Source organism: Mya arenaria, chromosome 9 (genome assembly GCF_026914265.1).
Source record: "Mya arenaria isolate MELC-2E11 chromosome 9, ASM2691426v1".
Classification (NCBI taxonomy): Eukaryota; Metazoa; Mollusca; class Bivalvia; order Myida; family Myidae; genus Mya; species Mya arenaria.
In genome coordinates this window covers 58,753,695-58,814,642 of record NC_069130.1, presented here as the reverse complement: position 1 = coordinate 58,814,642, position 60,948 = coordinate 58,753,695, and the positions used below count along the sequence as shown (strand labels likewise).

General features: G+C 34.2%; 1 protein-coding gene across 1 annotated transcript; it reads left to right on the top strand.

Moving 5' to 3' along the window:
• Positions 1–599: 599 nt before the first annotated feature.
• LOC128246417 (uncharacterized) lies at positions 600–24,491 on the top strand. Its single transcript, XM_052964607.1, has 10 exons — positions 600–1,706; positions 4,482–4,616; positions 6,076–6,210; positions 7,626–7,760; positions 9,441–9,517; positions 12,070–12,148; positions 12,415–12,486; positions 22,069–22,159; positions 22,316–22,442; positions 23,313–24,491. The coding sequence occupies exons 1-9, from the start codon at positions 1,563–1,565 to the stop codon at positions 22,414–22,416; spliced, it is 969 nt and encodes a 322-aa protein (XP_052820567.1). The 5' UTR covers positions 600–1,562; the 3' UTR covers positions 22,417–22,442; positions 23,313–24,491.
• Positions 24,492–60,948: the final 36,457 nt, after the last annotated feature.

The following is a 60,948-nucleotide window of genomic DNA, read 5'->3' as shown; positions in this document are numbered from 1 at the left end:
CTTTTCAGCGAAAAAAGGACGCCGTTTTTCCATCGAAAAATGACGTTTTAGACGCATTTAAAATAATAAAACAAGAGAAATAGAAGTATATGCCCGTAGACGTTTTCACTTGAGAGGGAAAACTCATAGCAGTTAACGAAGAATTGATGAAAATAGTTGTTATTGTAGCTGGGACGCAAAACAAAAGAATGACAAACGTCACGGTATTGAAGTCAGTGATATATATTAAATATTCGTAGTTTCAAAACTGTTTCAAATATTAAAATGTAAATACAGTCCCTAATTGGGCATAATCTGTTTTAATTTTATACCAATGTTCAGACATTGACTCGAAAATACGCTCAGGGTCGCGTTCCACCTGATAAAAATAGCGGCCAAATTTAAGTCAACCTGTAACTCTATAGCTTTATAAACAAGTCAGTTTCTGAATGGTATAGAGAAACCGAGCTTCTATGTTTAAAGCGTACATGAAATCCGACCCATTTAAATTGAATAAAGAAGGCGTTTTAAATCTCGGTTACAAATATTAGATTAGGTCTGGTAGACACACACAATAACCGGATAACCATACGATTGCATACATGCGTGAGCTGTTAAATTTTACAATGGATACGAAGTATGCACAGGTTGTATTTATAATGTAACGATCAGAGAAAAAACGGATATATGATAAACATGACAAGTAGTATAAACATTCAGGCTTTGAGCTTAATCGTTGATAACCCGGTTTAACACATATCTAGGTCAAACAAACACGCCCACAAAATATTGGATTTTGCAAGTGAATCGAAAGTAGGAAATATAAACATTATTGACTTACATTAAAATTGTGATCTTTGTGTTTTAAAATCGGATTGTGTATAAAAAGTGGATTATGTTATCATTTTAAATTGTTAAGGATGTATATGTGATTTATGTTATTAAACTCGTACAATAACAATGGCATCCAGACATGACGCTGTAGAACAATGTGCCAATACGGATGTCGCACTGCGTGAAAGTGTAGACATTCACGAACAGATCTGCCAACAACACAATAATGAGAGGACATCGTTGTTTTGCAGAAAACACATGGTGGTTATTTGTGGACGATGTTTATTGCAAAATCACATGAAATGCGAAAATCAGTTGGTTGACCTCAATGAGGTTTCCCATCCAACTACAGACCATATAAACGAACTAATGCATGGATTAGAGAGTATAATAAGTGACACACAGTGCCTTAACAAGGATGTAAGTGTTAAAAGAGAGAATAACAACTTAGCTAAAGAAGATAATTTCAAAACAGTTCGTGATTTTAGAAAAGATATCGACACTTTCTTCGATAACTTGCAAAGAAAAGCAGAATCTGAGATAACACAATGCCATGTAAAAAACGAAGACATATTTACGGAACAAATTAAAACATGTTTGGATGTTGAGGAAGAAGCGCAGACAAACTGAAGCACATTAATTACATTCTAGAGAAAAAACAGAAAAGCACTATTTTCGTTACAACAGAGAGCTTAAGAACAGAAATAGCTACCCTAAAACAAACTTTACACGAAGCTTCAAGAAAACCTATGGGTCCAATGTACCAATTCCATAAAAATGATGTCGTTCAAAACATGATATTGACGGAAAATTTACTAGGCACAGTAGAATATATTCATACCGGAAGTGATGAACTCACGGACATCATAGACATTGAAGAAAGTTCTGATGAGGTAATACATTGCTGAGGATAGGGCCTAGTCAGTTGATATGTTTTTTCGAATAAAAATCAAGGCGCCTACACAGGGGCATCATTAGCATATGCGCAAAGATTTAATAATGAGGGGATTGAATGATGTCTTAGACTTTAAATAGTCGAATACTCCAACCCGCGTTGCCATTTTATATATCATTTTGGGGTTACTTGGACGAGTGATGCACACACGAAGATGCGCCACAAAGGTTCGCCACATCTAACAGCAAATCCTGGATTAGCCCATGTATACATACAATATATGGACCCTTTCTATCATGATTTCTTTGGCCAATCCTGCTACATAAATAAGAATATTTGATGAATTTAATGGATGTTATGAATAACAGTATATTTATTTAATATTTCAATAGAGTTAACATATAATTATACATCTTTGGTTATGACACACAACTTTGGCGTCTTAAAGATTTTGCTAAAAGCGAAAGCCTTATCTTAAATCAATGCATATGTATAACAAACATCATTTTTGAGTGATAAACCTATAACGAATTAATAGATAATGCATTAATTTATTGAAAATATAACTTACTGATAACATGATTGTAATCGAATATTTGATAGCAGAAAACGCAAACATATGAATGATCGGTGAATGCTTAAAAAATAATGTGGTCTACTAAAGTCTCACAAAGTAGGAATACCGTGTGTAATACTCATTTCTTTCAAATTAAACTCGGTATCCTTTATAAGAACATTGTTTTATACATTTATTTGTACTTTTTGGAATATTAAAACAATATTATTAATAATGGTAAATCTTATCTGGGAATAATAGTGCGTCTTTAACTACAAATGTACATGAATAAAACATCGCATAATGCTATGGTTCAATCGAGTAGATCTTTACTAGCCGTACGAACATGATTCTAGAGTTAAAGTATTTATATATGTTTTCGAAAATGATGTACGTATAAACATTTCTGAAAATATTGCAATGTCAGTCATTTGTATGAGATTTAAACAGGTTTTGTTTAATCTCAATATGTACTCGTAAGAAGTCAGCTCACCAAACGTATCTAATTTACAGGCTTAAGAAAAACAACATATCATAAAAAAAATCTGGTCAATACTAGTGGTGTTTTCAGAAATGTATGAATAAAATAATAAAATTTAGTAATTTAGCATAATCCTAATGCAAGTCTAACAAATTGTACAATACACATTACATTAAGACCATAAAATAAAAATATGCCATAATGACAGTTTCATGTAAATTAAAGATTTAGACAAAGTAGGAACTCCTTGCAATAACAATTAAATATCTGTTTCTACTGTAGATACCTTTTTCTCTACGGGTAACCCGAAATAAGCATACAGTTTTTATCATGACCAATAGCAGGCTAAATATATGAAGGAAGATGGAGGAAATGGAAAAGGTCGAATCTTCTAGACAAGAGCAACTTCCTGATTTAAAACAACACGTGTTAGAGTGCATTATTAAACGTTTCCATGAGCTCGACAATGTCTCTTCATCACGTAGCAAGATCATGTTTGTTACAGTTCAGTCAATTCGAAAACTGAAACGTTTATCACGAACAGCATTAGGATATGAAAAACACATGATCATAGTTCTTATGCAAGTGAAACCTTTGAAATTTAAAAATGTGTTGCCTTAACTCTGTCCAGCTGATAAGGCTTTGGTAGAAAAACAAGTGTTCTTTGTTTGAAAGTAAATGATCACGCTGATAAGAAAGTCTTTATCATTAACCTGCCCACTGAAACTACCAAAATGAACTTCAAAAATCAACATGTATAAATAATAATGGTTGTAAACCCAACTTATAAGGACCATGTTTGTTATTATTATATACATATAAGTTATCGACCGTTCCTTTTACAGTAAAACTGCGGTCGTTCGAACAATCGGTCGATCGAGAACCGGCGTTCCCTCGAGGTTGGAGCTGGATGCCTAACATTTTTCCTTCTATTTTCATATGAAATATACCTACGCTGCATCGAAACCTAATTATGTCGATGAGTCGAGCAATATTCTCGATCCCCAGTACAAAAATCATGCACAAAATATCATAGCTCCCTCTAGTTCATATTTTTCCACTTTTTCCCGAACGCGTGTTTCAAAATAAACAAACAATTGCTAGGTATTAAAGTTTTTGCAAGTTGTAAAACTGCAATGACAGTTGAAAGGCAATTGATAAGGTGTTTTCGCGGGAGGGATTATCCTGCTGCAATAATGACAGTTTGCGGAAATCAAGTGTTACCTGTTCTATTGTTTGTTTCGTTACTGTCTCTCGAGCGTTTGGAAAAGGTTGATATCTTCCTAGAATAAATGTATTCACATATAACCAAAGATATGTACGTAGGTATAATCAGTTTCGACAATTTTGCAAAAATAGTCATCAATTAATTGTTCAAAACATATCTCATTTAGACCAAAACTGAACGATGTGTTATATTTGAATATTACATGTAATCAAAGGTTAAGACAAAGGAGGAACTCATTCCAAAAGTAATACAATGTCTGTTTATGCTGTAAATACCTTTTGCTCTATGGGTTATCCCGATAAAAAAATGTATTGTCTTTACTTTGTCCAGCTGATAAGGCTTTTGTAGAAAAAAACAATTGTGTTTTGTTTGAAAGTAAATGATCATGCTGAAAAGACAATCTTTATCATTAACTTGCCACTGAAACTACCAAAATAAACTTCAAGAATCAACATGTATAATTAATAATGGTCGTAAACCCAACTCATAAGGACCATGTTTGTTTCAGGAGCCTCCTCCTTGGAACGACGAAACAGGCTTGCAACTCGCGGATCTGCCCAAGATACCGCGCATTACCATACCTGTTAACCTGCCAATAGAACATTGTAAACCCTCACTATATGCCCGGCAGATATCCCCTCAAGTAAGTAATTTAACTCGTTTGAATTTCCGAGAATGATCTTCGTATTGTCGTTTAAAACCGGATATTTACGGAAAATGTTTAAGGCACAGTATAATGTCATAACACTGGAAGCGAAGAACTTATGTACACCATAGACGACAAAATAAATCATATGCAGGCAATAAGTCACTTCGTTTACAAGCTTATCAACAGATAAAACTATTTCGAAAAAGCTCAAGGCCCTAATAGGGGCATCATAAGCACATGTGCTCGAGGAATCCAGGAGAAGGAAGGGGGGGGGGGCGCCTAAGATTGTCCAAGTGAACATTTATGTCGATATAGTAGAGGCTTTATGTATTAATTACACCAACAGGTGCCTTTTTAGACTAGAATTACTAGATACTAGAATTAGTCGAACAATTCATGGGAATGACACGAATCCCCGTTGCGATGTTGAAATTCAATTTTGGTGTTCCCTTGGGAAGGAGGCACACAAACCAAGATGCAACACAAAAGTGCGCTACATCTTACAGAAAATCCTGGGGCCGCCTTGGCATGTATACATATAAGTTATCGACCGTTCCTTTTACAGTAAAACTGCGGTCGTTCGAACAAACGGTCGATCGAGAACCGGCGTTCCCTCGAGGTCCGAGTTGGGTCCCTAACATATTTCCTTTTATTTTCATATGAAATATACCTACGCTGCATCGAAACCTAATTATGTCGATGAGTCGAGCAATATTCTCGATCCCCAGTACAAAAATCATGCACAAAATATCATAGCTCCCTCTAGTTCATATTTTTCCACTTTTTCCCGAACGCGTGTTTCAAAATAAACAAACAATTGCTAGGTATTAAAGTTTTTGCAAGTTGTAAAACTGCAATGACAGTTAAAAGGCAATTGATAAGGTGTTTTCGCGGGAGGGATTATCCTGCTGCAATAATGCCAGTTTGCGGAAATTAAGTGTTACATGTTCTATAGTTTGTTTCGTTACTGTCTCTCGAGCGTTTGGAATAGGTTGATATCTTCCTAGAATAAATGTATTCACATATAACCAAAGATATGTACGTATAATCAGTTTCGACAATTTTGCAAAAATAGTCATCAATTAATTGTTCAATTCATATCACATTTAGACCAAAACTGAACGATGTGTTATATTTGAATATTACATGTAAATCAAAGGTTAAGACAAAGGAGGAACTCATTCCAAAAGTAATACAATGCCTGTTTATGCTGTAAATACCTTTTGCTCTATGGGTTATCCCGATAAAAAAATGTATTGTCTTTACTTTGTCCAGCTGATAAGGCTTTTGTAGAAAAAAACAATTGTTCTTTGTTTGAAAGTAAATGATCATGCTGAAAAGACAATCTTTATCATTAACTTGCCACTGAACCAACCAAAATAAACTTAAAGAATCAACATGTATAATTAATTATAGTCGTAAACCCAACTCATAAGGACCATGTTTGTTTCAGGAGCCTCCTCCTGGGTACAACGAAATACGCTTGCAACCCGAGGATCCGCCCAAGATACAGCGCAATATCATTCCCGTTGACCAGTCGATACAACAATGTCAACCCTCACTATATGCCCGGCAGATATCCCCTCAAGTAAGTAATTTAATTCGTTTGTATTTCCGAGAATGATCGGCGTATTGTCGTTTAAAACCGGATATTAACAGACAATTTTTAAGGCACAATATAATATCTTCACACCGGAAGCGAAAAGCTAATGCACACCATAGACGTCAAAATAAAGCATCTGCAGGGAATAAATAAGTCGCTACGTATACAAGCTTATCAAAGGATAAACCTATTTCGAAAAAGCTCAAGGCCCTTAACAGGGTCATTATAAACACTTTGCTAGAGGAATCCAGGAATGGGTGGGGGCGCCTCAGATTGTCCACGTGAATATTTATGTCGATATAGTAGCGGATTTATGTATAAATTACACCAACATGTACCTTTTTAGACTAGAATTAGTCGAACAATTTATTGGGAAAGCACGAACCCCCGTTTCCATGTTGAAATTTCCATTTTGGTGTTCCTTTTAGAAGTAGGCGCACAAACCAAGATGCTACACAAAAATGCGCCACATCTTACAGAAAATCCTGGGGCCGCCCTTGGCATGTATACACATAAATGTTATCAGCCGTTTTTATTATCAGTAAAACAACAAATTCTGCTCTAGCTCAATCGAATAGAACTTTGCCAGCAGCACTACCAGAATTCGATATTTAATGAATACTTCATATGTCTAGTTATATGAATATAGTAGCTTTTTCGCGGGAAAAATTTTCTTGCTGCAAGTATGCCAGTTTGCAAACAACAGGTGTAACACATTCTAAAGTTTGTTCCTTTACTGTCCTTCGATCGTTTGCAAAAGGTTGAAATCTTAAATGTAATCACGTATTACCAAAGTTAGTACGTATACTCGTTTCCGAAAATATTGCAATGATAGTCATCATAATGATATTTTATTAGGTTTTGTTTAATCTTATTGTGTGCGTTTGAAGTCGGCTCACCAAACACATATTGTTGACAAGCTTACGCCAGAAAAGCATTTCTTTAGGAAATTCTGGTGAAAACTAATGATGTTTCAGAAATGTATAATTCTAATTTCAATTTTAAATCTAGTTAAATTCATTCTAGTGTCAGTCTAACTACTTGTTGAATACATATAACAAAAATGAACGACGTATCATATTTTAATATTACATTTGAATCAAAGGTTTTACAAAGCAGGAACTAATTCCAAAAGTAATAGAATGCCTGTTTCTGCTGCAGAGACCTCTTGCTCTACGTGTTATCCCGATTAAAATGTGTTGCATTAACTTTGTCCATCTGATAAGGCTTTGGTAAAAACGTGATATTTCATTGAAAGTAAATTATCACGCTGATATGACATTCTTTATCATTAACCTGCCAATTGAAACTACCAAAATGAACTAACAAGTATCAACATGTATAAATGTTTAACTAGATATGGTCGTTAACCCAACTCATAAGGACCATATTGGTTTCAGGGTCCTTCTCCTGTGCACAGCGGAAAAAGTCTACAATTCCAGAGTCCGCGCGGGCTTACCTACATACGAAATCCCGATTTCCCACCAATACCACAAGGTCAACCCTTACCACCTCCCCGCTATAAAGCCCCTCAAGTGAGTATTTTGACTCGTCTGTTTTTCGGAGAAAGGTCGGCGTATTGTTGTAGTCAAGGTGTCTTTATCGTTGTCGTAGTGCAAAGTAGTTTATTGACTCTGTTCAAGATCAGTTTATATCGACCATGTGTTTCTACTAAGGATATGAAGACAACTTATAAAGCTGAGAAGTATATTCGGTACCGTTACTTACCTATTTAATTTAGAATCGCAAAATATGATTTGAAGAAAATAAGTAATAATTGTAGGTATTTTTTATTTCTGTTCTTTTTATTTTATTTATTTAGTTCAAGTATGTTTTGTGAAAGATATAAATGACTGTAAATATTGGAATGAAAATAAATAATAAAATACCTTCCTTTCCCTGTTATTGGATTCCCAACGAATATCACTTCAAATTAGTACTTTCGGTGAAAAATCTCACATCTTAGAAACATGCAAAGAACTTCGCCAGCAGCACGACCAGGATTCGATGGTTAATGAGTACCTCAAATGTCTAGTTATATGAATAAAGTATCTTTTTCGCGGGAGGGATTTTCCTGCTGAAATAATGCCAGTTTGCGGAAAACAAGTGTAACACATTCTATAGTTTGTGTCGTTACTGCCTCTCGAGCGTTTGGAATAGGTTGATATCTTCCTTGAGAAAATGTATTCACATATTACCAAAGAGATGTACGTATTATAATTTCTGAATAAAAAATGAATTGTAATCATCACATTTTTACATTTTTCAACGAGCGTCAGCTCGGAGTAAAATCTAGTTCAGCTGTAAATGACAAATAAAATTTTAATCTGATACATACAATATAAAGGAAACTACAGCTTTTTTATTAACATGAGGTAAGTATAGCCCCCGCTGTTCAAACGTCAGAACCTGATGTCAACATCAGAATCTGACTTTTCAAAGTAAGAGCAGTTCGCCACAATACAACGTCGATGTCTCGCTACCCTCTGCCGGTAGATGTCACTGAACCACTCTGACTTGTAAGAATACAGGCGTGTCTGAGCTTCACTCTGTAGTTCCTGAAAGTCATTGAAGCGTTTAACTTTCAGTTCACATTTAAGTTTCGGATATAGGGCAAAATCGCATGGTGCTAGGTCCGGCGAATAAGCGGGTTGGGGAAGAATCTCCGCTTCAAGCTGGATTGTCGCGGTAGTCTGGGCCTCCTCCGATCTATGCGCTGGTGCATTATCCTTGTAAAAAATACACCCATCATGTAACGCCTGTGGTTTCTTTAATGCCGTCGCCCTGTACAAGTCACGCCTCAAAACCTGAAATGGAGAACAGTACTGAGGCGTATAACATAATGCATTTGTCGCGTTTTGCGTACTTCATCAAATATCATAATTAAAACTAACGCTTTTTCAATCCCATATTTCTAATCATAATTTTTTTTAAACATTGTTTTATACAGATTTAATGAAGACCTAAATATTGATAAAAATGGATTTTGTTATATATCAAAATAGTAGCCGATACAGATGTGACATCGCTTGAACATATTCAAATTCACGAACAAATCTGTCAACAACACAATTATAAGAATACTTTGTAATAAAGGGAATTTCCAAGATGCATACGTATGATTAACTAGGCAGGATATACAATCATATACGGGCTATTAATCGTATATGGTAGATGGGGTGTTCGTTTTTATACTCAAATGCCTCCAATTTTAGAGACAGGGTCTACGAATTCCCGACCGGCAGCAGGAGTCAAGCTCAATCCAAACCTCCAGTCAAGAGCCAAGTATGAAGTAAGCATTTTAATTTATCTGTTTTTCAAAATACTTATCAGCGTATTGTTAAAGACTTGATGTCTTTGTCGTTACGTTGTTCCAAAAACGTTTTCCCTGACCATTACTGGTTCAAGTATGTTTATAAGGCCATTTGAGGAGAGCAGAGGACACATGCGTAAGCCAGTATCGTGGGTTAATGGTTTATAAGCCATGCAACGTGCCCGAGTGTTGTTGTCATCAATTGCAATTTCGACAGTAAAAAATTGCTTATTCTGTTTTTTGCCTATCTTTAATATCCATTCGTGTGCATTTTGACGTAAAAAGTTTGTTTGTACACAGGTGTGAGATACCTTGATGGCGTGTAGTTATAATTACCTACATGAAAAGGCTTCTTTTAAAATCGCGTTTTAGATGATTATTCATTTTCGTGTCGATCAAAAAAATTAATGTTATATATTTTATTAAGTATTATTTAAATGCCATAATGCCATTGTCATTAACCAAAACCTAAACGAAATAAGCTGAGGCGCGATTTTTACGTGTGTCTTCTGGTATTGGGTAGGCCAGACGGAATTGTCCATTAAAGATTAAATAATCGGAAAATGTCCAATATGCAGCAAAATTATAGACATGATTCTGACAAAGCGGCTCTCTGGAGGCACACTTTTGGACAAACAGTAATTGTTGTAAATAGCTAATATTAATTAGCCTATGTGGTCCTGTTTGTGGTTCAATTCATGTGTTGGCATGTTCATGTATGCTGAGTATGTGTTCATGTACAATGTTTACTGTTGGGGATTTACTTTTTAAAATGTCGTTCTAATCTTCGAATATCTTCTTCACGCTTGGAACATGAATTTCATCATAATGGTTTGATTTGTGAACGATACATTTTTCATTAGCATCGTTAACAAGTGTTTGTGTTTTTGTATAAGTTCTGGAATAGAGAAACTGTAGAATACATTATTGTGGTGCTGTGGGTTAACTGTTGTCCTCCGTGTTAAGATTAACAAATTCAATTTCATTTGTTTTCATACGGTTCATTTTATCAATATTTTGTCATTGTATTTGTTTTGCGCCCTTTAATAATGCATTCTGTATTCTGTCATGACTGATTTAAACAGTTTGATTTGTGCGTATGCTAAGTACGTATAGTGTTGAACTTTGCATGGATAGTTTTACAATATTATATGTGCTGTTGATATTTGATATCAGACCAAAACTACGAACTGATAAAAGCTATCAAGGTAATTTCAATTTCGACTACTTTAGTAATTATAATAGCAACAAACCATAAAAATACATGCATTTCTTTCAGGTCTTCCATACAAATAGCTTTCCCTGAATACCATTCTATAACCTCCTATAGATAATAACAAAATCAATACTTTTCAATGGTATTATTTTGGAAGTCTCAGTGAAGCACTGGGGAAACCGAATAACACATACAGCATTAACTAGCAACATGAGCAAAGTATGTCTTGGTGACAACATGCCTGACAAAAATGGAGCTTACATACATGGTCGACTGGCCGAGTAAAAACTGAGATATAACTCCCCTTCTCAGAAAACTCAGAAACCTCTGCCCGTTTGTCACACAGATTTACAGGATTTGTATCGTACCACTAAATGTCGGACATAATCCCCCATAAGCTCATTAACAAAGATATATAGAAAACATATCATTTTTACGATTCATGTTTACGTACTTTATTAAGTTGTACAAACGTTTATTACATGATTGTATTCTTTGAAGACAAATGAAAACAGATTGATAATGCATACGATGAAAATGCATAGTTTCACAAAAACTTAACATTCCTATGCGCATGAATTCCTCATGTTTATCAATCGCCACCTGGCAATTTTTTCATTATAAACAAGGGAAAATAATTTCCTTCTAATTCGTTTTACTCAAACGTAGGAAAATATATGTCCTAAAACCTAGTACAAAGGAAAAATGGGAGAAATTAAATCCCTGTGGATTTAATCTTAACATTAAATCTGCTGACATTGAAAATGAATAGCAATTGTCAGAAACTTGTTGAATATGCCCATTTCAAAAGAACAACTACACTATACGCAGCGCACACCAACGTAAACTCACAACATGAAATAGGCCGATGAGGTTTATTATCAACTTGTTTCGTATGTTGTGTTTGATTGGTAAATGTAAATCGTCCATGGTGTATATAACCATCTCTCTTCCCTCATTAATACTTTGCTTGATGTAAGCAATCTTATTTCTTTGATTATGTTCCCAATAACATCCACAAGGGCCAAATTCTTATTTGTAGAATATGTTATGCTATAGCACTTAGACAGCTCGGCCTAGACACCTCAGAAAGGTCTGGGCGAAACTGAAGAATAAATTTAATGTACACCTGTCAAGGATACATATGGGTTTGAAATTAGTTTTCCCTATTTAAATCAGTAAATAAAGATTAAATATCATTTTAAAAAATAGCCTGACCCTCAATTAGTAAGCACACCAATCATACTGGCATTTCATGTAAACTCTGTCGTGTCATTATTTGCTTTATTTACGGAAAAGGTGGTTTGTGTTTCAGAATAAACAACGAGCAAGAGCCAATAACTGGAGTTGTTTTCGTGGCAGACATCGGCAATTGTCCACCAGGATATACTGCGGTGCGACTATGCAGCATTGTTTATTAACCTTAACAAACATTGTCTACTAAATGTCAGCATTTATTATTGTTTTCTCTGAATTGTAAAATTTGCATTTTTAAAGAAAGTAACACACCTTTTTAAAGTTTTCCTGACTAGGTTGCCCGATGGGTCATGTAAAAGGTTTTGGTGAAAAATTCCATTTCGTTACATCGTTAATTAATTTGCTAGATAGTATATGAAAAACGCAATGTTTAGCAAACTTATGTAAATGTCCCCTGTTTTAGATTGAACGCGATATTGGAGACTTTTGGATGGGGAAACATTACATGTGTATAGGGAGGGACGCATCTTCACAAGTAAGTGAGAGGTTTGGAGTGCTAGGAGCAAGGTGTCAAATGGTAGGTGACGATAAGGTTTAGGAGAGACATTCACTGATTTTGAAGAGAGTTAGTCCGCAAAGAGAGATGCACCGTCTTTACATTATATATTGAGTAGAACAGGGAATGGTGAAAGACCGGTCCTAGTTTAATTGTTTAGAACGCGATGCACCAATTAAGGTTAGTGCTGGAGGAGGAGCCGGTATCTTTGTGTAAAGAGGGACGCATCTATACAAGTAAGTGAGAGGTTTGGGTGTGCTAGGAGCAAGGTGTCAAAGGTTAGGTCAAAAAAAGCGATTTCCGGTTTCATGGCGAAGTAGGGATATATTTTGTGTGGACAAAAGTTGATTAAACATGTAAATTAAAGTGAGAAAAGTGTTAAATGGTTCAAATTTGTATTTACGAATGGGATAACTATAAAAAAGGTGAATTGTAGAAACAATGTTATACTCTTTATACTAAACTTTATTATTGATTTGTTTCAATAACTCGCATTCACCTGTGCTGTTTACCTGCGTTTACCTGTGTCATGGTTCACTAGTTTCATTATACGGTCATTGTGGACAGTAAGCCACCCACGCTCAAATTTAGAACTAGTATACTCACAGGAAAAATAGTACAGCAATGAGTACTGACAGTAAAACAAACCCATTGCAAACTCCTTCGAAACCTAGTACTGGCAAGCGAGACCTTACATCACCTTTTGACCCTAACGATTCAAAGCGGGTCCGTGAACGCTCCGTCGACCTGGATTCGCCGCGCGAACTTACAGATATGTCGGTCTCCGGTGCCACCAGTAACTTCACAAGTGAGGACTTTTCTCAAATTAGTGCTCTTATCCAAAAGTCCTTTCAGGAGCAATTGCCCGTTATGGTAAAAACCATTGTAGATGGTGTACTACAAGGCGTCAATGCTAAAGTGAGTGCACTAGAAAATGAAAATGCATCGCTTAAATCTAGGGTCTGTGAACTAGAAACCAAGCTTCGAAATGCTGATTCAAGGCAGGACCGCCTAGAGCAATACAGCCGACGAAACTGTCTGCGATTATCTGGGGTCACTGAGGCGGACGGTGAAAGTACCGACAAACTAGTTATGGAACTCGCTAGTGCTATTGGCTCTGGCCTGTCCTTAGACGAAGTTGACCGCTGTCACAGGCTTGGAAAGCCTCCTCCTAAGGAAGTATCATTTAGCGATATTGTCTCTGGCATCACGGTCGCTGAAAATAGTGGGGCTAAATCTGTGCGCGCTAAACCGCGCGATATCATCATTAAATTTGTCAGCTACAGGGCCCGCAACAAGATGTACTCATGCAAATCGAAACTCAAAAAGACTGGTTATTAGGGTGTCTTTCTGAATGAGGACCTCACCAAATCTAGAAGTCAACTTTACTACCAGTCTAGAGTGCTAGCGCAAAGAAAGCTGATCAACAGCACATGGACCTCAGACGGCACTATAATCATCAAAAGCCACGCCAACCGCTACTATCGAATTGAGTCTGAAAAGGACTTCACATCTTTCAAACAAGAAGAGGGAATCCGTGGCTAACTTTTGTTTGGCAGTGTAGTGTGCACTGGAAATCCAGTCAAGTTTATACTGGTCTATCGAATCGGTCACCTTTACCTGTTCTTATGACATTGTTACGCCGTATTGATTATTCTAGCTTCGTTGTATAACCCCTATTTTCGTTTTAATTTATTCGCAATTTTCACAAATGTATTTCCAAAGTTGTTTAGTATGTATGACGTACAATGCTTACTTGAATATTGTCATATATTGATAACTACGATACTTCAATTTGTCGTTTAATTCTAAATTTACATTAGCTTAAGGTAAAGCCTGCATTATTATGAAACTATCTAATAATGTCATAAGGTTTTCAGATCGGCAATGTGGCCAATTGACATGCCTTTCAAGCGCGGTGCGCTCTTTCGTATGGGCGAATATGCATTATATTCAGTTTCATTACTCTGACCTAAGAAATAGGATAATGACACAAAAACGTTATGTTACCTAACTATTATCATGTAGTTGATATGACATTGTATTTTGTAAAGCCAATTTATACATGTAGTTTTACTCTATTAACATATGTTTGAGCTTTGTAAAATCACTAACATAATGTTTGTATCTTTGTATATTGTTCTACGTTTGTTTAGATTTACCATACACCACCAAGAATTTAACGTTCCTGGTGTTTTTATATATTAGACTTATACTCACATTCAGTCTTACTTAAAGCGAGTATTTATCAACTAGTAATGATCGTAGGTCTATGCTCCTATATTAAGCTCTCTTTATGGTAATGTATACAATTTCTATTATATGATATACCAGAGCTTTCGATAATTAAAAACACCCCTTAATTTAAATATCTCACCTATCCTTTTGTAGAATGTGTCCACCAATATCAACCTTTTCGCATCATGCTATACTTCATAACTTGATAGCTTTCTATTTTAGAGCATTAATTCTCCATTTCATTTTCATATGTTCCTTTGTCTCACTTCGATTATTATGCTCTTTTCTCCTCACTTCTATTTCATTCTCGCATTTTTGTTTCATAGGGTGGACTGAGTCAATCCTTTTCTTTTTTGTCAATTTATCGATTCGCAAAGTTTCTAAGTTAAGCAGGTCAACTGAATACTGTTTCGTATTTTTTAACTCACGATTTCACGAAATTAATTGTTGACCAAAAAGAGGTTTTCATGCCTCATTTCTGTATTTCTACTCGATTCCCTTTGTTATTAATGCTGTTCTTCCCATTACCAATACTTAATAACAACTGTAGTATACTTTCATTGAAATCAAACTTGCATAGTTCCTATAATGCCCATCTCCTCATCTCTTTTGGAACTTCGACGTATATTGTAGGCGAAACATATTGTAGAAACGCAAGATTTTCATATCAGTGTACCTGTAGCATACATCTGTTTGTTGCACTTAGTTGGTTAGGATATCTTCTACTATTATCCGGTGACATTCACCCGAATCCTGGCCCAAGCTCAATAAACACCACTTCTTCTGACAGTTCGGTCGGGGACAACTCTTGTAACCTATCGAAGTTTTTAAGTAGTCCTAGCTATTTTTCTGTCTTGCATTACAATGTTCAAAGTCTAGTACCGAAATTGGACTTACTGTCCAGTGAACTTTGCTCTTTCGATATACTTACATTTTCTGAAACTTGGCTTTCTGACGTCATCTATGATGATGACATCATCATAAATGGTTTTTCTAGACCAGTTCGTAGAGATCGGCATGGAGGTTCGTACGGTGGTATTGTCGCTTATATTAAAGATGGTATTAGTTATGTCCGAAGAAATGATCTTGAGTTATTTGATGTTGAATGTCTCTGGTTAGAAGTCAGGATCAGTAGAACAAAAAGTTTACTTGTTGGCGTTTCCTATCGCCCTCCCAATTCTAATAACAACTAGTATAAACTCATTGAGGATTCAATCGGGCTTGCGAGAGAAAGCGGGATCGATGATATTATTATAACTGGCGACTTCAATCTCAACACACTTCATGATGTTTCTCGTCGTAAAATACAATCATTGTCTCAACAATTTGGACTTCAGCAAGTCATTTCGGAGCCAACGCATTTTACCGAACATTCATCGTCGATTATCGACCTTTTATTTGTATCCAATCAAAACTCTCTAGTTCATAGTGGTGTCAGTGATCCATTAATCGACCATAAAATTCGTTTTCATTGTCCTATATTTGGAATATTCAGATATCATAAACCAGTTAAAAAAATAATTCGACGTCTTATATGGAAATACGACAATGGTGATTATGAATCATTACGACAGAAACTATCGGATGTTGATTAGTCAACTGTGAAGTGTAATAATGTTAATGACTTTACTTCAAATCTTACTAAAACCATCACTGATATTGCTAGCTGTTGTATTCCAAGCAAGGTTGTTAATGTTAATCATAAAGATCCCCCATGGATGAATGCTGATATTAAATTAAAAATTCGAAAACGCAAAAGGGCGTTCAGAAAGGCTAGGTCCAGTAATAATCCAGTACACTGGTTAAAGTTCCGTGGTCTTAGAAAGGAAGTTGTTGCTCTGATTCGTCGGTCCAAATCCTTGTATTTTGATAATCTTGCTTCCAAACTCAAATCCAGCGAAATTAGTTCGAAAGATTGGTGGAAAACTCTTAAATCCTTCAGTAGTCCGGATACATCCAAAGCTATTCCTCCACTCCTTAACCCAGCTGACGGAGAACTAAAGACAGACGAACAAGATAAGGCCGATATTCTGAACGATTTTTTTGTTCGTCAAACATACATTGACGACTCCAGTCAAACTTTGCCTCTGCTTGATTCAAATCCTACTCATGATATTCTTAATAACATCCACATTACGCCATCTGAAGTAAAAGATGCGATAAGTTGCCTGGTTGTGGGTAAAGCATCTGGTCCTGACGGAGTAAGCAATCGCATTCTTCTCGAAGCCTCTGCTCAACTCAGTCAGCCTTTGTGTGATCTGTTTAAGGATTCATTAAATACTTCCATTATGCCGTCAAGTTGGAAGTGTTCAAATGTTTGTGCAATTTTCAAAAAGGGTGATCCTTCAGACCCATCAAATTATCGTCCAATATCACTCTTAAATACTATGGAAAAGGTCTTTGAACGGATTATATTTAAACATGTCTTTAACTTCCTCCGTGATACTCACTTCTTTACATGTTTTCAATCCGGTTTCATGCCCGGTGACTCTACCGTTAATCAACTAACATATATCTATAATAAGTTCTGCCATGCCCTTGACGAAGGTCTTGAAATAAGAGTTGTTTTCTTTGATATAAGTAAAGCTTTTGACAAGGTTTGGCACCGTGGCCTTTGGTACAAACTCGAACATGCAGCCATATGTGGTTCACATCTTTCTTGGTTTTCAAATTACTTGGAATACCGTCGACAAATAGTGGTTATTCCAGGAGCCTCTTCATCCTTTTCTGAGATTAAGGCTGGTGTACCCCAAGGCTCTATTTTAGGCCCCCTTTTGTTTCTTATATACATTAATGATATTGTAAATGATGTCAATTCTAACATCAATTTATTTGCTGATGATACTAGCCTATTTGTCATAGTCGAAACACCCCAAGTTGCAGCTGAGCAACTACAGTCCGATATCAACAAGTTGTCTCATTGGGCTGACAAGTGGCTTGTGAAATTTAATCCATCTAAATCCGAATCTATGGTGCTAACCAAAAAAAGATTAAAGCCCCTTCATCCTCCTTTGCAAATGTTTGATACAGTGATACCCTCTGTTGAATCCCATAAACATCTCGGAATACATATATCTGAAGATTGTAGTTGGCATGTTCATATTGATTATATTAAAGATAAAGCTTGGGCTCGGATCAACGTGATGAAACGGCTAAGATTTCAATTAGACAGGCGATCTTTAGAAGTTATTTATTTATCTTTTGTCAGACCAATCCTTGAATATGCAGACGTTATTTGGAGTAATTGCACCCAACATGAAAAGAATGAATTAGATAAAATCCAGACCGAGTGTGCCAGAATTGTAACTGGTTGTACACGTTTGGTTTCCTTACGTATTCTCGAACTTGAAACTGGCTGGGAAAGTTTACAAACTAGGCGCGAAATGCACAAACTTCTCCTTTTCTTTAAAATGAAAAATGGGTTCACTCCTGATTATCTTTCAAACTTGGTCCCCCCCAACAGTAGGGCAAGTATCAACAAGATCTCTCAGAAATTCATCTAAAATTTCCATTCCTAGAACTCGCACATCATTGTATATGAACTCTTTCCTTCCTTCGGCTATCTCTTCCTGGAATAGTCTTCCAGCTGAGGCATCTTCTTAAGATACCGTGTCTGGTTTCAAGTCAGTTAGTTCTAAATCTAGCAAGTTATTCTATTATGGGAAACGTAAGCTTCAAGTCCTACATACTCGTTTACGAACGGAATGCAGCTCATTAAACCATCACCTTTATTCGAAAAACATCGTATCTTCTCCAATCTGTATTTGCGGACGCCAAGAAACAACATATCATTTTCTTCTTTTATGTCCACTCTACTCCGATCATAGACTTTCTCTGATCGACTCAGTGGAAGCACTGACTGAAGTAACTTTTCGTTCAATATTGTATGGTGCTGACACTCTGACTAAAGAACAGAAATTCAAACTGTTTGATGCAGTCCACCAATATATTCACTTAACAAAAAGATTTGATTAATCGACTCCAGTCTAAATCCATCCTATGCCTTTCTTCTTTCCTTCTCCTATCTCAACATAGCTTATCATTATCTTCTTTTGCTTTTTTTTTCATTATCTGATATTAAATTCCTTTAAATTTGAAATTTTACCACCGTTCTACCTAAAATCATCTTACTACTCTGAGAGCTATCATATTAATCCTTTATTTAGTAAAACCTGTATTTAATACTATTGCAAATAACCATTCAAGGAAAGGAACTTTATTAGTTAATTCTACCGTTCCAATCCTTTATTTTATATGTTTGTAACAAATGCTGTATTGTTGTTTTTTTGCATAATAAATATGTTTAAACTAAAGGTTAGGTGTTTTAAATTAGCGACGATAAGGTATAGGAGAGACATTGACTGTTTTTGAAAAGAGCCAGTCCGTTTAGGGAGCTGCACCTACTACCCTTTTATATTGTGCTAGATAGAATAGGTGTTCCCTAAGGTGTGAATGCAATAAGTATAATGTTTAGGGAATGGTGAAATACCGGTCCCAGTGTATGTGATTACAACGCGATACACTCACTAAGGTTAGTTTGGTTTATCTGAGGTCGTAACAAACGGTCAGCATTTAGGTAATGGGTGTAATCTTTAGGTATCGCTACATTATAATTAGCCAGTTTATTAGTGTCCAAAGTGACGCATTTGTGCACATATTGTCATTTTGATTTTCCCAAATCCCTGTGTTCACAGAAGGTACAACCCACAATTTCAAGGTTATACACTCTTATTTTAACAAAATGCTCGTGTAAATTTTCTACTTACCTCATTGGTCTTTAAAACAGGCACCAAACAGGTACAACAATGTCGAAACAATGTTTAAATTATGTCGTACTCAACGTTGAACTCACGTTAAACAATGGTTGTATTTGAAAAGTTTAATAGACGCTGTGTTGCTTTGAAACAACATGACGATTTCAACATTGAATTTTTATCGCAAATCCTGTTTGTACCCCTTTGCAGAATATTTTGCTATAGTCTGTTTTTACCAAAGTTATAACATATGGTGTATAACATAACAAGCAATTTCACTGTGTTTCTCTACAGTGTCTGTGTTTTCTCTGGTTTTATTTTTTACAATAATTGACATATACTAAATTAACTTTGAATTTAACAATTTAATATTCATTCAAACACAAATCGAGTGTACTAACTCCCCATAGTATCATACTCATTTCGAGTAAATACCGTTTATCAAAAATCATAATAGCCACTTATTGTTTTCAATATATATTTTAAATCAAGCTAAAACAAATCATGTTTTTCCGACTTTAACAACTCATCATGCATCAACAGTAAAACAATATGTAAACATGCATGGTAACAGATCTAGTGGTGAATGCGGAAAGGTTCTAAGTGACATTGAATAAAGAAGAAGAGGGAACCATTTCGCTTTCACCCCTCGAGATGTAAAACATAATTTGAAAAAAAACCATAATGTTAAGAAGTCTTCATCAAATTATTGTAAGTATGAAGTAACATATCACTTAATGAATGGCTGTATACGTAAGTCTTAAATTTACTTATTAAAAAAAGTATATATAAACTTTTTGTTTTCAACATGTTTTTAATTTAGAACCATAAATCAGTAATTATCGATTGTAAGTGTGAAAATACAATAACAAATAGGAACAGTTCTGGTGTTTAGATCCATCAAGAAGTGTTTGTGATATTCTAAGGACTTGTATACACGCACAAAGGGGTAATACATAGTTTATACACACTGTAAAGCTTTTATTGGCCTTTGTCTTTGTACCAAGTGCTACTTCCTGCCCTGGCTCTTTCTGGCGCAAAGTTTAATTATCGGGACATCCCTCACTTTTACTTGTGTACTCTTAGGAATGGCTGCCTGAATACTTCATGTAAGAACAATATGAACAATGAATATCGTAGGAAACCATTCCAAATCATAACTTTGAACTGTTCGAGTGTGACCTTGATCATCAAACTTTGATTATGTTAATTATCAGGTATTATCACTGAAACAATAGTTGAATTGGCAACTCAAATGTCAAGGATATGTTAATACAAAACAACATTGATCTAAACCATAGAAATTGTGTATTTCAGAAATGTCAAAAACGGAGAACAATCTCACCAAAATTGGTATTCCAAAAGCCTATGTTAAATTCATTAATTGAACCATCAAGGTATTGAAAAGGCATCTGAAACATGTATCCAAACATAACATAATCCTGTCAAGTTTAATTATTTTTTTTTAGCTGGATTCATAAATGCTTTTAGTATTTCTGGGAGCTTTAACAGGCAACAATAATTGAAATACTAATGCCAACAAAGAATGTGATAAGGGTCAGGAATGATAACACATCCGAAAGCAGGAAAACCAATGAGGGCATGTTAAAGCGGCACCCAAAAAGAGTGACAGTTTTGATATTTCAATTCAGGTGATTTTGGCAGCAATGCCTACAATGCGGTCATATAAGACTACGTACTATAGAACAGATCTCAATTTATTTTTAAAAAATCCAGAAAATTTCATTTTTCTTTAAGGGTTAGTAACATTTATAGCCATAAAACGTCAATTTGTATTTTATATCTGTATTGGGTTATATATTTAGTCATAATAAACACTAACCAAACTATTTAAAGGTTTATACTAAAGGGAGATAATCAACATACATGTTTATGTTTTCAAAATACGCACTATGTACACAGACACAAATTGGAGTTTTTTCGTCCTATATTTTCAAAAAGGCAACAATACCATTACTTACTAGTTTATGCTTTAAGTTACTTACACGCAAGTGTTGCAACTTTAAAGAATCATTGCTTCTAATTTAGTATGCAACTTTAGATAAACACGCTTTAACTACAATAAAATATAATATAAACATGATTATTCTTTCTGGCAGGTACCACTCTGCGCATGCGCGACGAAAGCACCGTTTTAGTAGAATAAGCTATTTCTGGAAATGCTAAATACATGTATATTACTTTTGAATTCTAAACGAAACCTAACTCAATTATCACTGACACAGGAGTAAGTGTTGACACTCTTCGGTAAAAAACATGTAAACCAAACCAACGTTGAGAACATCGACGATATTTGAACATTGAAACAACATCAACATGACAACCATTTCAACGCTGATAACATCGATCTTATTTAGACGTCAAAACAACGTCGATTTTATACCGGAAATTTCCAACTACATACATATACGCGCAAGGCAGACATATGTCCATTTACAAATAACAATAGTAACGACTTTTGCGCTGAGTATTCACGTATATATTCATACACAATTATACACCGTTACCTCCAACTTATTTATGTTTCTTTTTTCATTTTCACTTACAGTGTCGCACGGTGTTGGTAGATGTGTGTTTCATCAACAAGCAAGTCCCTCCCCCTCCAGGTTTCACACTGATTGGTACAACGTATGACACGAGTAAGAAACAAGCTCGATTCACTTACAACAGTACATGTCAATGACAAAAAGAATGGTTTTACATCATTCAGATTAATTGTTTAAAATTATACACCTTGGTAAACAGGTCACTGATTTTTTTGATATATTAAACAATGTTGATACATCCATCCCCAGGAGAAGAGTGGACACAGAAGCGGATATATGTTAGCTGGATGAACACCAGCCTGACCACCAGTGCAATTACAGATATCACCTTTGTGAAAAAGAAGAGCTAACCTCCTAAAGGATACACCATAGTCGGGTAGGAAGCATTTTGTGATTTCTGAGGTGTTTTTCTTTTACAAAGAAATCAGTGTTACGACGGAAAGAGAAAGAGAAAACAGCAACACACATAAAACAACACAACATTTATTAACAAGCAGTTTGACAAAAAAAAATCAAATAAGGAATGCCGAAACTGAAATACCATGAACAAAGAATATTCTGCGAGGTCCAAATTTTATGAAAATATCTTCACGGAACTTGTTATTTTTAATGTCAACATACTTAAATACACATGGAAAGCTGAACACACTATGTTAGCACTATTTATAATAAACACAACTTTCAGAATCATTCCGACAAAAGGTTGTAATGTTATCCACACAGAATTGTGAACATTCGAAACTAATCCTGATAAATGGTAATTAAATTATCATAGGGGAAAATGTGGATTTCTTCAGTAAATCTTGGTCATCCAACAACGGAACAAGACAACCGAAACAGTACTAAATTTTAAATACGTATCCAGGTAACATTAGAGTATAGTCATAGTCTTCATGTGGTATGTTTTACGATGGAGTTAAGCTATGTATAACTTTTTAAATTGACAATGCACATAAAATGTACATGTACGAACTGCAATAAACTTAATATCCTCGATACTTTAATTGGTGATAGCGCTTAGTTGCCTTAAAAATCATGACAAGAGTAGGCATCCATAAGTGGTGCTGTTCTTTACTGCTTGAGTGTTTTGATAAAGTAACTGAATGTAACACATAAGTAGATGTTCAAATACTTTTCCTATGTCAGGTTTATTATGCTACGGTCCATGTTTATATTAACAGAGCAAGTAGCGAGTCAGTGCAATGATTATATACATACCATTTACTGAAGTTAATATATTTTTCAGTGACTTACACAACCTGGAGATGTGCTACAAGATGTCAAAGATCAGGACCTTATTGTTCACCAAAACATCAGTGACTCACCCATGGGAAAATTTTAGTTTCTGGGAGCAGTTAGGATTCAGATTTGTTTTACTAAACCATGTTACTACATACTTTTGGCACGCAAATAGAATACTGTCATGATGAATGTAATTTGTAGAATTAGAAAATGTTTATCGATAGCCAAAGTTCATGCTGTCATGTAAACACTGATTCATAAAAATACCAGAGTAGCCAAAAAGAATTGTCTATTTTCTAGGAACCACCCTTTTTATTTTTGCCTCCGGATTCATTTTCTAAAAACCCTTTTTAGCTCGACTATTCGAAGAGTAAGGACGGCTATACTACTCGCCCCAGCGTCGGTGTCCGTTTAAAGTTTTAGGGCAAGTTGGGACTTTCAAATAAACGTCCAATACCCTTCATTCAATTGACTAAACACTTCACACAGTTGTTCAGAGCAATCACATAATGAGGTAACATATTATCCTTAAAACAAAGTGAGGGCCCCTGATTGGCCTAGGTTAAAGTTTAAGGGCAGGTTAAAGTTTTAGGCGAGTTGGGATTTTAATAAAAAACTTCTTTACCCTTCATTCAATACACTCAATACTTCGCAGAATTATTGACGACCATCTTACAACAAGGAACATAACTCCATTTTAACCCTAAATACAAATTATGGCCCCTGAATGTTTTTTTTTTAATTTGTCTTTTAATTTCTTCTGAAAGGCACATTTTTTTATCCTTAACCACATTTTCATATAGGGAAAAAAGTTATTCAATGACTTGCGTCAATGTTCGCGCTGTCTGGTGGGAGGGCAGCGTCAAAGTCACCTTATGTATCGAATAATTTTAGCTAGGTTTGACATAAAACGATCAAACTTGGTATGTACGAAGAGTTTATTGAGACCTTTTATGGGAATGCGTTTGCAGCCCCTAGGATCAAGGTCAAGTTTACTATGAATAGAAAAAGGGTTGGTATTGAATAACTTAAGTAAGGGTCTACATATTGTGACCAAACTTACATAGGAAAAGTTTATAGAGACCTTTCCTTAAATTGTGTTTTTGCCCCGAGAGTTATTGTCTAGGTTAAGGTCACTGTTGCTAAAAAAAGAAATATGGTGAGTACTGAATAACTCAAGTGAGGGTTAACAAAGTGTGAGAAAACTTGGTATATAGGACAAGTTGATGAAAAGCTTTCGTGGATTGCCTTTTGGCCCCCTAGGGTCAAGGTCACTGTTACTAAAAATAGATTACTGTTTCAGTTATGGTTGACATACTGTGACCAAACTTGATATTTAGAAAGTGTTTATGGAGGACTTCCATGATATTTTTGTTTGGGGACTTTAGGATCAAGGTCACTGTTACAAAAAAAGAAGAAATCAGTTGAAACTAAATTTCTTATGCCAGTCATTAAAAACCTGGTTTTGTCACATCGCGAGTGTTGTTCAAGTTTTAATTTGTTTGTTTAATTACTTTTGACAGGCAAATATTACATCTTTTTTGTATACATTTATAAGTCAAAGCGGCGTAGTTGTCGCGCTGTTTTACGACAACTCTTGTTTTCTTTTGCCCGCAAAGAGAGGGCATAAAGTAGTCACTCTGTCTGTGTTAAGTTTTTCCTTCCGTATCAGTTCGTTTGGTACTACCTTTTCTTACAACAAAATTTAGGAGCATCGTTGTAAGAAGTGTCACGCCTAGGATAAAGAAATCACATTTAAAAGTCTAAGCTATATTTCAATGCAATATTTAGTGTCTCAGACACAAAGGTCGCATATACCAGGCATGTTTATAGTTGTTATTGATAATATGTTATAAGGTGTAAGTAAACTATCTATACTGTTAACATTTAGCAGAATGCTTGTTTAACTCCGTTTCATTGTCCTGTCTCTGTTGGTCGGTTGTTTGCTCGATAGACCAGGTTTGTCCGCATAAACATAAACCGAAAGAACGGTTTTTGTAAGACATCAAACTTCAGTGGTTGCATTTTTCTTGACCAGTTGATGATCACCAGTGTTTTAAGGTCAGTTGGTTGCCAATATCACGGTAAATTATAATATTAACACATTATCCGCATAATAATTAAAAAAAAAACGATTATAATTCAATGTTATAGATATTAACTAGCAGATGACCCTGATTGTTTTGAAGGTCAATAAAGGAGAGGTCAAATGTCGCTTGTTTTAAATACAATTTGTTTTTCTTTCATAGAGACAATCCAAGACACTGATGGCGCCTGCGAGATCCAACAAAAGCGGATATGGAAAATGTTTTTTGACACTATTGACATAATTTGTGAACATGTACATACAGTTTTTTTTTCTTATGTGGCAATTCTTGGACATGACTTTTATTATGATATTTTAGACTAACAGTAGTAGGATAATTGTTATCACAAAAAGACAATACATGTATATATTTGACAGATGAAATGTATATCATAACAGGTTACATGACCTTTGGTCACAATATTCAACTAGGTCCATATCTGGCGGACTAAAGCGATGTGTACATGTTGAAACAATAGTCTCATTCTTTGAATCAAGAGGTAACGTTCATACCAAACATTCGAAAACTGTTCTGCATGGAATCTGTGTTAACTTCGAATATGGTTTTTGTTGGCTCAAAAAGTAGATTTTTTTCCCAATTATTGCATACCTCGGTCAGAATGAATGTTTTTATACACTCCAGTTATCGTTTGAATATTATTGTTTAAACTATACAAAACATCTGGTCACCAGGTGAAATATTTAATGTGAGTAGTCATTCTGTTTAAGTTTCATGAAATGTTGATAGATAATATGACTACTAACATTAAATACTTCACCTGGTATTATGTTAAGAAAACTATGCTGATAAAGTTTTATGGAATGTTGGTAGACAATATGTTTTTCTTAATATAAACTAGATCAACTTCAATAAGTTTATGTTAAAACAGAGGCCCAGTAAAGCATGAGCAAAACGTTGTTAGCAATTTGTATGAAAAAAATGAGAGTTTTTATAAAATCTTGAAGATGTTGATTATATGATCAAAAGTTAGGGCTAGAACGGAAATGTTCAGAAAACCATAATGCTTACTCTTTGGATTCCGCAATTTGGACAAAGATGGTGCTGTACAGTTTAACTCTATATTGAGCACACTATGTAACACAAACGCAAGAAAGAAACATGTACTGAATTATAAAAGAACACATAAACAAGATAAATTATATTTAAATGCAATGATATGTGTGTTAAATACGTTTTTAAAGTCTATTTTGAGCTTTTTTTAGATATGTTTGTGTTTGGAATAAATAATGTGTACTTTTTTGGATGATTTCACTTGTTTTAAAAGGATTTCCGAAGGTTATTTGTGTATGTCGTTAGGCATGGTGGCTTGTGTGGCGAGCGGTTGAGATGCAGTCATCAATGTCCGGTCTGTAAAGAGACACCAACTATAAGGAGATTTTCAAATACTTTGACAGTATGGTATGTCGACTGTTAGACTCGTGTGCTCAGGGCAAATAATAAGGTCATACTAGAGGTTCATTGGTTAAAAGTCGTTGCAAATAATTTTAAACCCGGCTATGAATAGGGATATTTTCGAATAACTTGATAAAAAGTTCAGTTTGACACGACTTAGAAGACACATGTTTGTAGGTCAACGGTTAAGGCCACAGTTTATGGTCATCCTTGTAACATTGTTTGTGGTTTATTCGGGGTGTTATTTACCCTTGCAAGGGCATTTAGGACAACTTGGCACAGATGGTCGGCAAAACAAGAAGACATGCATGTCATGTGCATCACCCATGTCAGTAGGTTGAATGTCACTCTTGAGGGTCATTGGTCGCACCGCGCAGTTCTTGTCTAAACCTAGGAAAGTCGTACAGCAAAAAGTGATATCTTTGTCCATATAATAGCCTATCCACTCGTTTATTCTACCCAAACCGTATGTTGGTGCAGGTTTAAAAAACTTGTTATTGCTAGTGTCTCGAATAACGTTACGAAGCGTGCTTATCGCACGCTTGAGATTGCACATATGTATGCCATAACTGCAATTTATACAGGCTAACAATCCTACTTTGTGTTTGCTTATGAATTATTTTATGATAAAATATACTCATTTTAAATTTGGTGTGAGTTGATTGCCGATGGGGCCGTATTCAATAATAATTTTTAACTAAGTGAAATATTGCCATTTTTCTAATTTGAATTTTAAGAAAACGAACAATGTTTGTACACCAAAATATGAAAATAAGCAAGATAATAGTCTAAACAATATATGCATATGAATAAATCTGATGAAAAGTAGCGGGTAAAAATAATCGTTGTCAAAAATTATAAAATTCTCACTAAGTTCAAAATATTCACTAATATGCTTATTGAATGCGGCCCCAGGGCTTTCATTCATGTCTTATAAAGAAAATAGTTGTTGCTCTTTGACCAATGAACGATTATGAATTCTGCATTGTAACAAAAGTAGAAATGAATAAGGTGCAGTAATTTAAGCGCAGATCGCGACAAGAAAGCTAGAGTTCTTTTAATAAAAAATGAAAATATATTTTCCGAAAATCTTCGAAAACAAAAAGTCGATAAAGCATTATTCCAATATGTATCAATGTGTCGTATTGTAAAGACACACATTCAACTCGCGATGTATGTATTAAGTAACATTTTTGGTCAATTAATAAAGGGTAAAATATTCATCTGACACCAAGATATTGTAACCATGTAATGGACTTTCGTAGAAAGCAACACATTGCCCTCACGCAATGAAGTGGACGCGAAACTTCATTTTGATATGAAAATTAACTCAAGTGTATTGGTCATTTAACGGACTTCAATTTATTTTGAGTGTAGGGTATGATGTATATGTGTACTGATTATTGGGCGGATATTAATGACATTCGTACGAAATATCAATTGTTCGTTATCATAGAAAGATATCCACAAAAAATGAAATTGATGGAGCTGTGAAAGAGACATTGCGATAATTGAGATGATACAGTAATGCCCTGCAAGTTCATTAATTCTTCTTAGACAACATTTGCGGATGACTATAAGTTAAAATACGGTTTAGAAGCCATCCATATATATAAATCTCCAAAAGCATCCTGTTTCCGTATGCTCTTGAAACTATTGAATACATTCCTAATCAAGGTGAAAAGAGGTTTTTCATAGGTGTTATTACAGAGCTTTGTCCTCTTAATTAAAATATAACGGACATCGTCGGCGCCCACAGTCCACACACCGGTAACCATTTACTTCGTGATAGAGAGAGCGACATCATTTTGGTTATCAACGACGCTTTATTGAACTTTATGACAATGCCCTGTTTGTGACCTAAGCAGCAACACTCAATGTAAACACTTCCTTTAAATGAATATTACAATACAGAAAGAAAATGTTATATTACGGCAAAGTTTACACTATTTGGAAGGCAACTTCAGAAACTCATTTGTAAATGGCTTTGTATGAATAGCTGTCACATATTGAATATTTATCATTGCTTTCACTTAGTATACCTAGATTACATACCTGCGCTGGTAAACCGGGTTAAACCAACAATTTCTTTGTTCACTGACAGACTGTCAAATGGTGTCCACATCATAAACCATTGACGTCAATTTGATATCATTTTATTGTAAGTTGACTTGTAGCGTTGCATCTCGTAATCTACTGTGCTTGTCTCTGTATTTTATTGTATACATTTCTGTATTGCCAGTGTGCTGCAATCTAAAGTTATGTTGATGCCGTCCACTTTGCCGTACGGTGTATATTTTTTTTTATATTTTTGCATTAATTCAACACACGTTATCGAATTATAGCATCGCATAGTTTATGTTATATATTGCATGTACATAGTTACTATCAAGAGCCTCTTTTAAACGCCCTAAGGTTTGATGTTTAGTAAGAAATAAATAATTATATACAATAAAGTTTCATAGGTTATGTTCTTTCACATAGGCTCACGCTCATAAAAATAATTTTCCTTAAATATTACTTGACGTAATCACTTAAAACGAGTTGCTTGCAGTTGTATTAAATTCGAGTGTTTTTTTCAACACCCAAACTAGCATTCTGCAATTAAGATAAATCGAGTTTATAGATTTCTGCCAGTCAAGTGGTATGCATAATTTAACACATATATAAAGGTTAAATGCGGCGTATGCACTTATATAATAAAACAAGGCATAACGACGACATTTTCTTGCAGCGTATTCCTTATGTATTCGAATCGTTGTTGGTGTCGCTTTGTACACTTCCGTGTATGAAAACATAGCACTTGAATATGCATAATCGTTCAGTCATATTCGAGCAATGTATACGAACTGATGAAGGTCATGACAACAAATGTGAATGGGGATTATGTTTTGGTCGTACATTGTCCGTGCGCAGCTTTATTTGTCACTTTTATGATGGAGATCGACTTTGTGAGGTGTATTCTACCGTGTTATTTTACAAAAACGCATTCGTTTCATGTTTGTTTATTCAAAATAAACTCGCATGGGCGTTTGAATATATACTGATATAATAACATTTATACAAGGATTACAATGGGGACTTACGAATATTCATATAAAAACTACAGAAACTCAGTAGCCAAAAGCTTAAACATAAACCCCGTTCAAGCCAAGCAACTAAAATAGTAGCGTCGGCATTGTTTAAAAGTCACACAACATAAGAGCAATGCCTGACAGACAGACAACGAAATGCAAAGACATCGAACATATTTTTTTACTAATATTGATTTTCTTTTATATGTGAAAGCTGTGCTCTCCGCGTTGAGACGATCAGTTACAACCGGATAAATTTCTACTAGTGCTTAAACCAGTTTGCAAGTTCTCAACCTTATATTTGTTCAACATTTATCAATAGGGGGAACTTATGAAAAAGAAACCCGCTCAATTCTGTATAAATATATTCAAACAAATATCGACTAATATTTAAGCTACAAATATTCAACGTCTAGGTTCAAACATAAAACTAGTAATTCCAACTCGTATCCAAAAAGTACGATGCAAAACACACAGCATTCGAAACAGCTGGGTCTTAACCATCGAGATAAAGTATTATCAACGAAATATGCATGCTTTAGTGCAATTTTCTTCAAAATATAACAAGTTAATCAGTATTTAGTTTTAATCTAGAAGGTTGCATTCGACATCAATACATTTTTTTCAGATTCGGATTTCACGAGGAGGTCGAGTAATTATAACCATTTGATTTTTTGATAACAACATTTATCAGGGTCTTTCTGCTATTGGTGCTTTATTTCTTTACTGGTTCGTCTCTTTGATGACGCTTGCTAGGACCTATGCTGGTGACCCTCTGATTGTTATGGAAGACAGGTTATTCGACTCGTCTCCCGCCTTAAACATAGAACGTTGAAACTGTACCGCCATATCGTACATTTTTATAACAAATAGTATTCAACTGTGGTTGTAAACTAAAATTGGTCATTTCGATAATCCGAAACGTTTATTGTTTGTGTTTCTTTAGACTTTCTTACACCAGAAAGGGATCGCTTCTTATGCTGTCATACATATATAATTCTGGCTACAGGATAATGTAGCCAGTGTTATTTCGGTACCAATTTTGTGGATTTTAGGATACCAGTCATAGTTGAATCCCGTTACCAGTCTTAACTCCTAGAATATATCCGATGACGCCAGTGCTTTATACGCTACTTCCTAAAATTTCATAACTTTTAATGGACATAAAAAAAATGAACATTTCAGTTCAATTCAATTCAAACAAAAATAAGAAAAAGACAAAACATGTGTCAAACAGATGTGTAGAAAGGCAAAGACAACATGAACAACATAAATGGCCACATATGAATGTTATCCATGTATTTGTACGGACAAAACTTATTTAATTGCTTTGAATATGTCTTTGTTATTAAATGAGTTTAAAATTGGCAAAATTGCGACTGGCTAAGAATAAGAGCACACCTGTAAGTGTATAACTTTTGAAACGAAACTTATTCTATGCAGCGTTTCAGAATAACTTATTCCTGGATTTGACCTACTGGAACGTTCTCACAATAAATACGTTCAACTGATTGTTAATGATGAGTGCATTTCTCACAAATATATTTAGAGATGAAATTACACGACGTAATTTTGACGAAAGTATGAATTTCGTATAATAATCATTTAATTGTAATGCCTGTTTCCGTTTTGGTATAGTAATTGCTTTAATTGCGAGAAATTCATCTCAGAATCAAACGTTTTACTTACCAAACACCTTTGATTTACCGCTTAGTATAACCCTATATAAAGTTAGGAGTCCATCACACGGTCCATGTATAAAATGTCATGACCGTTCAAGGTTAAAGTATTTGATGATATTGTCAATCAATGAAATGATTTCAAAGAAATGATTTCGAAACTTCTTATACTTCAGCTTAACGGAACATTTAGTCCACAAAAGTATCATTGTCCGTTTCCAAATACATACAAGCAAAGATTTGTCTTATCAATATTTAAATATACTAATTTATTTAAGCGCGAGTGTGACGAAAACTGAAAGAATCCCGCTCTTGCCCATTCCCTAAAAAGAAACAGTACTGGTGTCCATTGTGAGACCTAATGGAATTGTTCCCAAGGTGAGGATCGAATCCAAAAATTCGCATCTTGCATGATTTAAATAACTTACATATACAGTTCTGGAAATGAATGATATATGACCATAGGGTTTATCAAAGTGGCATATTGAATACAACCCTGGCAAGTCTCTTATATTTTTATAAAAAAAAAACTTATCTCACATTGTCTTGCATGATAAATACAAATTAACGGAAATTACTGCCATAGTTGTTTTCTCATATATAGAACGACATTTTTACAAGTGGGTATCCACTGAAAGTATCTATTGATACTTTTATTCTCCAACATATGTTTATAACATAATGTTTGACATTCGACATTTATTGTTTTATCCACATAATAATATCCTACCCCGCGACACTTTAAAATAGAGTATTGCTTCAGACGCTGCTAAGGTGTTGTGTATTGGAAATATGCTTGCAGTTATCATCCTTAAAATGAACAGAGACAACTATTTTATATGCATTCAGCATGTTCTAACATTGGTGGTATTCAATAGTTGTCCTTATTGGACCTAAGATTGATGTAGCTTACCGGATTTTATAGTAAAAATGACAAACCTAAATCAAATGAGGGGTATTTATTGACGAACGCTATACCGCGGGATGAATCCCTAAGACACTGTATATGAAAGGGAAAACCCCTGAGATATCTTTTGCGATGTTAACTCCTTCGACACGTTACATTGCGATGTTAACCGCTGAGACACTTTATTCCGCTCTGTTAATCTCTTACATACGCTCAATCGCAGCGCTAACCCCTGAAACAGGCTATATGCACCCATGAGAATTCTTCATCGCACAGTGTACTCCTGAGACATGCTATATCGCAAAAATAACCCTTCAAACATGACATATCAGGCGAATATCTCCTGAGACAGGCTTTATCGCTCGGTTATCTCCTGAAACAGGCTTTATCGCTCGGTTATCTCCTGAGACAGGCTTTATCGCTCGGTTATCTTCTGAGACATGCTTTATCGCGGTGTTCACCTCTTAGCCAGGTTAAATCGCGCGGTTAACCCTAAAAAGACATGCTGTATTGTAACATTTACTCGTGAGACATGCTTTAGCATGCAAATAACCCCTGAGATAGACAAATTGCGCAAATTAACCATGATATAGGCTCGGTTGACTCCTGAGACATACTTTTACGCGGGGGTTTTATATGGGGCTTTATAGCAGAGTTAACCCTCAAGACAAGCTTTATCGCAGGATTGATCTCTGATACACGCTATGACGCGAAGTAAGTCATTGTGACACATTATAACGTGGCGTGAACCGCTGAAACATGTATTAGAGCAGAATTTGCTCTTGAGACACGCTTTAGCAAGATATACTAACCATTTAGACATTTGAATTTTCAGTCGCTTTTTTGTACTTTATCACGTTAGTTTTTTTTATATATTGGCTTGATAACATGCTCTGTTAGGTTATCGATCTCATTCAAGAGCATAAAACCATAATTACGTATGGTCGTTTTCGAATTACGGATCAAGGGACGAGGCGTGGTTAGCATTGTACTTTTAACAAATGGAAATAAACAGAGACAACTACTTTTGTAGCGTATAATTAAATGATAACTTGGACAATTACTTTTTTTATTGTATTGCTTTTTCCTCATAAATCATTTGACATTTCGTGGATTGTGCCCTTGACACACGCTTTATCATGATGAAACTTTCGGGTTTTTTTTTCCATTTATCCAGATTGGATATTCATTCAGGTAAGAATCATCAAAGATTCCTATTTGCCATTCTGGGATCAAAGCTATTGAATGAAAGCTGCAGCTTTAAATTGAAATCATCAAGTTATTATTTATCGGCATTAAATTGCAGATGGTTCACGAATATAACATTTGCGCAACTCTTTAATATTTCATGTTGTTAATCATGAACTGAGAACTAGAAACCAACACTAACAAGCACCAGTTAGGCAATAAGAACACAAATATTGACACGTGACATATGGTTATGAAATTTCATAGCCATGTTAAGATATCATTGTATATGATTTAGTGTTGCAACAGTGCTTAAAGTTACGTAAGCATGTGTATCGTATATTATATACTCATTCGTTTACATTCGTACTTGATCATTAATTTAGTGAAGTCAACTGGTCCGTGGTATGAAAAACATAATAAAACCATTCGGTCAATTGGCAAGTCTTGCAAAAGTAACTAAAAGACCAATCACCATAATCGCTGGTTCCTTACGTATCTCAATTCAATTCAACACAATCTAACATGAATTAAGCTAACTTACATATAAACCAGACTCACAGAAAACAACAACTATATCTATAAAGCAACCCACAAGCTGCATCATAACTATTTAATTGCGGGCTTGCAAACGTTAACTGCGTCAATAGTCGTTATTTAAAGATCGTATATCCTATAATATTTCAAATAATTTATTATATTGTATTAATAGTACTCGAAGTTATGACTTTTTGATATATTCGGCTTTGAAACGTACATCTTTATAACTTTGGGTAACTTCAATAACATGGGAAATTAAGTTGTATAGTTTAAACAATTAACGATAAACCTCCGCTCCAATGCCCAGCATGATACGATATTAATCGAAGATCATTTAGCATAAACAACTTAATGTCTGTAAGTTTGATAAGAACTAAACATAAATCGTGAAAAGTGAAATGGTGTTATTAGGTTCTTTGAATAATAAACATCCCAATCAGATCTGTATTACAATATAAATCATTGTCTTAGTTGTTATTTGAAAATGTGTAAGATGATAAATAATAGATAATAATAACTCATTTCAAAATGCGTAGTTAACTTCAAAATAAAACATGTTTTGACGACCTAAACATATGATTTACTTATTTACTCTAAACAACAGTGATAGCGTTAAGCATAACCGTTTTTATTATTAATATGCCTTATGTTTGCAGTGTTTGCTTTCTGGCAAACCTATGATCCCTATAAAAAGTAACTAAATTAATCGAAACAATAGCGCAATGCTATAACATTTGCTCATTGCGATGAAATGAAATATTCATACTCTTATAAACATAAAACTCTTTTGATTTGTAGCCTATTGAACCAACCACATTGTACATATGTATTGTTAAGTGTACCATTGTATTGCAACTTAAGTCCTTATTATTTCAATAGTCAGATACTGTACATTTAAACATAAACTGTTATGTATGTATTTACGAATAACATTCAATGTTAACTGTGCAGTAAATGCAAGTTTATGTAATTGTTTGCAGTCAATAACACATCAACACTCAACACCAAAGACGCTCAAAGACCTGGTATCAATTACAAATAGGTGAAATCGTAATTAATATTGAATGACATTCCTTATAAAGATATAAGTTCAGCACAACACTTTAAGCAACATTTTAGTGTACGTAGGTATTGAAAATATTAAACCACGTCCGTATGGTTGCTTATGATATCACTGTTTTATTGCACCACATCGTATCAAACATTTGTTGGAAACATTTACAGGCAATTCCGTCTTCAAAAATGATGTAGAACAAAACAACATCTGTTGTCTACACATTGCATTTGTTTGATGTATTTGTACTATATGTATGCTTTAATTCGTTCGATTACAAATTGTGTCCTTGTTATCATTCCTGTGGCCATGTTTGAATTGGCCATTAAATGATCAAAGGTAACACGATTGACATTGTGTAATCAAAAATACTACAAAGTATTCGTATTATCAATTCAACAGAGACAAACACTAGCAGAAAATACATATATAAAAAAAGTCATGTTGTGTTTTTCATTTTATTCTATTTGCAATACTTTGTCAACTACTAGTGTGATTACGTCTAATCCTTTTTTAACATAAATGAGGAAACGTTATGTAATATCGTATATTTCCATTGATTTAAAATAAATAAAAATCATTCGGCTGTAAGAAATCATATATTGATAACAAACAATGGTAGTATATTGGTTTCAGAAGGTAATCAACTATTTATTACGCGAAACATCAACAAAGAAACTACTAAAAAACGTGTCTAAGATGTTGACCACGCTTTTAAGAGTAACTCAAAGGATGACCCCACGATGTGGAGAGTCTCAGAGGTTTTCCCCAGGATGTATATTGTCTCAGGGGTTTTCCCGCAATGTAGCGTATCTCGTTTTTTCCCGACAATGCATCGTGTTTCAGGGGTTTTCCCCACGATGTTAAGTGTCTCAGGGGTTGTCCCCGAAATGAAGCGGGTCTCAGGGGTTTCCTCCGCGATAAAGAGTGTCTCAGGTATAAACCCCGCGATATGGCGTTTCTTAGGATTTTACCGCGCGATGTAGAATTTCTCAGTTGTTAACACTGCAATTAAACTGGCGTCAGCTAGGTTGTTCAAAATAAATATTTATTCATATAGTAATGGATGGTAATCATTATAAACCTTAACCGATTAAAATATGTCAACGCCCGCGTCCAAATCCGTGTTCTTGTAGGTAGGCATTAGACTGTCGATATAGGGGTCTCCGGGTCGAGTAGAGGCCTCAGAACAAACAAAGCTAACCGTTTCCTGATGGGACGTTAAATGGGAGTCCCTTTCGACGGTGATATACACAAATGCACATTCAAACACATGTGAATTCATAACCAGGGTAAAATCCTGTATGTGTAGTTTAGTCCTCATCCAAACACGACTTATCCCCTCAGTGCCTCTTTGGCAAAGGGTAAAAAGACGATTATTATTTTTGGAAGTACCATTAGCCACATATATGTGATCTATTTCTAGTTTAAACCTATTTAATTTTACAACAATTGTGAAACAAGCTATTGTAACTGATATTAATCACTCTCGTTGGCACGATGTTGCGCGAGAGTGTGGTCTTGTGTTGTGGGGGAAACCGGAGTAACCGGAGTAAACCCACCTGTTCGGCATGGTGACCAGGAACCAAACTCACATGCGCCCAGGCCGGGAATCGAGCCCGGGTCGCCTTGGTGAGAAGCAAGTATGCTAACCACTGCGCTAACCGGACAACAGAACTTTGAATACACATATCAAATATAATGTTATGGTAAAGTAATTATATTGCATTGGTTCTACGGGACGAATTCTGCAGAACCAGATTAAAATATGACAATGTGTACCTCTTTTAAATGCACCAAGCCAAAATGATCTCACTGTTAGAACGGAGACGACACGTAAATAAATACAGATATTAGAGTGAGAGTAGTCAATAGTTTGTGGTTTCGATCTGGCTTGGGGAATTTTCATATAGTCTCACAAAGGACAAACAGAACGCTGTCTACCGAAAAAAACAGACAAGATTGGGATACGTTCATTTTTCGTCATAATCAAGTCATAATCAAGTTCAAATAAATTGGTACTATTATACTAAACATGAACTCAATCGCAATATGTACATGTATGATTTTGTCGATAAACCTTTTTGTCAAACAATACCTTAAACCGAAGGAAAATGCCTATAGGTCTTGTTGATTAAAATAACATCGATATTGTTTGGTTTAGGTTTTATTTACCGTTCGGTAAATCGGCAAATCCTGCAATTGTTACTTAAGGGACAACAAAAATTAACTTTCAGCTGCTATTTCTTCTTAATTCTCCTCAATTCATTCACAGCCAGTATTACCAGCTAGTTACCACAGTCCAACACAAATCAAAGATTAAATGACATATAAATTAGACACAAAGAGACAGAAACACTTCCATTACTCAAAAGCAGTTATGTATAGTAAGTAAGTCCAGGAACAATTTAAATAATCTTTAGATTTTAGCAGCAATTGTCGATCACATCAAAGACATAGAAGTAATAAATATATCCAGTACAAACCTTAACATTTACGTGCTTAAGAGAATTTATTAAATACGTTAAATACGAATTACATGAACGGACACATGTTCTGGTATATTATGTTATGTTATATCAGAACCGAAATAAAACAAAACTTTTGATTTTCCTTCTGTGGACGGATTGATACTGGTACCACGCTAGAATATAAGTCCAAGGGAGATCTCGGGAGAGGTAAGATGAAACCGATGCTTCAGACCAGAATCATGATTGATGTAGTTGGAGGTAAAAAGCCACTTTCTTTGACGAAGATATGGGTTTTGCAGATACCTTTGGCTAAAGGTGAATGTCCCTTATACCTTTTATTAATTGGTATCTTTATTTAAGCTGGAAAACATCACATTTCTTCCAATAAGTCTGTGTGCCACATGTCCGACACTGAAAAGCATTCTGAAAAATTCATTAGTACAATACGGGTAAATACATTTGATGCAAGTGTTTTATAGATAGAAGAGTTCTTTCTCTCATACAAGGAGAACTGAAATGGTATAAAAATATATGAATAGAATTGTGAAGGACTTTGAGTAAAATGAAATGCGTCTTTATGTTTTTCGAACGTATCCGCCTAGCCATTATAATGAAAAGTGTTTTTTTAACAAGATATTTATTTTCTTACATGTACAGTATCGTTAATAATTAATGAGGGAGCATACATTGTAACACATTGGAAGGTGTCACGTTTTTCATACCGTTTATGAATTAACTCTGACAGTAGCAAGTAGGCGGAGCCTTTTTTACTATAGAGAGCTTACGTATGTATTGCAACGCTTTTCACTACAAACGAATACTAGGTATGGAACGTTGTTCTTGCCAACATGGATCCGAAACTGTTTTTGTTGTCGGCTCTGAGTTTTAGAAAATAAAAAAGTTAAACAAACACGAGAACTGTGGAGAATATTTCAGACGCCATAATAATATCTCCAAAAAGCTCGCAAGAGATGGCTCAAGAACTCCAGTACAAATATCGAAAGCCAATGCTGACATTAACCGTCTGACCTTTCACAAACACTCCTTTTGCCTAGCCCTACACACTCATCATGGCAATAGAAAGACAATTTCTATATTAGAACGCATAATATTTAGTGTTCCGACCATATGCCTTTTGCCAACACCGACCAAAACTATGTGATACAGAAACATACCAAAAACAAATCACAAAAAAGATCAAATCCCTAACCAATATTTCCGAAACAGCAAAAAGGTTGTTTACAAAAACACTTACCTCTTTTGTTCTGTAATAGAAACATCTTCAAATGTGTAGCGAAATGTCTTCTGACAACAGTTTTTTCTAATCGAGCCAACTTGGTTTTGCCACAAAGAATAACCAAATCCACTTAATTGAATTCAAATAGGCTCAAACATTTCAGGTATTTTCATTTTCTATCATAATTTTACGGAGTTACAATTTTAAAAATATCAACTTTTACAGTTAAATATTCATGTGAGAAAACTGTCCATGATTGTTTTGAAATACTGATTTTAGTAAATCTACATGAGAACATTCCAGTCGAGACGTTGCTTTTCGCCTCTAGTATGTTACCAATAGTTCCTAAAATAAAATGTTGATTAACATTAATGTTATCAAAAATGCATTAAATGACATTTAATTAAAGTGTTTAGCTGTTTAAATAGTACTTAATGTAAATTTCAATCATTAGGAAAAAATGTATTCTTCTTTTTATGAATCTTATAAATAATATATGTGCTGAAATATTCATTGGTTGCAACAAACATGGTAAAGCAGAATGATAGGATATGTATAATTTAAGTTTAGTGTTAAATACAGATCAAGATAATCATGCTCGGCCCCAAAAACCAACACAACTTTCTCCATTAATTCTAAGCCCCTCATAATAAAATAGATATTTATATATATATTCAACACAAAATTTTGTTTTCAGAATTATCAGTCGTAAGATTTTGTCATGTATTATATGACATACTTATTTTGCGTCAGCATTCCTCTATTTCTTTAGGAGAAATAAAATGAAAAGTTAAATTCTTTAAATAAATTTGTTTGAGTTCTCCTTAATGATCGTTATTAATTTTGGATCACTTCAAGAACTTATGAACCACGCTTAATCGTAAACAATAATTGACGGCCTACATTCCAAAACACCATTATATGTTTTAGTTCAATTAAGTGTTATTTCCAAAACTTGTCTCCATTAATAATCATAGAAGTAGACGTAAGTACACTAACGTTTAGACAAAATAGTGCAAGAAATGATAATGCTGAATAAAACAAATCGTAATTCGAAATGTTTATTTTCTGCTACTGTTTGCATCTTTTAAACCAATTATATGAATTCCTTAGAGTATATGTGATGAAAATGTGCAGATTTCATTTCCTTAGTCATAGACAGTGTTTTTTTTATAAAATGCAAAGATAAGCACATGACGAATAACTAAGACAAAATGAAATGTTCAAAGTTCACTTGGAATGTCTAGACATTATCTATTCCTTTTTCCATTAAACTAGTCTATGCAAAACTAAAAATAACGTACTCTTTACAAATAATTTAATAGGATATAATGAATTTTAAATGTGAATGTCAGTGATATGAAAGTATTTCAATATGTTGAATATCTACGTTCGCCAAATTATTGCACTAAGTTTAGTGGTGTACTTGTATCTTTACGAAAAATGGTGTCCAATTAATTTCGACTTAACTGGTTTGCAATTGAAATGATTTCTTTGAGCGTCTTTGATCTTGAGTTTTGATGTTTTATTAACTGCACACACTTACATCAATGCAAATTTACTGCACAAACGTTGATTGCTGCACTAATTAAGACATCATTGGTTAAACTGTTTAGTTACCCCTAACAATGCATAGCATTATGTATGCTGCGGTTGTTTCAATAGACTTCCAAGCACTAGAGTGTCCGGGGTGTCTAATTTTAAGGTTGTTTCTTTATGATTTTTAAAGGCAATTGGATCAACTTTAATATCATGAAATCATTCCATTATGTATACTCTGACTTGAATATTTGTGCTTTAAGAGCAGAATATTTTTAAGTTAAAAAACAACAACATGGTCCTGTAATGAATCAAATACCTCTTTTTTTAAATTATGGTTTGGTTACCATTTTTATGCAACAAAAATACAGAAACAAGCTCAGTAGCAAAAAGTTTCAACTTAACCCGGTTTAATGGCCCTGGGCAAACGTTAAAGACATAGAACATAAATACAAAAAAGTTAAATACCAGAAACATGGAAGAACAGTACAAAACTCCACAAACAGCACAGTGCATACATACTATATATAAAAAACTAGGTATGTTTATCAAGTATAGTTAGGCACCGCCTTGGAACGGACAGTCAAATGTAAATTTACAAATCTGATTAACTGGTAGATTATCCATTTTGCAAGGTTTAAGCTTATATTCTCATTATGAAATCAACAGAAAGCAACGATAGATTAAATATGACTGTGGGTTTTAAATTCTATACAAGATCATTCCTTGCATTGTTAAACCAATTTACATAATTCTATACTGATAGGGTGTTTTGCACGTCTTATGGCATTTACTACCCAAATAAACTGACAACACAGACCTTTTTTTATAAAAAACTTAATCTTCATCACTCCAAAACATATCGTTTAACATCAATGTCTTATGTATATATCTATATTCGTAGCAAATTAAATGATTTGCCATTGATATGACAATAGTCCGTTGAGATATTCCAGTTGATTAAATGATAACTGCTAACCATTACATAGTTTTCATAGCTTTTATTAATAAGAGATACATTTTCATACGCCATTCAGCATGCTAAAATCAGTCTACACGGACAAATACAGCCTTGAAGAGAGGTTTTCCGTGATCAAAGCACATAACAGGTTTGATTGAGACTACACTATGACAGCATTGATAGGTCCATCCCACCTACCAGCATCCACTTGAAGGTTATTATATTTTTACAGATCCTTAATCCATATTCGATGATACCTGAGAACCAGAACTCAATAACTTTACTTTCGACGGACGTTTAAGCTTAAAGGTAAGCCATGAAGACGCAAGCTGCACAATACATTTAGCCTGGAGCAAATCACGGTCAGCAGCTTAGATTCATTAAGCCAAAATACTTGGGCCTACATATCATCTTGACAAGATTTGTGATTTGTGTTTTTGTGATAATCGATGTCGGTATTGAGAACAAGAACCAAGATCGCCAAAAGAAACGACTGATTATCTAACTGTTCGATTACACTAAAATTGTTTTTGTTTTTTTTTTAAACTTGGGAGTCATTATCTGGCCTTAAATATTTACTAGTTAACTCATATGTTACTATATATAGTAACACATGTGTACAGGGATTCTGCAATTATTTGCATGACTCAGCGATTATCAGTTTTGCGACCCAGACCGAGTATCGATTATCATTTGTCTGCCCGAAGAACGTTTGCACGTGAATTCAATTTTTTGTCTTGAAATCAAACTTGGCGACTGTGAAATAATTTCTTAACTAAGTTATTACAATTTATTGATCTGCTTGAACAGATTAACTATTAAAATCATAAAGAGAGGTAAACGCTAGTGCATTTAGGAAACTATGCTAGTGTTTCATACCCAGTGTGGACTATAAGGGCGGCGTTTTGTTTATTCCACGTTGACATTCTAAAAAGAAAACAAAGGAAGCGGCAAAATGTATTTACTTGAAAACCAACCAATGTACAAACATGTTGACATCTATAATACGAGGTTAAAGTCTTTTTAAGAACAAACAGTCGTTCTATTTGCTACGTGTTCGTGTTTATTAAATAGTATCGTGATATTCAAGACATGAAACGACAGATGTCAGTTATTCGTACAGAAAATATCGGATAGACGTGTTTAGGAAGTTTCAAGGTGAACAATTGAAATTCATGGGAACATAAAATGACATCATACTGTTGTTTTCCTTTTTGGCTTACTCTCAAAAACTAAATTTAATTTGAGAGTGAGTTTACTCAACAAAGTCAAGCCAGAAGCAAAAAAGAATGCACAATTGGATTGCAGGTAAACTGTAACAATAATACTTCAAATTTACGGAATAAGAAAAACAAACAACAAATGTATTAAAGAGTTAAATACACGGCTACGTATTGGATCATTATGAGTCACTTGGGCCAATTATCACTCAACGCCACGGCTACGCCGTGTATTAACGTCTTATTATTATTCTGGAGTCCAGTTGCATACCTAGAATAATGTTATTACCACTGTTTTCCAGCAAAATATTATAAACCTTCGCATCTTTATATTCTTTTTAAGATTAGAATAGCAACGTGACGTAAGTTTGACCTATTACAAGTTCAATAACACGGACATTTCCAATGGGGGTACAGTTGTTTAGGTATCGATGTGGCAAAATGTATATCCTGCTGGCAGTATGTAACAGCTGATTTATTCTCAACAATCAGAACATCTCTTCGATGTTTAGGGTCATTGAAACTTCGGAAGTTATAAGATAATATATTAACAGTACTTATCACTGAATATATGTGTGTATTTGTAACATAAAAGAGATCCAATGTATATACATGTTTACTATTATACTTACACTAATACTGGTAATACATATATTTTACATGCTAAACAATTCGATTTATACTGGTATATTAAGAATATTATAGAAAAAGTTCAAGCTCTAACAGTTCTATGGGTTAGATAGATGTAGTTTACGTGTTGTTGTTAAGCTGCATATAAGCTAATTTCCTTCATTATTTTTTATTACTTTCAACTTTTAGAGATAAGACCTTCATCGACATATATACATATAAATACATTTCATCATACCTAAAACAAACATCAATCAGAAAACAAAAGCATATCGTTTTACCCTTCGGAAAAAAAATCTTAATACAGTAGATATTGAATATATGAAAATGACGGTAACATAAAAGTGATGCAATATATACACATATAATAGATGTGTTCAAGTACTTAAGTAAATACTAGTTATACAAAAATATATAGAGCTAAACGGTTCGATTGAAATCGTTCTTCATAAATATGATGTAAAACGTGTGAAAGATATATTAGTTTTAAAGTCTAAAATGTATACTATTGTTAAGCGAATAATTACTTAGTTAACCTACACTTTAAATGCAAGATGATATTGTATAATTTTCAACTTAGGTGAGTAATGTTTTATCAATTTCGAAAACAGAATGAGAATCACATTCATATACATACATACACACCTAAATCTACACGCTTACACAAAGAGACCTTAAATGTAAACAGAACAAAGGATACTCATGGTACTCAGGGAATTATAAACAAAGTAAATATTTTCAAGTCCAAACCTTATAAGTGTATTAAAAAAGATCAAATATAGCCATTCTGTAGACGTTAAAGGCAGGTCACTTCCATCTGCCGCATCGATGTCGTCTCTAAGTTGTCTCGCTTGTCGCGACGCTTTATCAAGTTAAAACATCACGTGTGTGTAAAATCCGAACTTACTGTATACTTGCTATTCTTACACTTTTTGTGTTTAAATAACAAAACATTTCTTGTTCGGGTGTATATTTTTCCTTGGGTAAGCAGCATCCTCACAGCCAGCAGGATATTTAGCTGATAGCTCATAAGTCATACTAGTATTGTGCTGAATATGCTAGCATTACTGCATAGTCCGCCTCTGTTAGACCATCTCCAATGGATTAATGTTATACATTAGTGAATGTCTTTTCCAGCACAAAACATGCTAGTACTACATAGCTCTTGATTTAGTCAATTGTTGTATGTATCAGAAACATTCAACTTAAAGGCTGGTCCCATTATATATTTGAAAAAATATGATTTTCTCTGGTCAAAATATTCGGCAACCACATGGGAATTAGTTTGCAGTGCTTGATTTGTTTTAGTCACCGTGACCTTGAGGTGAAGAAACGGTTTCCGCTCAAGCTAGTTGGTCATGACCAGTAGATGACTCCTATTGATTTTGAGATACGTTGATAAGATTTACCTTTTGCGTTTTATCCTGATTAAGGATTGTTGGGATAAGAGTAAGGTTTGTGCACATAAACTGGTTTACATCCCCCCCCCCCCCTGTAAACTTACATTTTACTGACCGTTCCAAGGTGGTACTTAACAATTCTTGATAAACATACGTTTGTTATATATAGTATGTATGCACTATGCTGTTTGTGGAGTTTTGTGCTGTTCTTCTATGTTTCTTGTTAGTGATTTTATGTTCTATGTCTTTGGCGTTTGCCCAGTGCCACTAAACCGGGTTTATGTTTTAACGTTTTGCTACCTTAGTTTGTTTCTGTAGCTTTTTGCATGAATATTGGAATGATTATCAACGTAAAGTTTTACTCCTTCAGGGACATTTATCTGTATATCATTGTGATGCGTATAGGCGTTAATGTTAAAGGTGTTTCTAATTTGGCTTTTCTTAACACATAACCAAACATTTAGTGCCAAATGCAGAAAGGTTGAGGTCATTTATTCACTGCCTTATTTTGTGTTTTGCTTTAGGGGCATGTTTTGCTCCATGTCACATATAGCATATCGTGGGCTCAACGCAACACTATTGTAACTGCAATTTTTCCAGAATTTAGCTTTTTGGCATTTTTGAGTGTATTTTGTTAAGATGCATTAATTCATGAAATATTTTAGATGTATACCTAAAATAAGTGTATCTTTAAAATATTTGCTACCTTATTGTATCTCTGATGTGTTAAATTTCAAAATGCAACACTATTTTAACTCCAGTTACAATAGTGTTGCATATAACACTTTGGGAAAATGTCACAGTTTAACACTATTGTAACTCTGTTTTACTATATCAGTATGATGTCATAATGTTTGATTATATCATCAGTGTCCTTGGAAAAGAAGTTAAATATAGTAAGTAAATTGCAACTTTACAACTTCAAGCATGGAATAAATCAATAACAGCATGAAGTTTATTTATAGAGTTATACATGGTTGACCATGGCTTTTGGTTGATAATTATGAGGCAATTATTAACCAAAAGCCATGGTCAACCATTATTATCCTGTATAATACATATATTTTGTCATTTGTCAATGATTTCAAATGGATTTCAAAAAACATGATTTTGTGGAACAATAAAGGATATGCATAATGATTAGCATGTAGTGACTAGTCTGAACGTTTTAAAAATGAGAAATAACAAAATGGTTTTGAATGGCATTAGTGACTGAAAGTCACATAAGCAAACATTTTCGTATGTGTTTTAAAAATAAGCATGCAATATTCTCATTCTTCAAATATTTCCTGTTTTACATTGGCTGATTTTGTTGTTAATTTCAATAGGTGGGCACAGCCTGGGTCGGTCAAACAATTTCATAAGCATCTCGACTTAAATGACCCTAGCCATTCTGCTGGAATAATTAAAAATCCCAGCAAATAAAGTAAAACAAAACGTTCAACGAATTCAAAATTTCCTTGTCTCACTGCTTTATGACCTTTAACAGATGTAAACATCTGGTACGGTTTCGGGTACCATTCATTACTGAAACACGGAACGTGTTGCTGTTGTTTTTTGGTAAAACTAATTTCACTTTTTCTTGCACCGATACTTTCATTAATAATCCCATAAAATATTTAATGTTCAAATGTTTGCCTACGAGGTATACCGCAGCCATTCTTATTAACGTGAAAATGATGTCTCGTTCTTATCGGGCAATTATGCCATAATCGTAATAATCTCACGGGCGGAGACGATAATCATTATTGCGGGGACACATTTCTATAGTGAAATGCTACTATTTATAGTAACATGTGTATTATCCCAAGATAAAGAGTACGACTCATATCATATCATAAGTGTTCACTAAAGATGTTGTCAATATTGCAATAATGCATAGAAATGTTTGAGAGGCTTGCGCTTTATACAGAAGTGTTTTACTTTTCATATAAACAAATTCTTATTGTAATAATATCTTATGAAATTATAAATTAAATAACAAGAAAAATATTATTATGTTATGTAGGAATTTACAGATTTCTTTTATTTTTTAATAGTTGGCTGTACTGTATATGAAGATTAATATGTGTACCATTCTAAACATTTTATTTTTATGATATATTAATGGTTCAATTTTATTACAGATACAACTTTAATTATGTGGCCCTAGCTGACACCATAGAACCATAATCTACCTAAGTGAATACCATGACATTTTGGTACATGTAGTTCAGGTGTTATATAACATCCCAATGCAATACAACGAAAAAAACAAAAACAAAACTAACTTTTTAAATACTATGGTACAAATAAATTTATAATTGACCTATTAGGAAAAATATCATTTAGTAGTGTCCTAAAATATAGATATATATAGATATGAACCTATATTACACGAGCGGCTATGATAGATACTTATAATCTCTGTGAATCAAGTTAACTATTAAATCAAAACAGTACTATGCCAATAGTACAGTGTTCTTTAAAAATTAAAACATATGAAAATTTTGAGATCAATAGAAATATAAATATCTATAAATTAATTTATCAATATCTAATTATTCATCGTCGGATCAACATCGCTATGCTTCATTGTGTTTGAAGAGTAACAGAAAAGTACTGTAGTTGCCAATAATGCTAATATTATGATGTATTTGTTGAACGTCAGATTATTAATTTGAATGCCTAATTATGATTTCAGTGTATTCCCCATTTGCCAAACATAGAGGATAGCATTAGTGTTCGTTCAATAAGGAATTTATTTTTCATTTATTTATTAAAGTTTTCTAAAATTTATTGAAATGAGCTGTGGAAAATATCTATCAATTGTAGACAATTCAGTAAACGTAACTAAATAAATTTTGTTTAAATGACCACGAATGTGATATTCTATTTATATAATAAATTACATTTCTATGATTTACAGGGCAAAATACATAAACCGCTGCATTGATGTTAAATGTTATGAAGCTATTTTGCATCTTAATTACACTAGTTACTAGTTATGAAACTATTTTATGATTGCAACATCTTTTAAGATATAAAAGATTTTTAAAAAGTCAGATTGATAAAGCTGCACTCTCACCGATTGAACATTTTGACATTTTTTTTTATTTTTTGTCTTGGAACGAGCCAAATTTTGCGAAAAACCCATGGAAACCAGTTAAATAAGACTGCTGGAAAAAAATGGATCGCAGATTTGTATATTTAAGTTAAAAACATGATGTTTTATGCATTTTTCTTAAACCTTGGTTTAAGCAATTAAAACATTAATTTTCAAACATAAATATGAAAATAAAGATCTGATTTTTTATCAGCAATCTTATAAAAAATAAAAAAGTTGTACAAATCTGTGAGAGTGCAGCTTTAAGATGTACAGCTAGTAACTATTGATATACATGTTATGAAAATTCTAAAAAATGTTATTATTAATCAAATGTAGGAACACTTAATATCATTGCCCAGAAATCATATTTTCCAAGTTTGTTTACAATTTTGGTCCTTTGTATTTCAGATTTTTAATGCACAGTGAGAGAAATTAAACCATAAACACAATTAATTGTAAAAAGAATCACTTCACAAATGAAATGCTGAATTTGCTGCTATATAACATAATTGTACATAATTATATTTAACTATGTAGTTAAAGATGCGTTACCGAAAGTTGTGTTTTATAATTATAATAAAAAGATAAAATTAAATGCAACCTTTTTTCATTATAGTCAGTATGATATATCGCTAGGTTATTGAGTAAATCCCAAGCCACAGTACAGTACACAGAGCATTAAGATTCAAGTTAACTATTTGTGCCTTTTTTATGAATTGAATTAAAACGGCAACTTTGACTCTTATTAAAAACTACAAAGAACTATGAGGAATTAAATGTGTTTTAAGCTATGTTTTTTAATTAATATGTAGGCACAAGTTAAAAACAAAACAAAAAATATCATTGTGTTGCTCTGCAAATTGTAAATAACTGGTAAAAAGATAATGCAACACTATTGCAACTTCAGTTACAATAGTGTTGCGTAGAAAAATTAAACAATATTTTCTCATTTTCAGAGGCAACAATATTTTAACTAATAAAAATTCAAATATAATAAAAACACAACATTATACTTCAAATTTCTATTTAGATTAATAAATTGATTCTACTTTCAAAGACAAATATACTAAGACTCTTACAAAATATGTATGATACAAAAAAATTGTGAAGTTTTTTCAACCTCCTATAAAATTTGAAAAAAAAATGAGTTACAATAGTGTTGCGTTGAGACCTCGATATGTGAATAGTTCGTTGTTCGTCTGTGGTTTGTTAGACAATGTGTTCATTTTTAACCCGCAAGAGAAAAAACAGGTGATAAAATGCGTTTTTTTTTTGTTTGTTTAACGTTATATACCTTATATGTTATAAGTTTGAAACCTCATATGATTTTCCTCCCAACTCTTCAAACCTGGGGAAAACGAACACGGGCGAGTGAAAACCCCAGTGTTTCTGTGTGTTGTTTGCCAAAATCACTCTGAGGGCCGAAATTGGCGGGTCAATATGAGTTACTTTCAAGATCATTTCCCAAACAAAACACACCAAATTATATCTAAATTAAGCCTTATAGTTACACAGTATACGATTGTGTCGTAATTAACCGCACTTAAGATTGCGAAATCCGGGATACGTGATAAGTGGATGTCAATGATTATCAACGTCAAGATTTACTCCATCAGTGGCAGTATTGTTTATACTTTTTTGCGATTCTTAAAGGCGTATATGTTGTAATTGTTTCTATTCTGGCCGTTTTAGCCACATAAAACTTGCAGAAGATTTGCTGTAATTTGCATTTCACAAGCTATGGCAAAACCTTTCATATGAACATCATCAAACAAATCCTTTGTAAGTTTAGGACCATGACAACTATGCACCTGTTCACTATATTGGTCTATGTCATTTCTACAAATTGACAAAAAATAAATCGCGAAACACATGTGTGGCAGATAAATCCCTTCTGAAAACATCAGCACCCGTTTTTTAGAATATTTATATTGTAATACATTTAGGCGTGTTTTGTCAAAATTCCAAGTGCTGAAAGATCCATTCTTAATTTAACATTTAGACTGTAAAATAAGAAGGTGTCAACATAACCAATATTCGAACATTGAAGACATACAGTTATATCCAACACCAATTAAACTATAAGTTGTCGTTCGTTTGGTCGAGGGATTAGTCTAGGTAATACACAATAAATTCAAATGATGCTTAATACACACACTGCAATTATGTATTGTTGTTAACAATAGAGTATTATGGGAAATATTAAAAAAATAGAAAACTATTTTAACATTTGTTTTTACTTACAAAAACATCTGTAGTAAAGGGAACGTGCTTGGTTTAGACTTAACCTTTATACAGACAACACAGTCTGATAGGTGACTTTGTCAAGTTTTAACCAGAATGCATTACTAGTGTGTTTCCATAACTGTAGGATGATTGTAATAGTGGGCTGTTAAGATTTATCGATTAAACACTTCGTAACATTGCAATCTCCAATTGACACATCTTGACACTTTGATCAAGTGTCAGTTTTACGAATAATCTCTTTATTTCAACAATGCATTTATATGTACTAAATGTTTGTCGTTATCAATTTTGAGTGCATTTACGAAAGTCCTATGTTTACTCATTTAATGTTATGTTGGTATACGTGCAGTTACGTCAATTATGGCATAAGCTAGAGTGTGTGTTCTTGTAAGCTTTGACATTGTTCGTCGCAATTATGGTATTGGTACCATACAAATTTCTTTGGTCATAACTCGAACCTTCCCCTCATCATTAGTCGGTAATAAATATGCGTAAACATTTACTTTATAACTTGTGCATACCTTTACAGACAATTAACGAATTAAATATTAAGTTTCTTTTATATAAAACAGTCAATTTTCTTTCGGACAATTTGAACACTTCGTGTGACACTTTCTCAGCTCATATACTAATTGACGAAGTTATAGTTGACAGCATATACCATACCATTTTATTAGAAACTAACAATGATGTTCAGGAATGTAAAACGTCGCTTATCTCACAGGCCAAAAAAGGTCAAAACTTATTAGTAATCGTTCGAATGCGAATACAATGAACCTTTCAGCAAAATTAATGATGATTGTGAGTACAGACTTACTTTTACAAGTAGTAAAGGTATCTGAGGTACAAGTAGTATGTGTTTTGTGTATGTCTGGATACTTCATATTATTGTGATATCATTTGAAAGGGTTTTATAAGTAGAGTAAGACAGTTTAAATGTTTTCTTGCCTTCAACTATTGCCAAATTGTGTTATTTTGTGTCCGCATTTTGGTGACATTATAAACTAAAGATAATCAGCAATAATTTGTTTCGGTAATTTATATCATTTATATATATATATATATATATATATATATATATATATATATATATATATATATATATATATATATATATATATATATTATCATTACATGCTATATATCCTATAATAATATATCCTTTGCATATTCCTTCATAAAATATGCATAATTAAATGTAGTAAAGCATAATTAATGATGTTTTTTTCCCAAAATACTAGCCATCGAGAATATACAATTTTTGACTGTCGCCTAAAGGTAAAGCGCCGGATGTTCATGAAAAAGTACAACCTTTGGGAGAAGTACCCCAAATGTTGTACTGTATATGTCGCCGAAAGGTTCAATATTATATATAATGTAATTTGACTACTTAACTCAGCCGGTAGAGTGGTCTGAATGTTTCGCGGCAGACCCCGTTCGAATGTTTTAGTCCTACTGACAACGTTAAGATGCCAGTTCGGTAACCATGATTTAAGTAGCCATCTCCTCAATCCTTTCATTGTATTGTCAAATTATTATTTCTTGCATTTTATTTGCTGTGTTCATAACAATATATGAAGCTAATTTTAATTTAAAGTCGGGCTAGGTTGTGATCTTACTCTCACACTAAGACGAAGATTTATGAACCTTAATAAACAATACAACAAAATATATGCCATTATTAATAAACCACATACATGTTGTTTGTCCAATGACATGCTCTATTGCCGTTTTCATCATTGCATTACTCTTGTAAAAAAGCAGCATTGTTTGCACTTATGACTGGGTTGCTGAATTGCTTCAACCACCAATTGGTGTGTAAGCTTCTTTAAACTCGCACTCGGGCCTTGCCCATTCGACGAGTGCTCTGGTAAGAGTGTTAGTTATCTAAAATAATTCAAGAATGGTGCACAGACACAATAAAACCCTGGTTTGAGCCAATCCAATTCTTTGACGTGCCGCAAAATATAGAACTGTCACACGGGACCCCGATTAACGTCCATCCCGGAAGATGATTAGTATATAAGTGTTGCGGTTGGGAATAGAAACTGCTGTCCCTGGATTGACTAGTGTGACACAAGACCACGGAACCACCCGGAAAACGTTGACAATCTATTAACCGTGTATTTCGGTATTTTCTCCCTATATATGGCGATACCGATGAGCAATGCGATGGTTGTCGGAATAAATCCTCCGGCGGGATTATGTATGCCAAAAACGTGCCCTGGTATCCAAACGCGTAGTTAGCAGCTAGCCTATTTCATTTTCGTGAGCTGGAAGAACATCAATACTTATGAAACGGGTATAAAAATTACAAGTTATTATGACTATATGCAAATGCAGCATGAATGACTCATTTAATAATAGTTTAATACGAAAAGTTGAAATTGTTGTGTATGATGTCCACATCCTGTAATGCCAATGCCAAAACGATTGTCTGATTGAGGGTCAGACATCGACGGCCCTATACTTGGAGGAAGAATTGACGATTGGATTTTAAATATGTCTCTGGTGTAATGTTGTCTGCGATTGCATACGTTTTCTTCTCAGACTTAAACAGACGTGTCGTTGCAAACCCACTGTTCCTATATTTTAAATAACAAATAGAAACCACTCGTGGCTAATATCTACCGTTATGGCATTCCTTAAAACACCTAGTGCACGTGCGTTTTTCAAAATCATTTCAGAACTGAAAAAAGAGTGAAATCTATATACATTGTTAATTTATTATGTTTTCAATTTGAAAAAAAACTGAAATGCTATGAATATATGTAAGTTTCACTTGTATCTGTTTGATTGTTAAACCAATCGAAATAATTATGTGAGGTTTTTCTTCCAAGAAAATAATGACTGCAAAACAAATCAGTAACGTATTATTTCACTTGAGAAACAACCACCAGAAACCATACAGTAAAATTACACTAAGAAAAATGATTTGTTTTAATGAATGTAGTGCAGTTAATCTCTAAAAAATATTTAAAGGTGCACTTGACAATTATTCTTAAATATTTGATACGGTATAAAAGCGGTTATAGCAGGCGAGAAAATGCACAATATAAGATTATAAGTATCTCCCATGGCCGAGAGTGTAAGATAGGTTCATTCCGACCCGAGCGTAGAGTGTTTTGCGGAAACGAGGTTTACCGAGTTTCCGCAAAACACCCTGCGCGAGGGTCGGGATGAACCTATCTTACACGAGCGGCTATGGTAGATGCTTTTTCTCCCACCTCAGTTAAACAAAATTAAGTAACAATGTATTTTTTGCTGGAACTCTTTTGTGCTTAGTGAAAATAATTGCGTATGAATATGCGATAGCACGTGGTTGTCATGGATATGCGCGAAATGATCCAGTTAATGTAAATAGTCAAATCGGTCTTTTTAAATAGTTCTAAGGAGAATGAAGCATTTTTTCATGAATGGTGCTTGAAAACTGATTAATGGTGACATTTGAAGCGAGAAATAATTAATTAGCGTTCTAAATATTACCATAAGACAAGATTTCCTTGATGCTACTGACGACAGTCTTCAACAAGGGAGGTAATTACAATGTTGTGACCATTAAAAAAGGAGTTCCATACGGGCATTTTATCTTCGGCCGTGGGCAAGATAAGAATATCTAACATGGTTAAATTATTGGATCTACTTATCTGAGGTGGGAGAAAAGAAGGTACAACACTCGCCCCAGGCGGTAGGTCCTGACGCGAGGCCAAGACTGTCTGTACATCATCTTTCCGCGTATCTATACCCCATTTAAACACAGCGACACAAGAACATTCCCTAGATTGAATATCAAATTGATATTGCCACTAACCGTTTTTTCCTTGAATCCATCGTGTATGCGGTCGAACAACTTCTTCCTTGTGTCGATCACTTTGTGGTTAATAAAGGTGATATGGTGCCCCTCTTTCCCATTTCTAACCTACGCCCCTTAGAAGGGGTTTACATACTTAATTATTATACGGCTCCAGACATAAATTAAGTAGAATTGTATTTTAAACATTGGCATAACACATGTAAATTGGGGGTAGACGATGTATAACAAATATAAGATATTTTGAACGTTTGCGATTCAAAGATTCATTTAAATATGTATCAAAATGAATCTAGGAACAATTTAATTTATTCAAAAATGGTTCTTATATAGTTTTCCCATCAATTTATAGAAATTATTTCAATTACAAATCGAACTTCAGTTTTCCAGACATACTCATTCGTTTCACGATGTCCCTCCCAGAGGAGTCCGACTGCAAATATTAATTGTTCAGATATTAAGAATGTGTTCATTGGTTGCACAACACCTAGTTTAGTTTAAACTCTTTTTACTAATTTGTGGGATTATATTGTTCCTGAAACAATTCTTAGTCAGTAAAACCTTTAAAATTGGTTATTTTGTTTTGTATTCGAATAACAAGGGACCACATAAATCCGCTGGCGACTTTTGGACACCAAATAACTGGGGGTTGACGTTTTCACTTAAACCCAGGTTATGGTTACACCATAGAAGTCGAGACAACCGTTGAAGTATAAAAAAACACGAAAAGAATGAGGTCACAGGAGCGGAATTTTATACAGGATAATGAGGCCTAAATTGAAATTGATTCGACTTTTTTTTATTGAAATCCCTGTAACGGAAAAAGATTTATCACAAGTTTAGAAAAGTCCTCGGTACACACAGAACATAATGCTTGACAAACCTATTGACTATTTGACATACGATTTTGTTTTATTTTGACTGACGAAGAGGTGTATCACTGTTATATTATTGAAAGGCATTTACTGCATGTTTTAAAGACTAATTAACACATAACAAACACTTTGCAAACACGTCAGTAAATGTAAAGTTGTGTTTATGTAAGGTTTATTCGTGTTTCTTAACATGACTTTTACCTCAATTATACACCAATGATATATCTAAATCAATACGCTGAATAAATAACTGAGTCGGAAATAAAAACGTATGTTTTATAATCATGAAGGTTTAATCGAAATCCTTATTTAATTTACATGGAAAAGAGCTTTCATATGAAATACGTTTAAGCGACATACAATATACATGGATTTTTATTACTTCTTCAGGAAGGATCGCTTAAGATCATATCGTTCTTTACATGAAGCTTACAAAGGCCATTTTTCCTGCAACAAAATAGAGGGAAGAACAGAACAATAACACTAACATAATTTTACGGAATATTTACATTTGTTTGAATTGTATTCATAATCTTTTTAAGTTCTTAACCAGACGACTTACACTGAGCAGAGATTATCGGTTGAATATTCAAAACAATTTGTACTTTTGGGACACATAAATTTGCATAGGTCCTTAAGTACGAATGTCCTGAAAATCTTGTGACAAGCATATCATCAACTTTTATGTATTTACTTCAATCTTTGATTTCGCATAACTTGACGTAAGAACGTGAAGGATTCTGTATTTAAGACACAACCGTTTCATTCATTGGCAGGTATATTGTCCTTAAGTCTATAATAAATTCATATAGTGTACTAGATGCCATTTTTTCTAAATCGAACAACTTATAAAATATTCAGTGGTTCACATATATTTTACTGTTTGAAATTATGAAATAAAACGAAAAGGACTTTATGGACTTATGCATGGCATAAAGAACGATATATTAATCAGCTTTTAACACTACCGAGCCCGGTAAACAAACACTTATTATTACAATTATTTTGATGATCTATTATCCACGTTGTGGTGACAAAAAAAATATTTTTCTTTTCTGTTTTCTGTTTTCGTTTTTACATGAAAGGATGAGGTATTTCAGAGTATGATTTTACAAATCGGTCTAACCATAAACAATTAAATACATGTCACCACAAAAACATAACGTCAAATGAACAAACGCATCAAGAAAATAAAGTATATCCAGTGAAAAAGAGCATATATTGAACTAGGGGCGACATGTTTATGTCTAGATAGTCAAGTATGGGTAATAATTACCTCGTACTTGAATACTTAATTAGAAAACAATCGAACGCGGGCCGTTTGAAAAACAAAAACAAAAAAACAAAAACAAACAAAAACAACATAAATATGTAGATAAACATTTGAAAAAACAACTAGAAAAAATTAATACAAAATGTCAACATATTCTTTGGTAATGAAGAAGTTTTAGAATTCAGATAGTAGTGAGGCAACTTGGAATTCAACAACAAAGAGGTCAGTTCACATTGTTATATATGTATGCACACTGGACGAAACGTCCTGATCTCAGAACACTCTCTTGCCAATGAACTGTTCGCGAGTCTTACTCATCCTTTAAAAATATCAAAGTTACCGTACTCTAGCTTTTACATTTTTAAGACACGCATGCTATCCAATTTCTAAATTACAACAAGTCAAGACCAATGAAAAAAACTCATTTGGCAAATTTCCCACAAACAAATGGGATTAACCCACCCCCTTGGCCTCAGAAATATGTTTCAGTCACACTTGGGGCTGTGACGGAGTCAAGCAATAACGCAACCTCTATGGGGTGCGGGGAGACCTTTATAAACTCAACAACGGCAATAATACACGTCAAGTGGCGACATGTCAAGCCCGCTAAATAAGCTTCAGACAAAGTCAGAATATTTTCCATGTTATTGCAACACAGACATACATGGAGTTCAACAGTAAGACGAAAACTATTTATATGCAATTTGCATTTTTGTAATGTTATACGAAGTTACAAGAAAATGACCTCACACTACAGTTTGTGGTCCAAGTAGGCTTATAACAGGTCAAAACAAGTCCTGAATTGTGCACAAAGTGACCCCGGTTTCTGCTTGATGCCCTTATAAATACATATTAGGGACATAATATGCACGAAGTGAACAGATAAGGATGTTGCATAATTTGTCGCCCTAGTAAACGTATAAGCTAGAATTGCTAGTCCTTAGCTGAATTTATAGCTATCTCCGCCTACTGGTTATTGTCCTAATAGGCACATGAGAGGGAAATTCCAGTCCGAGCTGAACATTTACTGCTTCCGCCCACTGGTTGTCGCCCTAATAGGCACATCAGAGGAAATTTCCAGTCCTAGACGAAAACCTTTATGTTTATAATAATATATCATTTGATTACGAACAACTTTGAAAAGAAACAAATCGAACCTCTTAATTTATTATGTACTTAGTTAATGAATGTATCAACAGTACTATTTAACTGTTGACCTCTGAGTGTTACCTTAGGACCTGGCTGATGTGTGCACCACGTCCCCTCATAATGATGAACCTTCATGGCAAAGCCGTTTTGAAAATCCTATTATGAAATATCAAAATACAGCCAGGACAATGGTCGGTCAGGATGGATGGATGTACTCACGTTTTGTTGAAACTCATAGAATGCATTGTTCATCCCGGATTAGCTTCAGTCTAAATAAGTTCTATCAACAGTGTTAGTTTTGATATTTAAGCTGCAAGTGTGTCCTAGACATTTGACGAACACATCTGTGTTTATGCGCTAAGGGCTTTATGGTGATCCTTTATACTTGGTTAAGATACAGTTCGGGTGGAAGCACTTACAAACTTTTACCCACTCAGTGATCTTTTTCAATATCATTATTTAACATAACACAAACGCTGAGGTACCAGTCATTCAATATGTATGCGTTTCAAGCCTTTGGATATACGGTTACAATCCTGTTATCAGTCATTAATATTTTCCGTAAATGCATTAATAAGTGAGTTGTTAAATATTACTCTCTCAATATTCATCTTTGTTATACATGTGTATGGATTGAATTTGAATGAGAGTGTCACTTTTAGGAAAAAGAACTATTGCTGTGCGTTCATACGGTATGTAGGTTCGTATGTAGGCGCGCGCCCGATTTTTCAAACTGCATAAACCGACAGAAAAAGGTACATACATTATCACTAAGAAATTGTTGCGTAATTAAACCTATCTGTATTAATTAGACCATTCAAAAGCAACAGTTCTTCAAATCCGCTATTCTACGATCATCGGTATTATCAAATCACTATTGAACTCTCAGACGAACCGCCAAATATGAGATTCGGCGATGACCGTGATATTATGCAACTGACTAGTATGTTTTGCCTCTACAGCGCGCTTTAAAGACGAGAGAGACATTTAGAAACGTTTAAAATTATAAGCATAAGTATGTGTTGTGGCACCATTACTGATAATAACATTTTACTGAAAATAGTTCATGTATGCCATATTCTAGCATGACACATGCTACTCTTACTGACCATAACTTTTCTAAACCCTAAATAATACTTGTCCTTGAGGCCTAGGTAAAATGTTTATGTCATTTCTATGCAGCAAAAAAATAAATATGCATCTATGTCCTTTTATATAAAAATTGTGTTTACACTCATCAGAACATTGGATCTACAAAAATAATAAATTGGATAACATGAAATTCAAAATCAAACATTTGGAAAAACAAATTATTATTAAATCTAATACCGTTTGGATTACAATCGATTAAATCGTCTGGTAACATACTTTTTTGTCTTCAAAATGTTGCAACGATGTAACCCAAAGGTCGGATTGCCAAACCATTTCGGACACTTTTTTTAAAGCATTTTCTAGAAAGATTGTTGTTGTTCTTCACATATTACTGACCAAAAATGTCGCGTATATCATGCTCAAAGTGCTTGTTGGGGTGGGAGTAGAAGGGAAGGGCGATTTTGTACATGTGAAATATGCCTTTCTTGTTAGAATGTTCATTATTCAGTTATAGAATTCACATTGTATACTAATACATAATAGCCTTACTCGGTAACTCGATTTTATCTAAAGTGACAACAGAGTGACCTCATCCAACTGTTTGTGGTACAAGTACCCAGAATAGGGACACACTAGTCCTGAACTTCAAGTGACATCCGCATTATGATATTAAAAATTATGATATAGACACGCTTGTTCTGAATTAAACATATAGTGTCTATCGGCATGCCATGGCGGGCTAGTAGGCATAAGGGGGCTACACTTATACGCAATTGTACATTACGTGTCATCGCCTTAGTAAGCACACAATATGAACATACCAGGCATGAACTGAAACTATATTGACCTCATCCTACATTTGGTCGCTCTGATATACATACTTAAGCGATAAATAAGTCATGTAAGGAGCATCAGGTGACATTTGCCGACTGGTTGTCGTCAAAATAAGCACATATAAGGGTCAAATCGGACCTAAGCCTCACACAGTGGCCTCTTCCTTCTTGTTGTCACTCCAGAAGATACCCTTTTAACCAGGCATGATATGCCTTTAATCACATTTATATTTAAGATTGTTTCTTGAAACAAAATATATTAACGTTATTTCGGTTTTAATGTTGTTTAAAGAATGATTTAAATTGTTGTTCATTTATGCTGTATGTATGTATGTATTCGCGCCTCCGATCGTTCAAACTGCATTAATGAACAGAAATCGCATATCACTAAGATGTCGTGACGTCACAAAATTTATGTTTATAAACTTATTATACCATAAAGAAACACATTGTCTCATGAAATCCGCTCATCATTATCAAATAACTTTTTAATCCTTGGACAAAAAGTAGCAATATTGTCAGGGTTATTGTGTTACAGCTGTAATCTCACGGTATTAATTTACATTAAATGCAGAAGCCCGGTAACCTCAAACTCTAAATGTTGTTATAAGGTTATACTATGTTCGTATTGTCCTGATTTTTCTATCCTGTAATAGATCCCCTCGGAGATGGGATTCTGCGATGAACGTGATATTATGCAACCGACTAGTATGTTTTGCTTATTTCAGCGATAAAATTTAGTAATTAATACTGCGCTTCAATGACGAGTGAGATATTTGAATTCGCTTCTAGTTATACACTTAATTATGTAAATAGAATAGCATTATAACGGATGCTAGAGGTTTAATGAACATAACTTCATTGGCATATTATAGCATGGTACAGTTCTACTGTTACTGACAATGCATTTTCTGATCCTAAACAATACTTTACTTTTAGGCAGAGGTAAAATATTCATGTCATGGGTAGGCAATTAAAAAGGCAATTTACTTCTATGTCCTTTAATAATAACAAATGCGATAACAGTAAATATAAAAACCCGTATGCAGAACTGTATTCTTTTCAAACACAGTAAATTTCGGGCAAAAGAAAATTTTGTAATCTGGTAAAATAATTACATGTCTCCCAAAGGTCGCAGCGATGTTACCCAAAGGTCGGATTGTGTTAAACATTTCGGACACTATATAAAGTCATTTTCTTGAAAGGTCACTGTTGCTCTTCATATGTTATGAGGAATAAATGTCGCAAGTGTCAGGTTCAACGGGGGGAAAGGGCAACTACTTCAATTTCAAACATGCAATTTATTCATTTTTTTGTTAGAATGTTTATTATATAGTGATAAAAATACCCGTGTATAACAATACATGACAGCCTAAAGTGTACAGTAGATATTATTTATAATGTTATGTGACAAGAATGCGACCTCATCCTACAGTTTGTGGTCCAAGTTGGCACCTAACAGGTCAAATCAAGTCCTAAGTTGTGCATTAAGTCACTCCGGTTTCTGGTTGATGCCATAATATATACCTAATAGGGAAAATAATGTCCCGAACAGTACATTTAATGTAATTTGCCATGACAACGCGGCAAAGTAGTCAAAATATGGGGACAAACTGGTACTCAGCTGCACACAAAGTGTCATTGCCCAATAGGCACATACTAGGAACATACGAGATATGACCTTAGGCTATTTATGTGATGTTCAAAGTTGGGGAGCGGTAAATATTTATTTTTTATGTATGCAAAATATTCCTCTTTCGTTAGAATGTTCATTAAACAATAATGCCTACTTGTGCGACAACCAGTAGGCGAAGGCCACTATTTCCTGTTCAGGACTTCAGTGTCGCGTTTAAGTGCATTCTAGGACGGTAA

Coding starts and splice junctions, on each gene's coding strand:
- LOC128246417 (XM_052964607.1), top strand. CDS start 1,563: ATGGGTCCAATGTACCAATTCCATAAAAATGATGTCGTTCAAAACATG. Junction 6,211..7,625: donor CCCGGCAGATATCCCCTCAA/GTAAGTAATTTA, acceptor TATTGGTTTCAG/GGTCCTTCTCCTGTGCACAG. Junction 12,149..12,414: donor GTCCACCAGGATATACTGCG/GTGCGACTATGC, acceptor CCCCTGTTTTAG/ATTGAACGCGATATTGGAGA.